Source organism: Mustela erminea, chromosome 5 (genome assembly GCF_009829155.1).
Source record: "Mustela erminea isolate mMusErm1 chromosome 5, mMusErm1.Pri, whole genome shotgun sequence".
NCBI classification, from domain to species: Eukaryota; Metazoa; Chordata; class Mammalia; order Carnivora; family Mustelidae; genus Mustela; species Mustela erminea.
In genome coordinates, this window is record NC_045618.1 from 127725538 (window position 1) to 127797626 (window position 72089).

The window sequence follows — 72089 nt, forward strand, 5'->3', positions numbered from 1 at the left end:
ACATGCCCTGGTGTTAATAGGGCTCTGTTGGTAATCATGGCTGGCTACATGATGTGGTACCTTGGCTGGTAATTCCCCTTAGTGGTTTCCAAGTGTTTGTGTATCCTAAGAACCCATAAGCATCAGGATAAAAGGCTGGTCTCCCATTGGTGCAGTACAATGCTCTGATGTCTGGGTGCTTTGATGAAACGATGAGGCATTCCAGAACTGTCAAAGCATCTGGGTTGGCTGCTTTAGGCTTCTAAAATGATTCTCTCTTCTAATAGGCGATGGGCCAGCATTGAAAAGAAGCCAAGTCACTTGGAAATGAACATACCTTTTAGGTGGAAAAGGGATTTTCCAGGCTTATTTCCCTATAATTCTCTGGTAGCTGTCCATGGCTGGAACTGATCATGTCCCCATATCTTCCCTTTAGCCCCATGTCAAAACAACCTGTCCTTTTCCTTGGAAAACTGCCTCTTACAGGTCTGTACTACAGACCATTCCTCTTTCATCCCCTACATCGGTATAACTCAAGGTTGTTTTTTCTAATTCTAAGCTTAATAAAAAAGCTTTTTCATCAATGAACAAAGTTTTAACCCTTCTACACTGTAAGATCACATCTCCTATTTCTATGGCAACATCTTTATTTAGGAGATGATTTTTCTTTTATCTTGACTGTGGATAGTGTTATTTAGTCTGTAGAAGGCTTTTATTATTAGTTTCCTAAATCCTCTGTATCCTAGCTCCAACCACCTCTATCTGATTAACTGTGTAGCTACTGAGTGGATCCTCAATAGCCATGCCCTCTGCCCAGCCATGGGCATCATCAGTTACCTTTTCGTATTTGCTTGTTTATTTATTTAAAAAGTAGTTATTATTGTACCTGCTAGCCACAGGAAGCATGGCACACTCCCTCTTTTCAAAGTCTAATAAAAAAGATAAATGGGAAGAAATTATGGCTGCAAGAAACCACATTTGAGTCAGAGGGCATTCTAAGACAAGTAAGAGTTTAAAGATAATCTATTATATGGGGCGCCTGGGTGGCTCAGTGGGTTAAAGCCTCTGCCTTCTGCTTAGGTCATGATCTCAGGGTCCAGGGATCAAGCTCTGCATCGGGCTCTCTGCTCAGCAGGGAGCCTGCTTCTCCCTCTCCCTCTGCCTTCCTTTCTGCCTGCTTGTGCTCTCTCTCTCTGTGTCAAATAAATAAATAAATTTTTTTAAAAAAAAATTAAAAAATAGAGATAATCCATTATCTACATCCAAGTGTGCATTCTGGAAGTGCTAGAGTAATGACAGAGATATATACATCTAAATTGTTATTTATTGAGAGCATTGATTGTCGGACAGCACTAAGTACATTAATTCACTAAACATGCTTCTTTTAGTATACCTCTGTGCTAGTAATTGTACTTAAAGACCCTGTAGATACTAAGGTGATGACATCTGTCCTCTGCTTCAGGGAGGTTACAGTCTAGTGATCCAGAGAGTGACCCAAACATTGTATTAGGGTGGGAAAAGTGCTATGACATAGGAGTCATGGGAGGGTCTGGGTATCCGTAGATGGGCACTCAGATTAACTGGGGAGAGAACAAGGTTCCCAAGGAAGACTTTCTTCCTTTAGAACTGGGCTTTTTCCAAGTTGAAAAGATGAAAGACATTCCAAACAGAAGAAAGAATATGTGTGATGAGTCAAACACAATAGATTTTTTTTTTTTTTTTTTGGAACGAGTTTGCTCTTTCAAAGCACCTGTAGTGCATGATGAAATTTAATCTGCATTTTGATTGGAAAAAAGAAAAGATGCGCATTGTTTCACCAGTCAAGAGGAAGCAAGGAAAACTCCACTGTCCTAATGAGCTGTGTCTACCCTGGAGCTCTGCTGCATTTTGCTGCCGGGGTGAAGCTGCTGGAGGTATTGTGTCTTCCTCTGAGATGAGAGCTTCACCCTGTGCTTTGTCAGGGCGGGCCTTGGCCCGTGAGGGACGTAGTGAAGACAGTCACACTCCCCTTCATGCCTCACAAATGATAATTTAGATATTATTTGGAGCTTCGCCACGCAGGAACATATTTCTAAAAACAATTTTAACAAACCGCTAACTCAGTGGAATCTCAGTGAGATGCTAAATGCATGCACATGGCCCGAGGCGAGTTACTTGAGAGACTTCCTTGGAATCGGCCTAGGTAAGCCTACAAGATGTGAGAGCCTCTCAAGAGAGATTTAAAACTGAAACTGCTTCTATCAAAACTGTCTCGGCTACACGGATAAATATCTCCCCATCCAGAAAGGTTGAACTATCTGAGAATGAAGACAAATGCAAAAATATTCTTGACATCAAAGAAGCCCTGAGGTGTACAAACGTAATGTAGGACATAACTAGCAATTAATAGCCTCGTCAGTCTCTAGGCCCCTTCTTTGCGCTGCTCTAGGAACACTGTTAGCAGAGTATGTAAATATTCTGAACGCTTGCTACGTGATGAAACTAAATTTACTTTTACTTTTTTATCTTTCATCAGGAGGGAAATGTGAAGGACTGGAAGCAGGTAGAATGGCCTTAGGCCACTCAGTTTTTCAGCTTTGGAATTAGAAATGAATTTTAGGCATCTTCCCACCATTTCTTTTTCCAACTATTAGGATGTTACTCCCTGCTGGACTTGGATTAATTGAGTCGCTACTGGAAATTCTCTTTGATTTTCCTTTACTAATTGAAAAAGAGCTCCAATTCCCAAGTTTCCCTGCAGGCTCCGTGAGGACATTATTTTAGAAACCAACATGGAAGAGAGAAAATTGCTTGTGCTTTTTGTGCTTTTTTCTAAAAAAAAATTAGAGAAATGTTGACCAGCCAAACTATGAACAGAACTTTAGGATTTGATATTCTATCAAGGCATATTAGTATAGTATATTATTGATCTATGCACTACTGTATAATATACAGATTGACTGTATAGTACTGTCAATCTAAAGGAAACAGGCAAAGAGGTAATCGCTCTTCCTCTAAAGATGAACTGTGCTTATAGCACATTTTGTAATCCTGACCTTTGGTATCTTATTAATAGGCAAATATTGAATTTTATATATATAATATATATACAATATATATTTTATATATATATATATATATATATATATACGTATTTATAAAAGGCCTGAGTTCACAGTGTTTTTGCTAGATCACATTAACCTGCATCTTGAAACATTTTCTCCACTAGAGTTTTCTCTTTCAAATTCTTTCAAATTCTTCAAAGTATAATGATTATTAGTAATCTTATCCTTTCTTTCAGAAATAATTATGAATATTTGGATTACAAAGATTAATAAACTTTAAGTGATTCTTTTAAAAAAATATAAGAAACATCCTTATATGCTCCACGTTTATTCATTGACACTTAAATCTTTTTGTTAATAACTTAGGTCAGTGTTAGGGTCCCTTTTCTTCTACTTCATATCAAAACTCAAAAACAACTTACCCTTTAGATATATTTTTTAAACCTCAGATGCTCATAATTAAGAATATTTGAGGATCTTTAAAAACAATAATTATGTTTCATGCTGACTAGATACACTGATTTCATGATTGCTTCATGGATACTTGGACAAGTTACCTGAAACCAGCTGAATCATGAGGATCTAAGGATACCTAATGTGACAAAACCGGAAAGTCTGTGAAACTGGTCCTGGTGTTTCAGAGACAAAAGACATTTTCAATTAGTCATTCATATTCCTTTTCTGCTCTTTTTCTTCATCTTTGTCTTCTTTCCCCAACTCTTAAAATTTTAAAATAGGGTAAAAGTTTCTTTGATACGAAAGATTGAATTAAATGACTTGCTAGAAATCACTTATTTGCAAGGAATAGAAAACTGAATTTCTACTCACTCAAACAAGGATTAAACCAGAAGATTTTCAAGGACAGTTCTCTCTGAATTCATGTTCCAGGTAGCAGTGGTGCTAATCAGTCTTCTAATTGCTATGATGATAGAAGACTGAAACAGGGAGAAGATTATAAAATATTTTGATGATGGAAGAAGTGTTCTAAAACTTTTATAAACTTTTTTAAAGGATACATCTGATTCCGATAGGAGTCCATGGAGCAACCATCATGGCACCAATATACCTCCATGAGTTTGTGAACCAGGATTCCAAGCGTCCATGGATGTAGAAAAGGGAGCCCAGGATTAGTAACAAAGGCAAACTATATATCTTTCATTATCACCCAACTTCCCATTTCCTGGACTACAGAAATCTCTGGCTACAAGGCCAATGGTGTGATGAGATATAGGGATCTGAATTGTTCAAGGTAAGAGGGAAATCTACATGGCTAGAAGATGGATGTTACCATATGAGGGACCATGGCAGGGCATAGCTGAGAAAATGTTATGGCAGTAAAGCACTGTTAGTTATCAGAGCAAGAGCCTCCAGTGCTCAAGAAAACAATGATTCAAATAACATACTAATAAAAAGAATTCCAGTTCAGATGACATGACAGAGTTCAGGATCTAGGCCAAAAATTTGCCAGGGAGTGAGGACTTCTCTGCTTGAGAGATGGCCATGTGAACAGATTAATTATTTACAGAAAGTGCAAGGTTCTGATCGTTTAGCTTCTGTTCATGGAGAACTTGACTGGGATTACAGAGTCATCTTGGTATGTATAAATATCAACTGCACTTAATGGTTTCATTCGTGATTTAGACGCACAAAATAGCAGTTAATAAGAGAGAAATGCTATTAAAAGTGGTCAAATTCAAGTATTCTCAATTCTTTGAAGGTGGAAGCTTGATGACATGTCATAAGACATGCACCAGTGTCATGTATGTGACTTTACACCTGAAGAATAAAAATTGGAAGAGATCGTTGATGTCACCAAGTCAAAGTCAATACTAATGAGTTTTATTAGGCTGCTGATTTTTCTAGACTTAACCATTCAGAATATAATTTAATTCAAATTATAGTCACCACTTATCATCATGACTCGTCTTTATTTAATTAAAGAGGACTGTTTCATTTGTGAAATGCCAACCTATGGTGCCCCAAATGCCAAGGAGGCTCTGATTTCTAAGATATTAGCTAAGTTGAACATGTGATATTGGGTTAAGAGATATGCATTTTTGAATACATATAAACTTACAGAATTCACTATTCACTAGGAAATCCACATGCCATGCCTCAGCTGAACCATGTATACCTTAGGAACACCAAGGAAAGCTGAATAAACCAATACATTGGATTCAGGTTCATGAAATTTTAATAAGGTTTCCAACCTTTGGCCTATAAGTACTCTGTTGAGGGTGTTGAAACTCTCAGGTTTGACTTAGGAAAAGACAAACTCAAAAAGTAGCAACTAAATAACCTTCCTTGCCGGGTGGCCTCAGTTGTAAGTAAAAATGACAAAGGACTCATTCAAATTTTTCCAACCCTCTATGCTTGATTTCCCGTTGACTATAATGACTCTTTATTATTTGGATAAGAAAAATCTAAAGGGCTTATGAAAAGAATAAGGTAAAGCTGATATGGCATTTTATTTTATTTCATTTTACTTGATACGGTATGTTTAAAATGTTATTATTCTAGCTGAGTAACGACCCTCAGCATTTTATTTCTCTTTCTGATGGAAAATTTATTTTCCTGCTTAATTAATTAATATTAAATGTGATGGGACTTGACTAAACATTGTCCTTAAATTTTCAACTTGGGATCAGGTTTTAATGAGATACTCTTGATACTTCAATAATTAAGCTCCATCAGATTGGTCTGACCTACCTGCCCAATATGAAATTTTGCTTCACAGCAATTACAGGAATTAATTCAATCATTCTATAAATACTTGTAGAATAGCTACTGTGTATGTTTGAGACACTGTCGGAGACTTGGGGTACCACAATAATTAAGATGGACATATTCCCTGTGTGTTAGTTTGCTAAGCTGCTGTAAAAAGAATACTAGAACTAAGTGGCTTAAACAACAGAAATTAATAGTCTCATAGTTTTGGAGGCTAGAAGTTTAAAATGGAGGCGTTGGCACACTAAATCCTTCTAAGGGCTATGAGGGAAAGATCTGTTCTGGGATTGTTTTCTTGGCTTGGAGATGAACATCTTCTCCCCACTTTTTTCAGTCACCTTCCCTATACATGTGTCTGTGTTTGTGTCCAAATTGCTCTTTTCAGAAGGACAGCAGTCATATTGGATTAGAGACCCACCCTACTCCAGTATGAACTCATCTTAGCTAATTACATATGCAATGACTCTTTCCAAATAAGGTCCCATTCTGAGATACTGGGAATTAGAACTTCAACATATAAATTTTAGGGGAATACAATTCAAGACAAACATCTAACCTGTGGACCTTCACTCTAATGGAGGCAGGTGACATTTAAATAACAAATTAAATAAATGTTACAACAGAGAATGGATCAGGTAGTGGATAAGCACATAACCATGGAAAGAAGCCTAGATTTTATCCAAAGGTAATGGAAATCCATTTTAAGGATTTTTAAATGGAGTTTTGATATAATGACATCTCCTTTTAGAAAGATCATTCTGGCTTTGCTATGGAAAATGTATTATAGGGGAGACCGGACAAAAGTTGGAGATAGTCTAGTTTAGCATAAAAGCAATGAGAACGTAGGAAATGGATGTGTTCAAGAAATGTTTAGAACAGACTCGGTAAAATTTAGTATTTCACTGGATAATTAGAATTGGAAGAAAGAAGGGGATAAAGGTGACTTCCATGTTTCTGGCTTGAAAATAGCAAATGTCATTTCCTGTAAAGTGGAATACAGAGATAGAGGAAGAGAAGCTCATATGTTCATTGATGTCCATGTTAGTATTTAAATATTCTAGAAAATCCAAGTGAGCACAGTAGTCAGTTTTTGAATCTCGACCTCCAGCAAGACAGATGAACTTGATATACAGATGAGGGTAATTTCAGACTGTGGGTCAGAGTTTTGGCAACAAATAGATGTCATATTGGAAAGAAGGCACAAGAAAAGACTTTAATGAATAAACTATTTACAAAGCTTATGACTGGGTTCAGGAACATGGCAAGAGTGGGGAAGTCCCCCGGAATGAGGACTTCAATTTTCAACTTGGGATCAGGTTGAAGACTGAAAGCAGTTACCACTTCTCAGTTTGAGGGGGAAAGGGGAAGTTACTGGAATCTCCAAGACCTATACTTATAGAAGAAACCTGCCTAACAGCGATGGTTTCTGGTAAAGAAATGCAGCCACTGCTAACCCAGAGCCTGGCAGGGAAGAAGCCAGAAAGATAATAGTATCTTACCTGGTATCTAATTTCCTGCTGGTGTCTTCCTTGACAAAAGCAAACCACCAAACGAAAAACTGATGACAGAGTTCCTAAGAGATAAGCTTCCTGCAGTACAGCACAGGGTACAGAAGAGTGGACAAAAGACCTAAATAGAAGAGAATATATCAACACAAGCAGCATATGGATGATAAAGGCCTGGAGTGTTGATGAGGGTTAGATCACCCAGGAAGAGATGTAGACAGAAAGCAGACCTAAGACCAAGGTTTGCTAAACATCAAAATTTGAGTGTCTAGACAAAGTAAAGACATCATCATCATCATAATAATAATAATAATAATAATGAAAGATTTACAGAGAGTGATTAGAAAAGCAGAGAGGTGGACATTTCATGGAAAAACTCTTCTGAGAAGGAGAGAGCAGCCAATAATATATTAAATGAGGTGGTGATGCAAAATAAAGATAGAAAGGGTAGGTAAAGTTTTGCTTCTAAGGTGGCCACTTGGTAACTCAGGGGCTTCTTTGAAATGGAAGGGCTGGTATCCATATTGTGTCCACATAACGAACAAGGAACATGTAAGGGAATGAAGAGAACAAATATAGCTAATTTATTCCTGCAGGGGAGTAAGAAATATGAAAGCATATTTTCCCCATATTTTTGTTGTTGTTGTTGTTTGCTGTTTGTTGTTTGTTTTTTAAGGATTGGAGACACAAGGACACAAGCATGTGTTGCAAATTCCATCAATTTAGCTGATGTGGTCTTGGTCTTTTTCTGTGTAGACTGGCCAAGCCAGCTTTAGGAAGATGATTTTGCTCTTGTTCCTTAGGTAGCTGTGTTCCCTCCAGGGCTGGACTGCGTTGAACAAAATGAAGAGTCAGAAGGCTTGACGGATAGCCACCATTTAAAAGGCTGACATCTGGTTCTCTTTACTGCTCTGGGAATGGACTTTGTGTGTGGTTTTCCATGGAGGGTCCACTGGACTTCTAGGTCTGTTTGTTTAACTCAGTTGAGATTATCACAGTGTTCACTGATGCCAATTTGATAATGGGAAGACTTTCCAGCACTGCCTTTGCTTCCTGTCACCAAGGCATTTGATTATCCCACCTATCTGGGGATTTAAACATGAATCTCTAAAGTGTTAGACTTCCTCAGAAGACCAGATGTTGGAAGAGAAAACCACTGGGCTGTTCTACTTTATCACATTTTTGTGTAACTGTGACATATGGTGTGAAGCAAATATTAGTGCATGGAAATATAAAACATCAGGATGCATCTGAGTTATCTCTCCCTAGTTACATTTGATCTGTGAATGCCGGAAACACTCCATTTCATAGCCATATTTACCATCCAAAGTAAATCATGCATTTGGGGGGCATAAAATGAGATGCTTTAGAATGCATGCAATTACCAACTATTGCATATTTCTCCAAAGAAAGATTTGAATTATATGGTCAGTAAAAAGGGTTGCTGCTTTAGAGTGTGGCAAAGAGAAGCTCACATGAAGGATACATTATAATAGATTAATATTAAGCAAATGTTATTATCCCTTTCCTCTTCAGTCCCAGAAATCAATTCCTTTAAGCGTTGCCTTGTGGAATATTTTTGTTTGTTTGCTTTGCTTATTTTATTTTGGTTTTTTTTTTACAGTCATTCTTGACATTTAAAATCTGTAAATCAGACTTTTATAGATCAACTAATAGTTTTCAATAGATTTCCATTGTATTTTCAGAGGTGTGTTATTTGCCCAGAAATGCACTTGACTCTAAGGCATGTTAAAAACTGCATTTAAAATAATTTGCCATTGGAAGAGATTATTAAGACAAAAAAAAAAAAAAATCAAGAGTCACTATTAGAGAAGTTGAGAGCAAATGCTAAATCTAGTATTAGAGGTATGGGAAATTTCAGGAGTAAATTTAAGGTCAGCTTAGTTTCAGGAGGTTAAATGGACAATGTCAAGAATCCTGAGGATCCAAATTAGCAATCACCAGAAGCCTTGAGGTTACAACAGTGAAGATGTCTTAAGGAGGAAGTCCCAAACTGTCCATCCTTGTTTTGCTATCTTAGTTATCCTTCCCTTATCCTCTGACTTGCACTGCAAAAACATACAGTGAAGGTAGTATGATGATTTTGAAATTTATACAGAAATTGCCCTGAAAATGAAAGTCAAATGAATACTATCCTAAGCTCCTTATTGCTTGTCAATATAAGGGATAGACTAGGGAGTACTTAGAGTGTAATTTTTAGAAACTACTTTAAAAATTGTTGCCTTAAGAACCTTAAGTAGGTATCTTTCCCTCAGATGGTCTTTCTAATTTTATACATTTGTATATTCTGTCCTGCCACCTCCTAACCTCCTCCCCCCACCTCTATCCCCCAATAATTTCAACCTAAGATATGTCATCATGATTTAATAGTCCTGATTATATAAGTTCCATCTGGAAATCCACTCTGCTTTCTAAGATATTAACTCATCTTTTACTCAAACTCTTTGGTGCTGATGTTTTTTGCTTGTCTTTTGTTTTTGTTTTGTTTTGTTTTAATATGATGCCCTCACATTTGCAATGAAGTATGGGGTAAGATAAGAGACGGGGCTTTCTTAAAGGCAAAAATGAAAACAACCCCTTTTTTTTCTTTTTCTTTTCTCTCTCTCTCTTTTTGTAAGATCCAAATTACTCCTGCTCACCAAATTGGAAAGTCCTTATGCAGTCATTCCTCTTGCTTCTCTCTCTCCCTCCCCAACCTTTTGTCCTCATGATAGTTACTAACATATTTACATCTTGTTTCAAGATTTATGTCTTCTCCAATGAATCTGCCTCTATTCCCCCTGGAAGACTTCCTATGCTCTTCTTTCTATGTGTTCCCATAGCATGTTTTTATTAAAACATTAAAGCACAATACATGTTGTATTGTAATTTTATTTCTACCCTCCCAAACCACAATGTCCTTTAACTCAAAGATCTATCTTATTCTTGTCCATATCCCTAAAATTTGGTATAGTACATAGCATTTAACAACAAACAATGCTAATAAGAGATATAGAAACAGAAAAAAAAAAAAAAGGCAATGATGGTAATACCAAGTAAAAGATAATATTTATTAAGGGTTTATTGGGACCCAAAGTTTGTCCTGGTCAATTTATGTGTTAAAAATGTGAGGAGTAGGTACGGTTGTAAGAAACAGAAAATCTCAAAATGGTAATAAACAAAAAATGAAAGTAATCTACTTTTTGCTCACATTCAGAGGTTCAGATGTTCTGAACATATTATGTCACTTTGTGGTAGCAAAAACCTAGGCTCTTTGTATCTCCTGATCCTCCACTGCCAACCTCTATTCTGAAGGTAATCTCATGCTTCAAAATGGATGTTAGAGCTTCTGGAGATCCATCATATCTAAACTGCGGTCAGCAAGGAAGAGAAGGGGGGGCAAACTCCTCTACTCACTTCTTTTATGATCTCTTTTCAGAAGTTTGTGGAACTTTGCTTATGCCATGTTGGCTGGAACCAATCACATGATCAATATTGACCGAAAGGCATGGTGGGAAATGGAGTCTTTTTGTGTGTGTGTGTGGAAATAATGTGAAACATTTATTTTCTATATCAGACAAGAACACAGCTAAGTAATCCAACTTCACTTCCGCATATATAAATATCACCCCTTCACCACAGTGAATTTAATTTAAATTTAAATAAAAAAGATTTAAATGCATCTGCATAAGGGTACATGCTATATAAAAGTAGTGGTTAGATTGCAGCTGCCCTACTAAGTACTTCTAGTACCCATCGAGATCTTAATGCAATACTGGTAGTCCCAATGGTTGTATTGAAATAAATCATGTTTTAAAAAGTAAAGCATTTAAAAAGATAAGTCAAAAGGCCTCAGAAACCATAAATTCAACCCAGACTTTATGTATTTAAATGCTGTATTTGCTTCCCACTAATAAACCTTCATTTCACTCAAACTAAGCAATAAATCTTCCATACTAAAGTGTCTGCCTTGCCCAATTAATCCAAAGGAAAAAACCTGAAAAGATTAGTAAAAATAAATAAATAAATAAATAAAAATTATAGGAATTAACATACCCTTTTAAATTGTTCTTAAATATTTGAAGGTTAAAAAAGTGTTTAAAGTTTGTAATTCCTAGTAGGAAAACATTATCTGAATGAATACCCTAATGGCAAACCACTATAAAATGTTTCAGTTGCTTGTGGGGCAGAGGAGTAGAGATTCTCTTCACAGCACCCTAGTTTTCTCCATGAAATGGTCAGAGGTACACTTGTTTGTATTATCGTGACGTCCATTGGGTGATCAAAGTTGCTCTTCCTTCAGCACGGGCTGTATTTGTCAGAAAGTCCTTTGGCTGGCAATTTACTAATTGCCAGTTGGGTTGCTCTCATATTTTGACATATTTGCTGGCTTCTGGGCCACATGCTGGAAGGCCACCATTAATTTCTGGATCCTGCGCGGCTATAAGAACCTCTGGATCACTATGAATTTTATTGAGCCCAGGCATCCCTGCCATTCCAGGCATACCCTATCCCATTCCAGGCATTCCTCCAAGAAAGTAAACTGGGAAGGAGCCATCCTGTGCTCCTGATGGTCCTCTAGCTTCTTCCTCCCTCTGGGCTGTCTCATGTCCTTCCCAAGCCTTCTTAACCCTTTCTATTCTTAATTTGATCTCCTGCTCTTCATGTTTTTGCTCATCCTTTCTCACATGTTCAGCAATTTTCAGGGCCCTTGGTTGAACTTCTTCCAGCATGCATGAGCATCTTCTTCATAATCCAGTTTACAAGCATGGGCAAGATCACGTGCTGCATCTTTCCAATGGCCCTGAAGTCTGTGTGCTTTCCCTCACTACTCAGAAGGCAGAGCTGAATTGGGATTTATTTCAGTAGCTCAGTCATAGTCTCAGATGGCAGCATTCGGCTCTGTAATTTGATGAAGACACTGACTCTTCTGGCATACAGAATGGCCAAGTGAAGATTCAGCTTGAGGACACCTGTGAACAAGTCAATGGCTTTCCATAGTTCACCATCACTTAGGGCATCAATGTAAGCCACTATTATTATTTCCTTGATCCATCATTTCCTTGGTTAGCTCTACATTTTCATCTCCCACTTCTTTTTTTTTTTAAGACTTTATTTGAGGGGCACCTGGGTGGCTCAGTGGGTTAAAGCCTCTGCCTTCGGCTCGGGTCATGATCACAGGGTCCTGGGATGGAGCCCTGCATCGGGTTCTCTGCTCAGTGGCGAGCCTGCTTCCTCCTCTCTCTCTGCCTGCCTCTCTGCCTACTTGTGATCTGTCTGTCAAATAAATAAATGAAAATCTTAAAAAAAAAAAAGACTTTATTTGAAAGATAGAGAAAGATTATGTGAGAGACAGAGAGAGAGAGAGAGCACAAGAGAGGGGTGGGTCACAGGAAGAAGCTGATTCCTGGCTGAGTGGAGAGCCTGATGTGGGACTCAATCCTGGCACTCCAGGATCAGGCCCTGAGCTGAAGGCGGTCACGTAACCAACTGAGCCACTCGGGCACCCACCTCCCATGCCTTGAGAGGCATCAGGATCTTGTTCAATCACACTTTCATTGTCAATTTCTAGACCACTTTCCTCACTTGAGGGTTCCTCTGTCTTTATGTTTTCCTCCACCTTCTTACTATCTGTTTTTTCCTCCTTGACATTGTCTTCTGATTTAGTTTTAAGAGCAGCAGGTAGTATTTCACCCACCACACTTGCCACCCACTCCCACAGGAAGCACATAGCTTGGTGTGCAGAATGTTCGGATCCTGCTTACACATTTTCACCAAGGCCCAAAGCTCATTCAATCTGTGGGAATCCATGGCCAGAGGCAGAGAGGTGGCAGGAATGACAGAGGTTGCAGATACTAGTTGTGGGTACTAGTTCAGTGTGACTGTGTGGATGGGGTGGAAATGAAGTCTTTATTCTGGGAAGCCATGTGAATAAATAAAAATTGGGGATTCTTTTAGGAAAGAAGGAAGAATTGAAATTAGAAGATAATTGTCAGTCTTTGGCATTTGTGTATTATCAAATTTAACCCTCTAAACAACCTTATGAGTACTAACTTAGGGTACTCTATAAATGCCATTCATATATTTGATAAATGATTTGCATTACTGTACATTAGATGTAGTTCTGGGGTCTCAGGATTTGGCAAGACACAAGGCAGGACAGCCCCTGTCCTCTTGGAGGTTTTATTCTACTTAGGAAGGCAGACATTAAACAAATACATGTATGATATACCATATGGTGATAGGAGTAATGAAGAAATGTTAATCAGAGTAAGGGAATAGTGTATAATGCAGTTAATTTAAATAGAGTGATCCTGAGAAGACTTTGAAGAGATGATTTCTGAGCAATGATCTGAATGGAGCCATAAGAGCATCAGGGAGAGGAGGTTTCCAGGCAAAAGAAACAAAAATACCTTCAATTAGACATTGGGGAATTCATAAAAATGCTGGTGAATATGGAAATAAAATCAAAGAAAGAGAGTCAGGGTGAGACTATGTAGAGTTGTTAACAATAGGACGTTTGAGTTTTATTTTGAGTTTGTTGGGGCCACGGGAGTTTTGGGGCTGGTGAGTGAAACGATTAAATTTGTGTCTCAAGTAAACCATTCTGGTTGCTGCATAAATAATGGACTCAGAGGGTAGGGGGCCAGTGAGGTAGAAGGCAGAGTGAAAGCAAAGAAACCAAAAAGAGAGTATTTTGAGAGTGTAGATGAGCAATGATGATAACCTTGATGAGGGTGGCAATAATATTGAATATGGTAAGTGATAAGAGGCAGGATATACTCAAAAGTGGAGCTGATGGATCTAATGTAGTAAGAATGAAAGACACCAAGGATGACTTGTTGGCTTTTATAATGCTTAATTCTACTTTTAATCATAGGTTTTTATAATGCTTAAGTGTCAACTTGGCTAGACTATGGTGCCCAGTGTTTGATATTGGTTCTCTAATCTTATTAAATTCAAAAGTACCATTGACTACTTCCATTGGTGAAGAGAACATGGATTGTCTGTGGTGTGATGTGAAAATAGAGATTCACAAAGTTTCATAATCAGATACTCCTAGTCAAATACTTACGAGGCAAGTTTCAGAGTGGCTATGTATTTAATATTTTAGAATATTTTTAGCAAAATAATGAGTATGGGATTGGCTGGCTACTCCTAATTGCACTGGACCAAGTAAGGAAAAAGAAGGAAGAGTTTAGGAATCAAATTCCCAGCTCATGTGCTGCATAAATGACCTAAAGGTTTCTATTCTGTGCTGAAAGAAACCCTTATCACCTGTACAGCCAAAGAGCCGAGAGTGCTGAAAACCAAACTCAGAGTCTCATCCTGCAAGTGGTTGAATTACAATGCAAATTGAATTTTCAACCTCACAGGGTGTCTGCTATTAAAGTGAAGGCATAAATTGGGAAGGAATGAGATCCTGAAAATTAGAATAGGGACATATGGGAAGATCCTGATAAAGCTGGGGACATTGAACACTTTAACTCCCATGAGTCTTCTTTGCCAGTAGAAGCAGCCACTCCATCCTCATCTGAGGAGATTAACCTTGCTCTGCCTAAAGAAACTGTAATGACCTCCCATGAAGTAGTTGCCTTTCAAGACACTGATGATTCTCTTCAGGACCACCACTGTCTTTGCTTCTAGATCTATCACTGGACTCAAGTTCCTGTAGACCCCCTATGGTAACAGACAAAATGTCACCCATAAAGAGTGTAGTACACTCCACAAGAACTACATGATCTTGCCAATCTATATAAATAGAAATCCAGGAAATATGGGTGGGAGTCAGTATTTACAGGTGTGGCATAATGGTAGAAGGACCATAAAATTGGATCAAGCAGAATTTATCAATTTGGGCCCACTAAGCAGAGATGTGGATTTAATGTTGCAGTTTAGGAGATTAGAAAGAACTCTACCTGATTGGTTGATTGGTTACTCGAAACACAAACCAACAGATTCATTGACATTACAAGATACGGCCTACACTAAATGGACTGAAATGTCAGCACTGTCTTGATAAACTAGAGAGGAAGAGATTCAAAAGCTTAGGGAGATTGGAATGTCAGAATGGATTTATCACTTAAGATCTCCTCATCCATCCTAGGAGGGTGCAGAGGACATACCTTTCAATATGACTATGAGCAATAAGTTTGTGAGGGAAGGCCCAATACTCTTGAAGAGCTCTGTGATTGTTTTCCTCCCGAAGTCAGAAATTATGGTGGAAACAACTGTCACAGACTTGGAATACCTAAATGTAATGAAAGTAATTGAATTCCAAGGTATCAAACCAAGTGGTGCTATTTAATCACCAAAGGCAAGGTGGGCATGGTTACTCTAATGAACAGCAGAATCAAAGCAGCAATTAGAATATTATGACTTGCAGAAAGCTGTTGTCTAGCTGATCCTGATATTTCTAGGAGTAAAATACATGGTAAGTCTAAATTCTTTATTTGTATAAGCAGAGGGTTCTAGGTCAAAAGAACAAAAGTCAAATTTGAATCATAAAAGCAAAGAGTCACAGGCCCATAGTTAATTCCTATATTTGAACCAGTTTATAGGCTTAGGACCCCTTGAACTTGAGTGAAGGCAAAGCCAGTTTCCCTTGGAGAAGGACCCAGTACACTGCTGAAAATGTATCCTGCTATTCTTTCTCCCAATCTATTCCAAAGTGATTTATGGCCTTCAACCAAGATGACTGTGCATTGAGAAAAAGAAAATAATGACATTTTTTTTTTACAAGTTGTCAATGACACTTTATTTTTTCTTTTCAATGTCCTGGTCTGTAGTTTCCTTGGCCTTTTTTTTTTTATTATTTGTCAGAGAGAGAGAGGAGTGAGAACGAGCACAAGCAATGTGTCAGGCAGAGGCAGAGGGAGAAGCAGGCTCCCCGCCAAGCAAGGAGCCCAATATGGGACTCCTTCCCAGGACGCTGGGACCATGACCTGAGCCAAAGGCAGCTGCCCAACCAACTGAGCCACCCAGGTGTCCCTCCTTGGCCCTTTTTACCCAGATATGAAAAGAGCTAGGCATTGGCACTGGCCATGTTAAGACTAGTGAAGACCTTGAAGTTCTTCTCTTCCTCTGTAATGACTCTGGCTTTTTCCTTCTTATAGACATTCCCTATGGGTATGACCAGTCCTGTTAGCTGAGTAGCCAATTTGAGTTCTTTAGCAGAGTTGTCTCCCTTCTTGGGAACCAAGGATGATACCACTTGAGCTGCTTGCAAGTTGGACTACAAGGATTCCATGGACTTGTTCCACATTTTTGGATCCACTGAAAGCCCAATGCAATCCCAATGACCCATGCCACCTTCACGTGGATGCCAGCCACCCTTAACTCTCTCAGCTGAAGCCCCATCCAGCTTGTACTTGGGCATGCTACCTTACTGTGGGACACTTTACAATGGGCTAGGGGGTTCTGCATGCAAGGCATGGAGCAATGCAGCATGCCTTGACTTGCTAGGCCTTATGTCTGTAGATCTCCTGGCACCAGCTGGTTGAACCATGTGGGCATGTGCCCCTGCCAGTCCTTGTGGAAGTGGGGCTGCAGGATCATGCCATTTTAGCTGAGTGCCATGGCTGCCATCTATGGGCCTCCTCTGAGGAAGAACTGAAAATAATGACTTTTTGAGGTTTATTGGATACAAGCTCTACATTGACACCAAAGGTGATATATGTATGTACACATATGTATATAATAATATCTTTGATTTTTCCCTTTTCTCTATAAGATGTATTCACTTTATATCATCATATTTAATTATAAGACGGCAAGAAGAAAACTATCACCTAAGGACTTTGTATTCTTTTCTAGGGAAAATATGAGTGTGTTTTGGTTATACACAGGATATCTGTAATATGTTAGAACTATGACCTTATTGTGGCCTTTATTTGGAGATTAAATATGGTTTAAGAAGATGCATATGGATGTCTGGTCGACAAGGGGTGGACCATGATGGTTAATTTTATGTCAGCTTGGCTAGATGTTGTAGGGAAGATACTTTTTAAATTAACATTTAAATTTTAATTGAATTTAGATTAACATTAACATGATTAATGTGATTAACATTTAAATCAGTAGACTCTGAATAAAGCAGATTACCCTTCATAGTGTGAGTAGGTATGCTCCAATCAGATGAAGGCCTTAAGAGAAAAACTATGGTCCCCCAAGGTAGAAGAAATTCTGCCTCCTGACTGCATTTGGACTTAAGTTGTAACATCAACCCCTCCCTTAGTCTCTAGCCTGTTGGCTTTCCTGCACATTTTAGACTTTCCAGCCCTCATAGTTGCTGAGGTAATAATTATTTAAGTTATTTCTATCTTTCTATATGTTTACATATCTTCTTGGTTATGCTTTGTGGAGAACCCTGAATAATACAGCTTTGATCTGAGCAGGTAGGTGAATTGTAACATTGACAAAGATGAAACAGATAGAGAGATAAGTGAATTGTGGTGGGGAAGGGAGAGCAGAAATGGAGAGGAGCATGAGTTTTATATTAGACATGCTAATTTTGAGAACCTTATTAGACAACCAAGAGGAGATGTTGAGTAAGCAATTGGTAAATGAGTTTAATGCTCAAGGGATATGTCAGAACTAGAAATCTAAAATTGGGAGCCATCAGCATATCGAAGATGTTTAAAACATTGTAACTAATGAGCTCAACTATAAAGAGAATGTTGATAGAGAACAGTAGAGAGCTGATGACTGAGTCCTGAGGAAGGCCAATACTTAGAGGTCAGGAAGAAGGAGAATCAAGCAAAAGAAACTGATAAAGAACAGCCAAGGAGAAGTACAAGAAAGCCCAGGAGAGTATAGTGATCTAGAAGATAAATAAAGAAGGTGTCTTAAGAACAGGGGATTCATCAACTGTGTCAGATGCTGCCTAGAACTGGGAATTGTTCATTGGGTTTGGCATAGTGGAGGTGAACTCCACCATGGTGAACTTGAGAAGTGGAATATTAGTAAATGATAGGGGCAAAGCCTGACTGGTATGGGTTGTTTCTACTGCCCCAGATGGACTTTCACATGTTTTTCTGATCCTCAAAACTCTATTCATATTCTACCTCCAGATGATAGCTTCAACTCTCATTTCACTGGGAGGAAGATTCAAAGCAATTGGAAGAAAACTACAATATTTCTCCATTATGAAATCTAGTTATCTGTTGCATTTTCATGCATATATTCAGCTTCCCTGCTTCTATTTAAGTCTTTGCTTTAATTTACTATTAGCCTCCCAGAATGCACTCAATCTCATCCCCTCCTGCCTGTTCTATGACTTTCCAATTGCAATTATACTTTCTTCTCTGCATTTTTTCCTCTCTTTCCTATGTTGCTTAATGTCACCATACAAAAATGCAAATATATCTCCCATTTTAAAAAAGTCCTCCCTGGACTTTGTTGTGTCAAAGATATATGGCTCTCAGATACATTTTTATACGTTATAGCCTTCTTACCCTACACTGTGCAAGAACTTGTCCAGTAATGCATAAAAACCTAAGGAAGTGTCCCTGCATTCAATGTTCAATAATCTGAAAATATTAACAGTGAAAATCTGAAATTGAAATTTTCTAAGTGGATTCTTTTGGATTTTCATACCAACTAGAAGTCAATACAAATGCCCCCATGTGCTTCCCCACCAATCTTTCTCTGCTCTTAAGTCCCATGAGACCCTATAGCATTACCCCATTTCTGTGCTCATCTTTATAGAAAAACTCCTTAGAGAATTGCTTATTCTTGCTACCTCTACTTCTCCAATAGCTATTTTCTCTTCAACTTATCCCAGTCAGGCTTTGTTCATACCATATACTGCTATTCCACTTCTCAAGTTCACCATGGACCTCCACTATGCCAAACCCAATGAACAATTCCCAGTTCTAGGCAGCACCTGACACAGTTGATGAATCCCCTAGTTCTTAAGACACCTTCTTTATTTATCTTCTAGATCACTATACTCTCCCAGGCTTTCTTGTACTTCTCTTTGGCTGTTCTTTATCAGTTTCTTTTGCTTGATTCTCCTTCTTCCTGACCTCTAAGCATTGGACTTCCTCAGGACTCAGTCATCAGCTCTCTACTGTTCTCTATCAACATTCTCTTTATAGTTGAGCTCATTAGTTGCAGTGTTTTAAATATCTTCTATATGCTGATGCCTCCTAGGGAAATACAGAATGATTGTTTGGCTGTGCTGAGTCCTACTTGAGATTTGTCATCACAAATTCAGAATGTCCCTATTAGAACACTGAATGTTTTTCTTCAGCTGTGCTGCAGCTCCAAAGGGGTCAAGGGCCAGTTTTAAGCAGAGTTAGAGTTTATCATGTAAAAATTACATGGATGGTGATAGGCAAAATTTTTTAAATGTCCCTCCGAGATCCCATCCTCTGGTTATTCCATCAGACACTAATATAAGTCCTACTCTGAAGGGACTTTAAAGATATATGGCTATTAATCAGCTGAGTTTAAGATAAGGAGGTTGTCCAGGTGGGCCGAAGGTAATCACAAGAACTATTAAAAGCAAAGAGGCAGAATAAGAGATCAGAGAAATTCAAAGTATGAGAAGGATTCAGTAGAATCTGTTGGCTCTGAATTGTAGTGGTCCACATGCAAGGACCAGAAAATGTCCTCTAGGGGCTAGGGGTGGCTCCCAGCCAACAGCCAACAAAGAAGTGGGACCTCAGTCCTACAACTGCATAGAACTGGGTATGGCCAACAACTTGATGAGCTTAGAAGTGGATGATTCCTCAGAGCCTCCAGGTAAGAGCCCACCAAACTTGGACCTACAGAATTATAAGATAAACGAATGTGTATTGTTTCAAACCACTACATTTGTAGTGATTTGTTGTGACACCAATAAAAACTCATCCATAGGTGACAAAGTTCAAGTTGTTGAAAAAATATGCAAAAGAGTGGTCCTTAGTAATGGGCTATAGAATGCCACCTAGCAAGGTAAGGAAGGAAAAAGTAGGAAGATTGGAATTTTGAGAAAAGTGGATTAAAATTCTTGGTGAACTGAAGAATTATTGGAACTTGTACTAAAGGAAGTAAGCTGACAAGATTTAGGATCCAAAATATGGCTGTAAGAGTGGATGGTAGAGAGGGGGCGAAAGAAGATTGTTGGAAAGGGAAGGAGAATTTATTGTTTGAAGCCAAGATAGTGGATGGATTATCTGTATATGTGGTAAAACCCAGTAATATAGTGATAGGTATAATACTAGGGGAAAACCTACCGAATGAGGCAAGGGCTAAAGTCTCATATGAAGGGTAAGGAAAAAGCAGGGTACTGATGGATGATTGTGTTATGAAGGGATGTAGGCAGTATAATCTTATGACATTTGCTTCAATGAACATTGGATTTGGGGATGGTGAGAGGAGAAATGATTTAGACACAGTAAGAAAGAACAAGAAAAACAATTATCCTACCACAAAGCCCTTTACTACATAGGGTAGTAGTGGTAAAAACAAAACAAAACAGCTATCACAGGAAAGAGCTTTAGGAAACTATTTCTTTTAGAGAAAGAAGGTGAGGAGATTGCTTAGAAAATAGGTTTTATTTAAGTTTTTGTTTGTTTGTTTGTTTTGTTTTGTTTTTGTTGTTTTTTGTTTTTTTTTTCAGATGATGACCATGAATTCCAAAGGGAGAAGTAGAAGGGTTTGGTGCATTGCTGGGGCAGAGGTGGTAGTCATGGTAAGAGATGAGAGCTTGAATTAGACTCAGGGTTATACAGAAACATAGGGGCATAAAAGTTCTTATAAAGGATATCATATATGTCTTGGGCCTCTTGTGGAGATAAAATGTATGTCAGTCCTTCTGGAGAACGCAGGTCATTATTGTTATTATTATTATTATTTTAAGTAGTTTCCATGCCCAGTGTGGATGGAGCCCAATATGAGGTTTGAACTCAACAACTCTGAGATCAAGACCTGATCTGAAATCAAGAGTCAGACACTTAGCAACTGAGTCACCCAGGTGCCCCAGAAGGTCATTAATTCTAATTTTACCTTCTTGGGATTGATTTTTTTTTTTTTTTTAAGACAATGGAACTGAGCTGGTAGCATTACAGGGCTAGAAATTAGTGATCTTATTAGGTGCATGAGAAGTTCTCTGGACCTTCCTTAAATCCTGATGTTTTACATTTAATAAAACCGAGGCAAAGAGAGATTGGGTAAATCTCCCTAGTTTCATCAACAAGTAAGTGGGAAAAGCCAGGATACAAACTCAAACAACTGGACTCCAGAGCAGAGTTCTAACTATTGTGCTAGAGGCACTCAGGAATGCTTGTTTACTAAACAAACGGATGCAGAGAAAGGTGTTATTTGGGAAAATAGAATGCCTTCCTGGGGGTCAGGGTGATGTCAGTTTGTTGAAAACCCAACACTAGTGAGAGGCAGATCTGGGCATATGACTACATCATAACGCCATGTTTTTCTATCTTGTGGTCTCTTTCAGGGCATTGTCCTAGAAACCCAGTCACCATGCTCTGAGGGAGCCTAGTGTGCACAGAGAGAAAAGGAGGCCCACAGGCCTTCAGACACAGCTATCTATCATTGGGTAAATAGCACCAACTTGCCATCAGTGGGAATGAGCCATCTGGGATATGGATCCCTAACCCTAAACTGTGCTTCCCAAATGATGCCACATGGGGCAGACACAAGCCTTTCCTTTTGAGTCTTGCTTAAATTGCATCTTCATGAGCAAAATAAAGAACTGTTGTTATTTTAGCCCACAAAATTTAGGAATTTGTAATGCAACAAGAAAGAACTGGAGCATTCATACGTCAAGCTGTCCCTGAGCCTTGGCTTCCCTAGCTGTAAAAAGGGATCCGATTATTGGGCCAGAGAGTTGTCATACAGGTTCACAAAATAGAAATATACATTTTGTAGCACAGGAAGTTAGCCAAAGTTGCCTTTCTCCTCATCCCTTCTGAGAAGAAAGGGTTGCTTTGATAAAGGGGTGCTTTGATAAAGCAACCCCAAGTGTTTTATATGTACATAAGTAGGCAAAAATGTGAGAGGAAGAAGAAAGCCTACTCTGGGCACCTGGGTGGCTCAGTGGGCTAAGCCTCTGCCTTCTGCTCAGGTCGTGATCTCAGGGTCCTGGGATCGAGCCCTGCATCGGGCTCTTTGCTCAGCGGGGAGCCTGCTTCCCCCGCTCTCTCTGCCTGCCTCTCTGGCTACTTGTATCTCTGTCTGTCAAATAAATAAATAAAATCTTTTAAAGAAAAAAAAAAACAAGAAAGCCTACTCTATCTACTGATTCTCAACACCAAAATAGCTCACCCTTTTACTTCATTTGGGTCTCTGCTCAAATGCCATTTTTCCTAAAGAGGCTCATCTGGGTTCCCTTCAAAAAAAAAAAAAATACAAAACAAACAAAAAACCAGCATATGCAGACTTTTCATCTTGTCCCTTTCCACATATTAATATTCATTATTCTTCTTCATACTGCAAATCTCCTGAATATCATATATTTGTGTGTCTATACTGTCTCATTCCACGGACATGGAAACTCCATGAAAGCTGGGATTTTCACTTACATCCCACTCTCTCTGCAGCACCTGGAGCAGTGCCTGACCTACAGCAGGAATTCCATAAATATTTGTTGAGTCGCTCAATGAATGAATTCTTTCTGGTACAGTCCCTCCTCTTGTTTTAATTTACTTCTTTCACATGGCATGCAGAAGAACATGTTGAATGGAACATTGACTTTAAGATGAGAAAGTCAGACAGACTCTAAGGCAGGAAAAGGCAGTCAAATATGCCAATTACTTCAGAAGGGTAATGGCATATTTTGAAATTTGGAGGCTGCTTCATTAAAATTCATTTTGCGCTACATAAAATAAGGAATCGGGAGCCTGACAGAAATGAAACTCAAATAGGCATTCATTTCCTTTATCTTTTTACAAGACAGATCAATTAGTAATTTTATGGTTGAAAAAACTCATTTTTAAATGTTATGTGGGACTTAGTGTAATATCAAATCTGGCCTAATGTCACCTTTATTAAGGAATTGAAAACACTTTTACATCTGTTCATTCCACTAAAAAAAAAAATACCGAGAAGCACATTTTTGCCATCTAAAGTTTGTAACGGAGGACAAAAATGGGCACAGAAATGATCTTGTTGCGTAATTAACATCCCAAAAAGTAAAGGCCAGTGATCAGCCCCAGACCAGAACATTCTGAGCTGCACTTACATTTGTAAACCAAGCTATGGAAACCCTCCCAAACAGGTGTGTTAGAGTCCAGATGGCCTCAACGAGAGGCCAGGAAGCCAATACCTTCTGCTGTGTTTCTGGCCACTCTCACAGGCTCAGTGGGCTTGGCTGCATCGGTGCCTTGCGCTGGGGGGCAGCCAAGGAGACACACAGGTGGTGCCGGATGAGAAACAGGGTTTCCAACAAGAGACTGCTGTGCTGCTGGAGAATTGCCTCCCTTTCCACTACCGGGTTATAAAACTAAGATCCAAGTCATTTATGGCTGGTAGAGATCCTGGACACTTTTAGATAAGAGAGCATAGGTGTTACTTAACCTCAATATCCTAACTCTGGTAATTTCATTATACCACCTGAAATTTTCCCTGCGGGTTCAATCAAATCTGGTATTTACCTTTGCTTTTCAGTCCCGTGTACAGTTGCTATGCCATTAAACAGCCGCTAAGCACGGCTCTACACAACACAAAGAGTGTGTATTCTTTATGAGTTGGATGTTGGGATGAGGATGTGTGATGCTGGCAAGCCTTCATGGGGATCTTGTTTTAGCAGGATGTTTCACTAATTATAAACAAGAAAAACTTTGGCCCTTTTGATTCCAAACAGAGCCTTGGGAAAGCGATGTTGATTGATTCATTTGGTCCCGTCCAGTGAGAGTGAGGCAGCAAGGGAATTTTGCAAATCACAAACCTAATGATGGAGTTTTTATCTGGTGGAAGGAAACCCAAGGAATTACTGTTGTGCAAACAGACCTACTGAGAGCCCTAGGCAAATTACTGTGATGGAGGCCACCTCTTTCTTCTCTCCCTTTAGTTTTCTGCCAGCTTTCCTCCATCTAGCATTCATGTTCTAAAAGAGGCTTACCCATGGTAGTGGAACCAATTTTGAGGAATGCTGAAAGGCCTCGATTTTCCAAATACTCACCTTCTCATTCTCTTACAGGATTCTGTTGGGTTAAGACAGCATTTTCAGAAAGGATCATTAAAATCAGTGTGCTAATTTAAAAAACTAATCATAGATACATGTGTTATTCCAGCAGTTTTTAAAGAGGTCCCTAGACAAATACAGCAAAGGAGATTCTCACAGAGGACAAACTCCCAGGGTGTGTCCAGGGCTGTGTCTGATTTCAGAAGTACTAGAGATCCAACCTTCTATTACTAGTTGAGAGCTTCAGTGCCCAAGTGAGGGAAGGAGGCATTGTTGTAGGAATAATATTCAGTGTATTTTAACTTACATGAAGAGAACTAATTTACTAATGCTAGTTCCTTGGCAAAGAAAGTAAATAACCAAGATGTGTGTGTGTAACTCCTTTTAATTATCTCTTTTTGTAAATTTATAGCTGCAGAGAGAAATTTAACTTGCTCAACCAATACACTCTCCTGTATAGAAGTCTGAGCTACTCCCCAAAGTTTTTAAAATAAAGTCTTTCAAGCATTTCCCCCCCAATAGACCACTTTTTATCAATAAAATTAAAATTTGTTGGAGCAATTTGTATCACTTAGGCTTGGGATGTCTTCATACAACAAAAACCTCAAATGTGGCTTAAACAGATTTTTCTCATATGACCAGAACTCCAGAGGTGAGCAGTCTAAAATTGGGGCAGTTGTTTTGGGAAGTCATCAAAAGCTCGGCCCCTTCTACTTCCTGGTCTGCCATTTTTAGCCTGTGTCTTTTAACTTCATGACTGTAAGATGGCTTCTGTACTTCAGACATTGCATCTGTATTCTAGCAAGTGGAAAAGAAAAGAATAAACAGCAAAAGAGTCACACAAGCTTAGTTTGTCACTTTTGACAGGAAAACAATGTTGTTCTCAATATGCCCACTTGGAGACCTGCCCTCACTAACCACACCTGGGACACAGAATCTCCTAGTTTTGGGGAGGTGTAAGGTTATAAGTTCTTTTAATTGGACTAAACTGTTCATCACTGCTATCCTGAATGAAATCAGATCTGATAAGGAAGTAAGGGTTATTAATTAAAAAAATCATTATGAATGAGAAATTCAAGTTATGAATAAAAAGAGGAAAATAAATATTGTGGGTTAACAAACAGTAGGTACCCCATATGTCACTAATAAACTTCATAAACTCCATTGGGTATCTTCATTTTCCTTCTTACCATTGACCTTGAGGATGTGTGGATGCAAACTGTCTTGAGTATGAACCAGCATCCACAGTCCCCAGGAAAATTCCCATCAGCAGGAACTTTAATACATGTAGGATTTATAGTCTCAGACATACTCCTGTCCTTCTTCTGTATCAACGTAGGCACACAGTGATGAAACTTAACTTCTGTCCACTGTTGGAGAGGAAAAATCTCTTCTTCTATCTCTTATATTCAGTCTTGGGGATCTGTGAATTTAACAACAGGTAGATCAAGAGGAGAAAAAGGTACAGGATTTTTGTTAATAGTTACATACACAGGAGTCCATAGAAAAGTGACAGACAAGGGGCATCTCAGTGGCTCAGTCATTTAAGCATCTGACTCTTGATTTTGGCTCCAGTCATGATCTCAGGGTTGTGAAACGGAGCCCTGCACTGGGGCTTTCCACTCAGCGGAGAATCAACTGGAGATTCTCTCTCTCTCTCCCTCTGCCCCTCCCTGCCACTCTCACACACACACTCTCCCTCTCTTTAAATAAAAAAGTAAAACCAAAAAAAAAAAAAAAAAAAAAAAAGAGAGAGAGAGAGAGAGAAAGAAAAGAAAAAGAAAGAAAAGTGAGAGTCAGAAAAGTGGTTAGACTCAGGGGCTTATACACCATTTTAACAAAGGAAGCAAAGTTAGGGCTTCAAAGGACAATAAATTATGGGGAAGGGACTAGAAATACACCAGGCAGCTGATGGGAGATAAGAGTTATTTTAGTAAGGCTTGTTTGTACAAACTCACCTTGGTGTTTGTTCTCTATCTCAGGTAACAGTCACTCTTCTCTTCCTGGTAAAATGGAGTCAACTTTACAAAGGGAAATTTATGTTCACTTTTAAGCAGATAATGGGGAGGACCAATTGCCTTCAACTCAAAGTAATCCTTATGTCAAAATGACATATTTTGAGGTCACATATCCTGATCCCCCTTCAACACCTATCTGTAGGATCCCTCCTATACTACCATTTGTCAAGGAAAGAAAAGTTGATCATGTTATAGGGAAATTTTTTTTATGTCTCTAAGAGTCTGGAGTTGAAAGTCTTCAAGTAGAGGAGTCCGTGTATAGATGTTAAATTAATTACAATAAACCTTCCAGTTGATTCTGGTCCAACAATGTATTGACATTGAAAGCTCCAACAGCTGTACTAGACAATAAAGTTAGTCCACTATTCTTTACCATTGGATTAACATTTAATCCATTTGACAGAATGAGACCCAGGACACACAATGTTGATGGCTGAGTACAAGAGGCATTGAGAAGAGAAAATGAAATGCTGACATTGAGGATGTCACCAGATGGGAGAACAGAGCCAGCTGGAAAGTGGAAGGTAACTTTGAAATCCAACTTAACCTTCTCCCTTAAACCAGGAGGCAAAATTTGCTTCTGCAGGCTAGAGCCAGATGCCCTAATTGTTACCCAATTTGCTTTAAATGGAATCCTTTTAGGTACACAATTTTATGTTTAACTGAGAAACATTAGATTTATGAATTGTATTTTAGTGGGCTCTTCAGTTGTAAAATATAGTCTCTCTCTTTTTTTGTTTTTCTTTTGCCTTGAGTTCAGGAGTCAGTAGGTGAAATTATTTACCCAAGATTAGGTCATTGTTATGAAATGCAAACTGAGGTTGTTAAATTGAAAGGAGGGGAGGAATCATGCACTTGAGAAAATTCAAATTCATTTTCACTTCCCTCTGGTCTCTAGTGGTGGTGAGGAAGAACTCTTTCAAAAAACACTATTATTAACATTATGTAAATATGGAGCCTTAATTAGGCTTTCAATAGCCCCTTGGAATTGTCCTCAGGCTTGACCCATGCCCAGATCTAGGTGGGAAAATGTGTATTCTCTACTCTTAGGTGTCTGTTTAAAAGCCAATTCTTCCTCCACGGCTGCTGAGGAATAGAAGTTACGGAACAGTCCGTTAAAAGGCAATTTAACTAAGACAAAATACAAGATAACTGTTTCCAGTAAAACTGCAGGAAAATTTCAAGAAAGCAGAGTGAATTGTCTAGTATGGAATCTGGCCAAAACAAAGGCTAACTCATTTCCATTAGGTCTTTAATGGCCTTAATTTTAGGGCCACTGCTGATTTCATTAAAATGTCTATACCATGGTTTTGAACTGTCCCTCCTCAATGTTGCTGAATCTGAAGGCATTAAATTGGCCATTCTAATTTCCATGTTTCATTGTATGTGTCGGGTTTGTTGTTTTGTTTTGTTTTGTTTTAAAATTTATTTATTTATTTTAGAATGAGATAGAGAGCACAAGTCAGGGAGAGGGGGCAAAGGGAAAGAGTATCAAGCAGACTCCCTGCTGAGCACAGAGCCCAACGCAGGACTGGGTCTCAGGACTCATGAGATCATGAACTGGGTCAAAACCAAGAGTCGGACGCTTAACCCACTGAGCCATGCAGATACCCCTCATTCTGTGTGTTTTTTAAAAGTTTATTATTTATTTATTTATTTATTTATTTACAGTAATCTCTGTACCCAATGTGGGATTTGAACTTATGACCTAGAGATCAAGAATCAAATATTCTTCTGAATGAGTCAGCCCCATACCCCCCATGTTTCTTTGTTTTATTATTTATTAACCTCAATTCTTCCCTTTTAAATGTTCATCAGTCCAGCTGACAGGCAATAGTCCTATCTCCCTTTGCTATGTCTGTTTGCCATAATTTCTCTCCTTAGTCTAAAGTACATTTTAATTGAATGAAACCATCATTTTGCCCTCGAGTTAGATAAAAAGCTCATAGCCTTCCCTTAGTGTGGTTTACCTTATTAAATGGCCTGTACAAGATATGCTGACCTTGAGTTTGAAACTCCAAGTTCAGAGATTTGCAAATTTCTGGGGATCCAGAGCAGAAGGGATCACAGGGCAGAAGGGATCAAGAACTTCTCAATTTTAATAGTAATAATAGTTAAGATCCTACCTCAGCTGGGCCACATTTAACCTGTAAATGGAATGAAATGGAAAGCCAGATTGTTTTATAATTGACAGCTTTGTCTGTCAGCAGATGGCTGTAATCTCCTGCATGTGCCAAACACAGACTCTAGGATTTTTGAGTTTGTAGTGAAAACAGAAAGGACAAATATTTATCGTAATTACAACATTTGTGCATTGGATATAGTTTCATAGCCTTTTAATCCTCCTTGATTAGAAAATACAGGGTGATTTTTTTTTTCCTTGCCAGTTGGAAGAAGTTTGTTTACCATCACTTTGAGAAACATTTCAAGTTTTAATAAATATAAAGCTAGGTCATACAGAAACAGAAAACATCTCTCTTTTTAGTTTACTTCCTAGTGAATCTATACATCCCATTCAGGGAGCTTGAATCAGCACTATCGTCCCCAGTAAGCAACTATAGCACTCAAACTCCAGAAGCATTGTTGTCAACTCTGGATTTATCTGAGGAAATGATCCAATTTTCAATATTTTCTCTTTACTCATTACTGTTGGTTAGTTCTTGTCAAGAAGGTCAGTTGGGGATCTCTGGAGTGATTTACATAATTAGGTTCTCTATTTATATGGAGTATATGGAAATTACTTTTGGGGCAACTTGACCCACACCTGATTAATCCCATCAGATTATGTCCACCTCCATTGTTAATAAACCATTAGTCAGCAGCTCCATTATAAGCATCCTGAAAAGTACTGAGCTATTTCCAGAGAACTACAAATTGTAATTCAAATGTAAAGTCCTTGGACTGAACTCAGCCCTTCAGTTTTGGAGTAATGGGTAAAAATACCAGAAACTGCACCAGCAAATATGAGTTCATGACACACCTCATTCACTTTAAGTTTTGGTGCTTTGAGCAAGGCAGTTAACACTTCATAGACTATTTCTTGACCTGGTAAATGCTAAGTATTTAAGACTTTTACCTTTACGGGCAACTGGGTGGCTCAGTTGATTAGGCATCGACTCTTGGTTTCTGCTCAGGTCATGATCTCAGGGTTGTGAGATTGAGTCCCGAGTAGGGATCCAGGTTCAGTGTGGAGTCTGCATGGAATTCTCTCTCTCTCCCTCTTCCTTCCCACTCCCTTTCTAAAATAAATAAATAAATAAATGAATAAAATTTTTTTTAAGGATTTACTTTGATAAATATGTCCAAGTATTATATACATGGACACCCAGATTCTTACTTCTAGCCTTTGATTATCACGTTAGTGATATTTTTTGCATAGTACTATTGCCAGGTCACACATGGACTATTAGTGTTCTTTTTACTACTTAAAATAGAGTCATTAATGTCTTTAAATCTAATCAGATTAAAATCTTAATTCTAAAAGCCTTAGAACCAACTCACAAAATTCATCCTTAAGATTCTGTTCTTCCAGAACCACTCTCAGTACCAAAATTTGTATAGTCAGGGTTCTCCAGAGAAACAGAACCAATAGAGAGAGATAGAGAGAGCAGAAAGACAAAGAGAGACAGAGAGAGATAGAGGCAGCAAGCCAGGAGGCAGAGAGAGAGGAGGGAGAGGGAAAGAAAGTGAGAGGGAGAGATTTATTATAAAGTATTGGTTCACACTCTTACAGAGGCTAACAAGTCAAAAATCTGCAGGGTGGACTGGTAGGCTAAAGACCCAGGAGAGCCAGTGTTCCAGTTGAGTCCCAAGGCAGTCTGCTTTAGAACCAAAAAACACTGATGCTAGAGATGAAGTTTAAAGGCAGTCTGCTGGAGAATTCTCCCTTGCTCAGGGGAGAACAGTCTTTTTATTCTATTTAGGCCTTCAATTCACTGGATGAGGTTCATCTGCTTTACTCAAAGGCTACTAATTTAAACTATTACTAATTTAAATGTTACTCTCACCCAAAATACCCTCACAGTAACACCCAGAACAAGTCTGACCAAATATCTGGCCACCCCATGGCCCAGGCAAGTTGATACATAAAATTAATCACAGTAAAAGTCACTCCAAAATAGGTATCTCCTGCTTTCCACTTCTGCATTCATGCTACCACTAGACTGAACCTTAAGTACAAAGTAGATCACATCATTTCCTGCTTAAAACTATTCAATTATTCTACCATTCCCAAAGGACAAAGGCCATACTCCTTAAAACCAACAGTAAGGCTCCCCCATTTCTCACATGACTTCAATCTCTCTTTCCATATGTACTTCCTACCCCTCAGAACTACTCCAATCCCACCACCTGAGCTCCTTGTCTTCTAGCCTAAAGAACTATGTATATTTCTAACACACCAAATTTTCATGCCTCCATCTTTATCCATGTTCTTCCTTCTGCCTTCATCCCTCCCCAATTCACCCATCCCCAACTATATTTGCCTATAAAACATATATTCAAAATCCAAGAACCATCTTAAACATCTCTTCCTTGGAGATGCCTTTATCGATTCCAATCGGAGTTATCCGGTTCTTGGGGTGCCTGGGTGGCTCAGTGGGTTAAAGCCTCTGCCTTCGGCTCAGGTGATGATCTCGGGGTCCTGGGATCGAGTCCCACATCAGGCTCTCTGCTCAGTGGGGAGTCTGCTTCCTCCTCTCTCTCTGCCTGCCTCTCTGCCTACTTCTGATACCTGTCTGTCAAAAAATAAATAAATAAAATCTTTAAAAAAAAAAATATTCTGTTCTTGATCTTACCACTGAGCTACACCACTATAACATCACTCTGAAATACCCTCATTTTCTCTTTGTGTCTAGCTATAAGCTCTGTCAAGTCCAGGAACTATCTTTTTTGCTTCTCAGTGTCCAATGTGGTGTCTGATTCCCATTAAGAAGTCAAAAATTGTGGAAAGTATGAAAGAGGAGGGACTAGATAAATAAATTGTGACTTAGTTTGGTAGTCAGTGGGAGAATCACTAAAGGTTTTTAATTAAAAATCTCTTCTTGAAAGAAGTAAGAAACTTATTTTTTATTTTTTTTTTAAGATTTTATTTATTTGACAAACAGAGATCATGACCTGAGCTGAAGGCAGAGGCTTTAACCCACTGAGCCACCCAGGTGCCCCTTTTTCATTTTTTAAAGATCAATCTATCACTGATGAAGAGAAGAGCTGAGGGCAAGATGGAAGAAAGAAAAAGAAAGCAGGGAAGCTATGTAGGTGATAGTTGTAGTCTAGGGATGAGGAAGGAGTTAAACCAGACAAATGGAGTAGAAATAGGAGATGCTCCAATTTATGAGTATTTCTCCTTCTTTAGAGCATCTGGAAGAACTGCATTTTCTTTGCCCCCCTTCAAAATTAGGTATGGCTACATGATTTTCTTTGGCCACTGATATGTGATTGGAAGTTTTACATGGCACATCTAAACAGAAGCTCAAAGAGCCAGTACATGATTTTTAAATCATGTACAGAATCAGTCACATTCTGATTTTAGTCTCAATGATCATGACCATGGGTCAAGATAGAACCTCTGTCAGTCTTGGTTTCTGAAAGATAATATTGAACAGAATTCCTCTGCCCACCTGTATTGGACATGTCCTATAAATCACTTGTTGGGTCAAATAAGTGAGACTTTGGAACTGTTTTTACGACAGCAAAACCAACTTATCCTGACTTATCAGGATTTGGAAACTAAAGGAAGAGGGCATGAGCAGCACCAAACACTAACGTTTAGCATGAGGGAGTATGAAACTTGTAGCCCGAATGACTGAGTCTGCCATGTGTTATCAGGATATGTATTTCACAACTGCAGGGTTCCTGTTCACATCATAATCTATCTGAATTGTGGCCCCTAGAGCGAAATCGTGTATAACCTGCAGAGATGTACACAGCAGCCCTGGGAGTGATTCATTCAGAAAAAAATATATTATTTATTGTCCACTGACTCCTCAGTGCTACTCTGAGTGCTGCAAATACAAAGGCAAAATAGAGCTTATCATTCTGTGTGACGTGGTCAGAGGTCCGCACAATGTGGCAGATGCTCTGATAGATTGAGCACAGGTACAGGAAGAGGCGACCAGCTCTGGTTTGTAGTTGAGCTGCAGTTTGAAGGCTGATTTGGAATTGTTCACGCAGAGAAGGGAAGTGGGTCATTTACGTGCAAGAAGCAGACAGGTAAACGTCCATGACACATTGGAGAAAATGCAGCAGGTCTTCTGTAACTATGGTTTAGGTATACACTTTGAAGATAAGTAGAAATGGTAGGGAAAAGATTAGAAAGTTAAGTTGGGGGTCATTTTGAAAGATTTTGTATTTTGCTGATGATTTAGTCTTCATTTCTGGAACAAGAGACCCTGTATCATTTTATTAAGTTGAGTGTTGTATTTAAGTTTCATGTATAAAAACACATCAGTGGGAGATTTCTATCATATCATTGTTAGAAACAATGGTATTAGATCTAAAAGAAGAAGCTGATATATTCTGCTTGGTTTCTTTGATTAGCATTCTGATTTGAAAGATCATTATTATTTGAAAAAAAATTCATAATATTGAGAGTAAAATTTTGTTAATGCTGATCACAAAAGATGGATCCAACCCCATCATCAGCGCTACTTTGAAATTTTACTGATCTGAATGTAGCTTGAAATACATGGGCCAATCATTTAGAAAATATGGAAATCTTTTTGTCATTCGAAGATTGCCTCCCCTAAGGGGATTTGATATGTAATCATTCAAGGCCATAAACAGTACTATCTAGAGCTAGAGAACTTTTCAAGAACTTATAAAGAGCACAGGTTACCCAATTATAATATGAATTTAAAATTCCTCTAGAGAGCAAAGTCCAATTGGATAAGCTTTATATCTGATCTTTTTTGTTTTTTTGGCTTTTAAGGTCTTCCCCATACTGACATTTACCATGATAGATTGCCACTTGTATCATGGGCAGTGATTTCTGGTTAATGTTTGTCAGTTCAGGCATTACTATAAAACGCTAGTGCCTAGATCTGCTGCATCATCAGAATTTGAAATAAGACCTTTAGGCATTCTTCCTACCATGAAATTACTGCTTTCAGTCCTGTGTAGCTAGCCCCTTAGTTAACCTATTTATAGGTTTTTCAGATATAGGATTCAATGTTAATAGTTTTAACTGTCCTCTGCTTTTTCATTGAATAAATTAAAAATTGGGCAATAAGGAATACCCTAGCGATGTTGCAATCTTGATAACACAAATGGTCCCGGGAACTCTTCATCTGACTATGAAAAAGCACTGAACTTTACGGCTTTTATGCATTGGTGAGGAATTCATGAAAAAGCAGCCTTCAGAATGAAGAGAAAATCAGGGAGTTATAAATGGCCTGGTGAGACTTAGATGTCAAAGTAGCTGCCAGATGTTTGGCATATACAAAGTCAAAGGAGAACTTGATTTGAATTTTGATTCATTTGAGGAGAAGGCAAGATAATTATTGCCTACCCAAGGATTATTGTCCCAGGGACCCTGCAGAGCATTCCCCTGAACTGAGAAATATTTGTGCTAGGGAATCTAGTGCCTGGCACAGGGTAATCACTCCATTAATACTAGCTATTAATATCACTGTTCCACTGAACTGAGAAATAAATTGAAAATTTCAAGTTGAACTGAAAATCAAGTACTCTTTTGGCTTCTATACTAATTAACACATAGCCTATGATTCAAGCTCTATACATTTTTAATCCTTCTGCCAAATTCACAATGTGATGAATTGGTTTCCTTGCCCCTTGATATTGCTGCAGATGGGAAGACAGCACTGCCAATGTCTGGTAATACGTGCTTCTTCCATGTTCAATAGAGATATTTTGAAAAATGTGATTTAGGCAAAGGAATCTGTGGAACTGTAATAACAAACCTTCTCATAATGAAATTGACCATTTTACTGCCTTTAGGAATAACTATAGTTATAGCTTTAGGAAAATGCAACACATTCCAGACATTTCACTGTGTCTCATATATACAACCATTATCTCATTTGATTTTCTCCGAAGTCCTATGAGGTCGATATTCTTGCTTCTCTTCACATACAAGGAAACTGAGATTCAGGACCTGGCCCTCATCACACAGTCAGTAATTGATGGGCTGTGATTTGAATCTTGACTGAATCCAAAGCCTGTGTTTTTAATCACTACCATTCATGACTTTCCCACTAGTGCAAGTTCATTGTGAGCTTTATTCCTCTCTTTGCATTATTTTATGCATCAAGAGGCTTCACAAATTTGAAGTCTTAGACTGTCGAAATGATTGAGAGAACCTCAATACAAGGATTGTTAGGTTTCTCTGAAACACCCTTTCTTTGATAAATCTCTCAAAGGGAATAGTCCAGGGATAATAAATCGAGGCATCTTGGGGACTCAAGGGAATTTACCTCTGTGATTGATGGAATGAGCAGGCTGTCGCCTGCATGCGTAGTAAATAAAGCCATGGAAATGCATGAGAATACCACCTGAAAATTGATACTGGTTTGTTCATTTTCTTACGGAAGAATACAATTGAAATGAAGGGAGCTGAGGGGAACCATAAGAGTGATTGATAGAAAGATACAGAGTTTAGATTAGGAAACTGGAAAAGAAAATAGAAGGTTTTATTATTATTATACTACTGTCTTTAAAATATGCCAGCACCCTTTCCTCAGTGCAATCACGAAATATATAGCACTCTACTAGGCAACATGGAAGATAGAGAGAGAGAGAGAGAGACAGAGGAAGAGGGAGGTAGGTAGATGTGCTCTCTGCCTTTAGGAAACAATGTTTTAATTAATATATTAAAAATTAATTTATACTGGATTGAAGGGCATGTACATGAACAGTACGAGCACACATGTTCATCACCCAAGGCCACATTTACTGATCATTTCATATAATTTGTCTCTGAACAAATGGACTTTCTAAGAGAGAAAATCCAAGCTTCCTTGCCCAGCAAAGGCTAAGCAGGTGGTGAAATGCAATTTGTCAAAGGTATGCAGGCAAAGCATTTTTTAAATAGACAAAGGAAAGAAAACCAAGACAAAAGCCTGTCTTTTATCATATGGCAAAGGAAGGCAGATAATTAATGATCCAAGTGCCAAAGAACCTTGGTGCTTTCATTCACCTCAAATTTTAGTAAGGGAATTATTTTAAAGAACTGATTACAAAAAAGACTGACCCAGGGTTATTTAAATATGGATTTTTTTAGCTTTATATGTTATACTTCAAAAATGTATTTACTTTTAATTTGTATGTGATCTAAAGTGCAGACATTTTTGTGGATCGGAGATAAATCATCAAGGTACCTTCCAAGAGTACTTGGCCAACTCTTTAGTAATCATTAGGTATCAACTTCCAAACCACAGTCACATGGAAATGATAAAGGAATAGAGTAAGCATTCTGTTAGGAGGAAATAATAGGAGGTAAAAGAATCAAAAGAGAAAGAAAAATAGTCATTTTTAAATGCAAGAAGACAGGAGGATAACAACTTCTAACAGACTGTGAATTTGGGCTTCCATGAAAAATTGTGAACATTTCCCTTTGAGACATTTCAAACTAGGGTGAATCATGTTTCTAGTAAAGTCTTTCTAATTAAGTCTTCTGTATCTGTCTGTAGGATGCGGGGATTAGCTGTGCCTCTGACTCCCATGCCCTTTCCAGCATTTAATTCCAGTTGGAAAACTTTAGTGTGAAACCACACTTCCATCCTTTAAGGTCACAGCTGTTAAGAACTTGCTCATGAGTGTGGGCTATTGTTTCCTCTGAAGGAACATTTTGCAGAGAGTGATGTGCCTCAAGGACAGCAGTGCACACTGGTAGGCATTAAATGTGTGTTGAGTGTTTTTGAACTGATAGACCTTGACCACCATTGAAGAACATATCTCTCCTGCTGACCCTCCCTAGTATAAAATCTGTCTCCCTTTCATTGTCCTCATGACAAAGGATAGGTTCAGAATCCAGGTTAAGAATTCTGTCAGTGGTCAAGCCCTTTGCCATTTAGACAGTCACCACTCATCTGCTCACTTGGGTTCTGGAGACAAATAATGACTGCCACTCAGGTTTAATGATGGTTTCACTTTGAAGTGTTCAGAAGGAAAAGACACCTCAGCACAAAATAGTGTTCTCTCCGGATTACTGTGATCATCTGAGACTAGAAGATGAAAAGGAAGTCTCCTTGGTAGTGGAAGCTATTTAGTACCCATCAATACATAGCGCATCCTTTTTGGACAAAGGATATTACAGAGACCTGGCCAAATTAGAAGGTGAGGAATCTGTTGTGGGCAAACAGAGGTGGTATTTTACTGCACGTATCTCTGCCCAGAGGGAGCTTCAAAAATTACTCATATCCTGGGCCAGATGTTCACCAAAGAGCATGGCACATCTGGACTGGTACCTTCCAGACTATGCATTAATCCTGGAAGACTGGATATACATATTTTTTTCCCATAGCTGAGATTTGAAAATACCCCAGAGTGTCTCTCTTTTTCATTTTCAATTAGTGTCAGTTAAATGTCTTGGTTTAAAGGTGTCAGTGAAAAAGCTACAGAACTTCATTTGAAAAAGAAGGGTTCTAAGAGACATGATAACTTAAAATCAACTTCAATCCAGTTAAAACTGAGGATTTTTTCAATAAGAGAATGATTTAAACTGAAATGAGCAGAACTCTTGATTAACCAGAGATTCAGGCATAATTTCTTGAAAGCTTAAAATGAGGACAAAAATCATATTTTTAGGCAATTTAGAATTTAAATACACATAAAATTCATTCCTTGGTAACTTAAAAGGCTCATCATATCGTTGAGAATGACTGATTCATTAAAATTCAAAGGAAAAAAATCAGAAGTTAAAGTTCACCTGATCAATATAACTGGAGATCATTTTTACAACAATTTAGACCCCTGAAGGGAATAAAACGACTTTAAGGCTTGATTATCTGTTTTTGTTTGCTTGTTTTGATTTTTGCTTGTATTTTTCTTTCATTTGCTTTTTGCTTCATGGTTCCTTCAAACCAAACATTTGTATCTTTTATTACAGTAAGATTCAAAAGACAGCCAATGACTTAAACAATCATAAGGCAGCTCTGAAGTGGCAGAGAATGAGTCTAAGTCTGTTTGACACCAATGATTTTGCTATTTCCACTATACATGGTGACAATTTTTTTCATTTTTACAATAAGGGTAATGTCTACTTCACAAGATTTAAGAAGATAACATACATTTAACATGTAGAGCAGTGTCTGACATCTGGTAGATATCCACAAAAAAAAAAGTGTGATGACAGTAGTACTAATAGTGGTTAATACTATTATAGGAAAATGGACCAGAAGGACTTGCCCCCTGAATGGTCTGAGAATAATATCCCAAGTTCTTTAAAATAAAAATAACTATACTGTGGAGTACAAACTAATTATTTCCAAAATCTGCATGCACTTATTTCTTGCAAGAACAGATATTTTCTCCAGTAGATTTGGTCACACACTGTAGATCACAGTTAAATGTTGACTGGGTGGATATTTTGCAGCAGTCCATAAAAAGGAAGAAAAAAATTACAGCCACTTCAAAAATTCTATCACAATGTCTAGAAAGCACTAGACTAATTGCCTAATAAATACCACTTGAAAATTTTTTTCATGGGCTAGAATATGAAGGTCAACCCAGAATCGGAGGAACGTAGTTTAAACCAAAATAAACACACAAAAAAATTTTATATAAGCATCCTTATATTTTAGCTTATAATGAATGACTATGTTCTAGCAATGTTTAGTATGTTCAGAGATCTCTTATATACATAGTTGTGTCATAATGGCAGGAAAAGTGTTGGAAACTGCCAAAAATGAAGTCCAGTTGAGGTAAGAAGCTTATGGTAGCCCACGAAAGGGGCAAAAAAAAAAGCAAGTGTAACATCCTGAATAAGTGGGCTCTGTCCCACACACTCAGCTCTACAATTATTTAAAGGAAAAATCCTGAAGTAGACTAGAAAGAAAGCCACTGATAGCCTCAAGGCCAAAGGATTTCCCTATTTGCATGCAATTTCTCTGAGGATACACTTCTCTGGTCTTGTTTCATTTTATAAAATACACATGTATACGTACATACACACCCAGACTCAAACAAGGTAACTATAGCAATAAAAATGTTTGGCTTTCAAGACAGAATGGGTAGAGTATATCAATGTCCCATTTTAAATCACTTTTGATAATTCAAATTTAATGTGTGGCTTAAAAGTAATACTAGACTATTTAATACACTTGTAAATTATTATTTGATTCTGACACCTTTGTGACATAGTTATCTTCAAATCTGCAGCAGGAAAAAAAAAATCTGCAGCAGCATCCCATTACCTACACCTGACCTAAGAAAATAAAGGACTAACATGAGTAGAAAATTTTCCATCTGAGGAACCTAAAAATGGAATGTCTCTGAGCGGCTTTAGATCAAATCCCAGGAAAGGAATAGAACCTAGTTTCCCACGTCTTTCCTCCGCCTTATTCACACAGCCATATTGGGTAATTAAAGGAAAAACAGATATGGAAAATTCCTCTGAGAACATGAAATTAATTCTCTGTAAAATTTCATTATTTTATCCATAAATGGTATGGTGTAGGTTATAAAGTAGTCAGATAGCAATTGTGTTAGAACGGGCTGCAGTGTAAATTTTTTTAAAACACTAAATTTCATCACCAAAACAGAATTAGAGATACCATAAGTGAATGTGGGCTTTAATCTCTGAATATAAGACTTACACTCAACTGTGTAGCTCTTTTGCATATCATCAGAAAGAGATAAAATTTTCCATTAGCTGTTACATCAAGCTTTTAGTTCAGGAAAAGAGTCCTGCTCAGTAAAACTAAAAACAAAACCAGGTCTCAGCCAATTTGATTTCTCTTTGCTGAGTTGACCTAACAGGGTAGCTTGGGTAAAATCTTTACTGGTTGGTTTTATATATTGGGTGTGTTTTGGTTTGGTTTGGTTTAGTTTGGTTTTTGTTTTTTTATGAGCTAAAGGTGAAGGAATCATTAATAGATGAGCCTAAGGCATTCTGAAATATACTTGCTAAATAATAAACTTATCAATTTCTTCCAAATGAATAAATTATTAATTCTCATCCACCTCTACCAAACCTAACAGTCAGATGAAGCAGGTGCTAAGGAAGAGAAATGAGTCTCAGCAGAGTGTATAACAGGCAATGGGAGGGTCAAGGCTGATGTTAGATAGGAGCCTTAGAGACAATGCCTTAAAACATAGGAAGGGCAATGTTCAATTAAACATTAGGAGAATCCATTGCAATTTTAAACATTTTTCAGATATACAGCCTAGAAAATGCCAAAGGACAGGAAAAGGTACTCACCTGAAACTTTTGAGATCCATCAATATTGATTCGAATCTCTAGTAAAAGAATTAATTCTACACTAGAACTAACATTGTGATGGAAGGGTGTGAGTGTCCAGCCCTTTTCAAACCTGATGTTTTAAACGTATATCCTCCCACATTTATTTATTTCAGTAACTCAAGGCAAGTGTTCTGTTTTTCTAATGGTGAGGGTGGCTTTTCCAGGATTACCCCAAATTGAATGGCAAAAACAGCCATTTGTTATAGATTCTCTATGTGTCAGAACTTGAATAGAGCAGGCGAGGGAAGATTTGTCACTGATCCATACTGCTGGAGCCTTACGGGAGGACACTATGAAGGAAGTCTAGGAACCATCTAGAAACAGCAATCATCTTAAGGCTGTTCACATGCATGCCTGGTGATTGATAATGGCTCTCAGCAGGGACTTGATATAGGACTGTCAAAGGATCACCTACAGGTGGCCTCTTCATGGAGCCTAGGGTTCCTCAAAATTTGGTGGTTGGGGTCCAAAAGTGAGTGTCCCACAGAAAGAGCCAGATGGAAGCTATAACACCCTTTGTGTCCTAGTCTCAAAAGTCATACAGTGTCTTCCTTTGCATTCTACTTATTGGGCAGTCACAAAGGCTGACCTACCTTCAAGGGTGAAAATTAGACTGCACCTTCTGATAAGACAAATGTCAAGTTTCTACAGTCATAGAACTGGAAACACAAAAACATGGACAGTTTTTGAAACATGGTCTGCCACAATGATTATTTCTTTTCCGTTTTCCTTCTCTTTTCTTTCCTTTGTGTGTGTGTGTTTGTGTCCTATCTGTGCTTTCTTATAGTTTCTAAAAAAGAAGTAACAACTCATGTATGGAGAACACATGTTTAGTAAATTCTAGTGATATTTTGGTCAGCTGCTATAAATCAGCTTAATAACTTTTGTACCTGGAGTTCTTCTGGTAGACCTACCATATGTTTGTTCTGACACAGATATTTTGGAGTTTACACTTGAGGATAAAAGAAAAGAAGCAAACTTGAAAGTGCTAGTTGTTGAAAAGAAGTCCAGAACAGGTAAGAAGATGTTTGAAATTGCAATGAAGACAGATGTTGGATTTGAGTCTACTGAGAAAAAGGATTTAGGATGTGAAGGAAAGATCTCTTTGCTGAAAAGGATTAAGAATTTCTTGGTGGGTGTAAAGCTCCTGATAATTTTGAGAAATTAGTTGTTTGACTTCAGGATATGTTATTTTTCTGCATATTATTCAGTAAACATTTTAATTAAAAATATTTTCACTTATTTATCAATAGATATTGTAGGTTTTTAACATTCTGAGAATGCATGAGTGATGCTTTCTTTTTGCATCGTGTTTCTCTGCATGTTTTTTTTTTTTAAGATATTATTTGTTTATTTGACAGAGAGAGAGAGATCACAGAGATTGTAGGCAGAGAGCAGGCAGAGAGAGAGGGGGAAGCATGCTTCCTGCTGAGCAGAGAGCCCAATGTGGGCCTCGATCCCAGGACCCTGAGATCATGACCTGAGCTGAAGGCAGAGGCTTAACCTACTGAGCCACCCAGGCACCCCTCTCCATGCTTTTGAATACCCTCCTCTGTCCTGGTGCTTTTGCTCTGACTAAATGAGAATACTTATGGATGATGGGCCTGTCGCTCAACTCCAGGACTGAAATAGCCAGAATGATAAGAACCTTGAGCTAATGCGGATGGGGGCTAACAAAAACTTAGAGAAGAAAGAGTGATCTCTTCCTTTGAAAACCACAACCCATGAATATTTCTTATTGACTTTATAAATCTATATTGAAAATTCCATTCTATAGAAATAATTTCAAAAGTATATGACATATTTATTGCAATATTGTTTGTAATATAAAAACTGAAAAGAAATTAAAATGATCATCAACAGGGGAATGTCTAGGTGGTATATTTATATCTAAAACACTAGGCAACCTTAAAATAACATATATGTACTTTCATGGAAATGTGTTTAATTGATTCATCAAAAATTTTTCAAAATATTGTGAGTAGCAGAAGCCCATTTTTATTAAAAATATATATAAAATTTCATTCTAGATGGCAAACTTGGCACTGCTTTAGCTACTTTATATCATAATAGAATCTCTAGGAATGATCATGCATTTTCTTTTTAAAATTCACATCTGGTATGTAAATCAAGGAGAATTCCTCTTCTTCTTTTTTTTTTTTTTTTAAAGATTTTATTTATTTATCTGACAGAGATCACAAGTAGACAAAGAGTCGGGCAGAGAGAGGGAGGGGGAAGCAGGCTCCCTGCTGAACAGAGAGCCCAACACGGGGCTCAATCCCAGGACCCTGAGATCATGACCTGAGCCGAAAGCAGAGGCTTTAACCCACCCAGCCACCCAGGCGCCCCTCAAGGAGAATTCTTAATGGATCATAACATATAAAAAATCCTTGGAAGGTGGGAAATGAAAGAACGAAATTTCCCAAGACATAGGACATATTGTCCTTCTAGAAAAGTTGGGAACACTACCAAAAGAGCTTCATACCCAAGTGTAGTGGATCCTAAGTTCAAGAATGGTCCTAAAAGTAACCAACAGGTAATCAGAAGAGGAAATCAAGCAGGACAGATTCTGAAAAATCTACCTCCTCAGGCCAGAGAGCAACCGCAGGGGTTGCAGACTCAGGTGGGTGGGGATGGGAGGATATCAGGCTATTGGGGGGGGGGGTGGATGACAGGAGTGGGGGTGAAGGAAATAGGATAACTAAAGGCTACATATTACACCAGTGGGGTATTCCAAGCCTCTCTACTCTGAATGAAAGCTACTCAGTCACAGGCCACAGCAGTTCATCTCACCTCTCCCCATAAGTGGACAATCAGTCAGTCAAACCAGCAAGGTATTTCAGCTGTTAGAGATGAGAGCACACCAATAGTCACCAATTGCATCATGCTTTTTTGTCTGGAACAGGTCCTTTTAGAAGTGTCCCTTTCCTGTTGTGAGTGGTGTGGAGTCAGCTCATAAGTCTCTGACACCCAAAAATTGAGAGGTTCTTTGTACACCTGGTGGCTTGGTGGTCATCACCTTACCATTAAAAAACGTATTGAGCTATACCTACACCATAAGCACTATGGATATCATTTGGATTACCTTGAGAAAAAGAGAAACAAGGAAGGTCAAGAGGCTAGACGATTGGTCTGAAAGCTAAGCTCTACCACAAACAGTGCCATGCTGAGAAAATACAAATGGAAAAGACGATCAAGATACATGAAAAGACAAACACCAAACAAAAGAATGATAAAAAGACTCCATAAGGAGCAGTACTTGCATATGTATTGGATAAAGACGGACAGTCTTGAGTTAAGGTACTTTCCAAAATGATTAAACAGAGGTGCCTGGATACCTCAGTTGGTTAAGCATCGTCTTTGGCTCAGGTTATGATCCCAGGGTCCTGGGATTGAGTCCCTTGCTCAGGAGGGAGTCTCCTCCCTCTGCCCCATCCCTACCCTGCTTGTGCACACACACACTGTCTCTATCACTCTCTCTCAAAAGAAATAAATAAAAACTTAAAAAAAATGATTAAACAAAAATAAAGAATAAAATCAGGAAATTTCTGCCCAACTTTTTGCCTGTGAAGAAACAGAAATATTAAAAGTTATTCAAACAGGAAAGAGAAAGAAGAAAATATAGAAGAGGGTTACTAAAGTCTGCTGTGTTGGAGATGGCTTTACTCAAAAACCATCTAAATATGAAAGACTCATTAAGCCAATGGGCTTATGTTTCAAGATCAGATGCATTCAGGGTGGTATGGCTATAGACATCTGTGGCTGGGCTTATATTGGAAAAAGGCCATGTAACTCATCCTGAACTGAATGGCATCTTTTGCCCACCAATGCTTAGTACCAAAAAGAGTCTCCTATCCCCACTCTACACAACTTTGAATGTCATTACCAAAGGAACTCTCGTCGAAGTAAATATCAGCAAGTTGAGCCTTATGGCACAGTGACACAAGGAGGGAAAGTATTTGGGGAAGATATGCCCACAAGTTACCAGCAAGCCTGAAAATGATGATGCATAAGCATGGTCCTATGGTTTGACATCAATTCCATACAAGTAACTCCTTATAATTATTGAAGACTACACACCAATCGAGAAAATCAGCATTACTGTGATGTTTCCGAATACTACCCAATAGCCTTACATGACTGAAATCATCAAGAATACTACTTATTCTAATGTAAAAAAACCATTAAAATGGCCTAGTTTTAGGGGGAAAAAAAGTCATCAATCATTCAAGGAAGGCCAATATCTTGTTGTTCCTCAATAAAAGATCAACTTAATTCAACTTAATCATAAGGACAGAGACAGAAGAATAAGCAAAACAGGAAGTTTAGAATAAATATAATTTATATCCTAAAAACTGTAGGAAGATATTTAACCCATAATAAAATTAACCTAATAAAATGGAAATCGAAACTGTCATCATGGTTGGCAAGAATATGCAAAAAATGGAACCCCTGCACATTGTTGATAAAAATATAAAGTGGTATCACTGTTATGGGAAATAGTATGGAGTTCTTTAAAAAAATAAATAAAAAAATTTAAGGGAGCCTGGGTGGCTCAGTCAGTTAAAATCTGCCTTTGGCTCAGATCATGATCCCAGGGTTCTGGGATTGAGTCCCACATCGGGCTTGCTGCTCAATGGGGAGTCTGCTTCTCCCTCTGTCCCTCCTCCCACTCATTCTCTCCCTCTCTCTCTCCCTCTCTCTCAAATAAATAGATAAAATCTTTTTATAAATTGAAAATGCAATTACCAGATGACCCAGCAATCCCAATTCTGAGTATTTATCTAAAAGAATTGGAATCAGGATCTCAGAGAGATGGTAGCACTCCCATGTTCATTACAGCACTAGTCACAAATAGCCAAGATATGGAGACAATTAAATGTCCATCAGTGGACGAATGGTAAGGAAAATGTGGTATAACAGATAAAATGGAAAATTATTTACCCTTAAAAAAAAATCATATGTGGTAACATGGATGAACTTTGAGGACATTATGTTAAGTCGAATAAACCGGCCACAGAAGGACAAACACTTCATGATTCCACTTATATTAGCTATTTAAAGTGATCAAATTTGGAGAAGCAGAATGCAGCATGGTGGTTTCAGGGGCTTGAGGGAAAGGGGAAATGAGGAGTTGCTACAGGTGAGTATAAAGTTTCAACTATGGAAGATGAACAACTTCTATAGATCTACCGTACAACATTACGCCTATAGTGACCAACACTTAAAAATGTAAGTGCATGAGTCTTATGGTAAGTGTTCTTACCACAATAAAATTTTAAACATTTAAAAATAAACAAAACTCTCATCATTGAAATAACACCCAGTAGTTGGGTTGAGCAAAAGAAAGGACATAGTTCAAGAGAAACAAGTAAGCTAGAACCAAGGGATTTTCTGGAATTTAAATAGTTGGAGAGGCAACTTTGTATGGTGGTTAAGAGCACAGACTCTGGAAACAGACTGCCTAGATTTGAAAATTAGGTCTATACTTACTGTCTGTGTGACATTAGAAAAATCATTTAAATTTTTTGTGCTTGTTATTAAGCTTTTTTCTTTAAACTCCAAACGTTATCCTATAATACTTTTCTTTGTGAAATTGGGGCTAGGAATTTGTGAACTTATTTCTCCTTTGTCACTTTGTCACTTTATTAACTGTGAAGTTATGCTGACAGAGAGCACAAAAGCACAACGAAGATGCTGGAGGCAAGGGTAGGAACTTCCTGTTTGCTTGTAGTTCGTGTCACCGTGGTCCCAACAGTAGTAGGAGGCAATCGTGGCCAAAGCAGTTGGTTCCAGTCTCCACCTTCCTTTGGCAGCCCAAAGCAGGCTTCTTCCCCCTCCCTCACCAATATGTATACAGTGGACACTGCCTCATCTCTAAGAGAGCTCTCCTCTGTCTATATGACCTACAGTAACACCTCCTGCTCAGAGTTCTGTACTCCAATTCTGTGGAGTTTCTAGGTTCTGAAAATCTTTCATGAATTTCCCCACACTTACAGGTGGTAGCCACTTGTACTTCCATATACCTCTAGGTTACCTCAGTGTTCTCATTTTGCTTTTTCAGGGTTCTAGTACTTGCTTAACCAATCCCGTGTGAGTTCTCTCTGCTGAAACATCTAGGGTGTCTTGTTTTCCCAAATCAATCCTGACTAATATAGTTTACCATGTTCTACCAGAACTAAGTGGTTAGGAAGATTGAATCAATCTTGCTTTATATTGATAAAGCAATATGTGTACCCAGGACATGAATTGAGTCATATGTGAGTTAATACTGAGGACAGTGCCTGTATATAAAGAGCTATATAAATATTCACTATCACTTTCAAACCTATCTCAGAAAGCTGAGGAAAACATAAGAAAAAAATGAGAGTCACTGAAGATAGAACTAAACATTTCAGCAGCTATTTTAGAAGATGAGAATCAAAATTACTCGGTGGAGATGATAGTATATATATAGATGAATATATGATCGAGAAAGAGAGAAATATGGTAGATAGATAGATGAGGAGAGAAGAATTTGCATGAATTTAATATAGATATGTCATAGGCAGAAGAAAACACACATATAAACAGGCACAAAGAAACACAGTACTTTATAACTACAGGTAATCATTTACAATAGTCACAGTGTCAAGCGTCAAGCTGGTATTATAGCTGACTCTTGAACAACATGCTGATTAAACGTGCTGACCTCACAGGCAGCTGAAAATCCATGTATAATTTTTGACTCTCCAAAATTTTAACCATGATAGCCTACTGTTGCCTGAAAGCCTTACCAATACCATAAATAGTTAATTAACATAGTTTGTAGTCTATATGTATTATGTATTGTATTATATGTATTATTATATATTGTTAAAATGAAGTAAGCTAGGGAAAAGAAAATATAATTAAGAACATAATAAGGAAGGGAAAATACATTTACAGTACTGTCTCAGAAAAAAAAATCCACATATAAATGGACCCTTGTGGTTCAAACCCATGTTGTTCAAGGGTCAGCTGTTGTCTGTTACCAGTAGATAGGGAGAGAATAAGAAAATAAAAGTATTGAAAAAATTCATTTGTGAACGGAAGCATGATATCTAAAAAAAAAAATGCTACTAATAAAGCATAGCAGTGTTTTAGAAAAATAATACAATGTAATTAGCATTTATTTCAGAAATGCTAGAGTAGGTTAATATTAGAATTTATTATGATCGTTCCCCTCATAAATAAGAAGGAGGACTGTATGATGATCTCAATAGATAATGAAAAAGCATTTGATGATATTCAACACCCATTCTTTATTAAAAAAAAAAAAACCACTCTGAGAAAATGAGAACTAAAAAATAACCCTACTTTGATAGGAAATTTCTACCAGTAACCTACAGTAAATATTGTGATCAATGGTGAGTCACTGGAAGCATTCCTATCAAAGTCAGGAAGTAGATAAAGATGACTGCTAATGTCTTTAATACACTACATTGCAGTTCCAAATTAATAAAATAAGAAAAAGAACGTAAAGTACATATACTGAAAGGGAGAGGTAAATCATGATTTATAAGTGATAAGATTACCTACTTGGGGCGCCTGGGTGGCTCAGTGGTTTAAGCCGCTGCCTTCAGCTCCGCTCGGGTCATCATCTCAGGGTCCTGGGATCGGGTCCCGCATCGGGCTCTCTGCTCAGCAGGGAGCCTGCTTCCCTCTCTCTCTCTCTGCCTGCCTCTCCATCTACTTGTGATTTCTCTCTGTCAAATAAATAAAATCTTAAAAAAAAAAAAAAGATTACCTACATAGTTGGTTGGTTGATTGTCTTAGTTTTCCTAGTAGAATAAAGTTCAGTATTGTGGCCTGGTAAAAATAAATGCTAAAAAATATCTAGAGATCTCCTATGTACCAATGGGATAGAATAGATTTAAAGATCCTTCTTCTGATGGAAACACAATATATAAAGCAATGAGGAAGGAATCTAGAAGTAAATGTATAATAATGTATAGAAAATTATACAATTTTGCTGAAGGTGATGAAAGACCTGAGTAAAAGAGAAATATAACATGTTTGTTCATGGGAAGATGAAATACAATAGAGTTGTTAATTCTTTCAAACTGATTAAATTCAATGTAATCTCCCAGGATTTCCCACAGGATGTTTCCCACAAGATGTTTCATCCTTCGTGACCTGAGGAGCCTAAAATTCAAATGAAAGAGGGCCACCTGGCTGGCTCAGTCGGTAGAGCACACGACTCTTGATCTCCAGGTTGTGAGTTTGAGCCCAGTTTGGGTGTAAAGATTAATAAATTGAGAGCAGCTTGATCTAAGAGATTTAAAATTCTAAAGATCTAGGTAGTAAACAATATGGTGGAGGTGTGCATGTCTATCTAGGAATAGATGTATGCTCACTGGGATAGGCATAATTCCAAGCCATGCTGTTGACTGGCTAGAGTAAAAAAAAAAAAAAAAAGAAAGAAAAGAAAATTTTCTCTTTTCTAATTCACAAAGCAGGAGTAGCTCCACATGAACACATACCCACTGATGACTTGGGTGCTGGCTACTGATTATAGGGATTCTCTCACCTTATGAGTTGTCTGGTGAATTTTATGGAACATAATCATATATGACTCAAGTAAGGATGAATAAAAATATTTTTAACCCTGTACTATTTATATTCAGAAATAGAAATCTATTTATATCTAAATAGTTATATCTTTCCAACTTTATGAACAAACATACAATGTGCAACAAACCATTTCAAAACTTGATTGTCTAAAACACCCTTCGTTGTCATGATTCCATGGGTGGGTTTGGAGTTACTCAGACTTAGCTGAACATGGACTGTCTAGAATGACCTCACTCACCTGGCCTGGCCTCTGCTGGAATGGCAGGGACGGTTAGGGTGGCTGAGGCTCACAGCACGTGGTCTCTTCTCCTCCAGACGCTAGCCTAGGCTTGTTCACGTGAAGGTGGGAAGGTTGGCAGCAGCAGGAGAGGGCACACTTTAAAGCACATTTTTCAAGCTCCTATTTGTATCAGATTTGCTATCAGCTCATTGGCTAAAGCAAGTCATGTGGCCAAACCCAGGCAGTGTGGGAGGGACCACCCATGGAAGAAAAAAGCGTAAAAGAATACTCACCATTCAATAACGTGGGCATACCCAGGAGGTGGAAATAATGGAGGAAGACGATGGAGGATGTTTACTTCCTTACACACCCACATGCTGTTTTGTTGTGTTGTTTACGATGAACGTGTGTTATTTTTGCAAAGTATTTTACTTTGAAAAGTTAACAGAAGAAAACGTTCTCCTTCGAGTGTGGCCTCTGAGTTTCCCTACTTTGACTTGATCGCCCATACCCACAGACGTTTACCCTCTGCCGCCACTAGATCTTCATGCCCTGACCTGTGGTAACATGGATTCTCCTACAGCGAGACGCTGCAAAATGCCTACCTCCTAGAAACTTCACCTTTGCAGCGACCCCAGCATCTGCTTGCACATAATGCACAGGGAGTATGGAAGCATGCGTAACCAAGTAAACAAGGACAAAAAGGCTTTTAGAACTCCCAAATGGCAGCAGCTGCTGCTGTCCCCGGAGGGAGTGGTATAATTTTCCTCTAGAGCCAACAGCTTTTTGTAAAGGAAAATGCCTCCATTGGCTGATTTAGGGTGCAAGCACTGAGCCTCCCAGGACACGGTGTAGAAGGATACAATGTAAGAGAGAGTCGCTGTTGCTTGTAAGGTTGGAGAAAATAAAGAAGATTCAGGAAAGAATGGGAAGAAAACAAAGGAAGAGAAAAGCAAAATAATGGCTTTGGGGAATGTGGGTGGCTTAAAATTCTTTTAAGGACAGAGTGTGTTAATTATTAAGTGGTTGTCTTTCTCCTTTGTTGCAATTCTGTATGCTGCTTCACTATGCTGATGCTGGATGCTGCAATGTACATTTTCCTTTGTCAGCTGCCTTTGTTAGGTTTTGCCACAGTGAGTCTGAGGACTTGCTCCTTCCTCTTTGCTTGCTATTCCTGTCACTGGAGCCATTTGCTGTGTCTAGAACCATCTTCCTGACAAAGAGCTTCATTCGAAGAGCAGCAGTCAGCTTCAGTCTCTCTGTTCTGGCATTGCCAGGACCAGCCTCACTGTCCCCTTATTGATGTACCAGCACCAGAGGGGCAACAGCCTTTTCCCAGAGGGCTCAGCCCCATACGTAAGCCACGCCCTCCCCAAGACCTTGATTTGCTGGCATCAGACAGATGGTCACTTCTTCCTTCAGGGTTTCTCCCAACTGTGTGGGGTTTGAGCTTCTAGGTTCTAAGAGCTCCCCTTTTTGTCTCCAACACTAGGGGTGGTGATGGCTTGCAGTGATTATTAACTTTGTATTACTTTATTGTGACCTCATTTCTTTTTAATCCACTGTGGAAATAAACAAAAAACAAATGAGAACAAACAGAGGCTATTTAGCCAAACCTTGCTATAGCAAGGGAGTCAGCCACCATTGCTTCAGTTGGCGGAGACTCACATGCAGGCTGGAAAGTGAAAACTCTTTATAGTGAAAAAGGAAGATTTCAGGGGTGCGCTGACTGGGGGTTGTTGGCATGGCGAATCTCAGAGGCAGGCTGTGTTGATTTGGAGAGCATCTTTGGCTTGGGATATGCTCCCTAAAGTTGGCAGGTGGTGGGAGTAGGAGACAGGCGGTGGATAAAAAGATTGGGAAGCCGGTGGTCATTGGTCAAGTCCTGACCATTCTGGGCTGACTTCTACAGAGGTTAAGGGTCAGAGTTCTTTTGTCATATGTGAGCAGACCAGTGTTCATTTGTATGTCCCCTGCCTGTTCAGTTAATTCCCTAAGTGACGTCCTCTCTCTTTATATCTTAAATATCTGGAAAGATTTCTGCTTCCCCTGATGAGACCCTGACTGATACAAGAAGTGTCTAATATTGCATTTTCAAAAGTTCCCACTGTATGGATGTGTGATCTATTTTGTCAAATCTTTAGTGAGTCTTACACACACATACCAATGGATTGCATGAATAGGGTTTGGGGAAAATCGAGGAAATGTAAGAGTATGGGATAGAAGGAGCAGCAGCAGAAGGCAGTGACCCCAGAACTTCAACAAAGACAGGAAGGTGAACCTTTTTTTTTTTTTTTTAAAGATTTTATTTATTTATTTTACAGAGAGAGATCACAAGCAGGCAGAGAGGCAGGCAGAGAGAGAGCAGGAAGCAGGCTCCCTGCTGAGCAGAGAGCCTGATGCGGGGCTCGATCCCAGGACCCTGAGATCATGACCTGAGCCGAAGGCAGCGGCTTAACCCACTGAGCCACCCAGGCGCCCCAGGAAGGTGAACCTTAAAGGGATCAAGAAAACCAAGCCCCAAGTGCCTTTCTATATCCATATTCTGTATTAGGAACTGCGTGATGGTACCTCATAAGCATTTTGGTTTGGTTAACCAGTTCCCAAATTGATAAAGCAATTTTATCTAAGTGTATTGGTAATACTTCTGTGGTTCATTCATATTTGTGGGCAATTCTTTTAAATTTTTCAAAGCTTTACAGAGTTCCTGGTCTGGGCTAGGTGTTGCAAGACATTTGTAAATTGGAAATTACCCCACCTCTATCTTCAGAGGGTTTAAAGGCTTTCTGAGAAGAAATGAACAAGGAGGAAGTAAGTGAAAATGATAAAATAATATGTGTAAGGTCCAGAATAAGAAATACAACTAAATGGGGGCATCTGGGTGCCTCAGTGGGTTAAGCCTCTGCCTTTGGCTCAGGTCATGATCTCAGGGTCCTGGGATCGATCCCCGAATCGGGCTCTCTGCTCAGTGGGGAGCCTGCTTCCTCCTCTCTCTCTCTCTCTTCCTGCCTCTCTGCCTACATGTGATCTCTGTCTGTCAAATAAATAAACAAAATCTTTTAAAAAAATTAAATAAAATTACTCTTTAAAAAAAAAGAAACACAACTAAATGGCATGGTATTATCTTGAAAAAGGGAAGAGAATATGTATGATTTTCTGATCACACATTTGGAGCAGACTTTGATCATCATTTTTCAAGAAAGAAAAAGCCAAGATGGAAAAAAAATTCCATCTTTTAAGTGCCTGGATGGCCTCGTTGGTTAAGCGATTACCTTTGGTCCAGGTTCCCAGGATCCAGTCCTGCGTTGGGCTCCCTGCTCAGTGGGAAGTCTGCTTCTCCCTCTGGCCCTCTCCCGTCTCATGCGCGCTCTCTCCCTCTTTCAAACAAACAAACAAACAAACAAACTCTTAAAAAAAAAAAAAACTATCTTTAAAAAAGTCCAAAAAATTGTCATCACAAAAATTGCTCATTCTACCTCATTAAAAGCTCATGTTTTGCTTTAGTGTTCACAAATGAACAGTTTAAATAGTCATAATCTCGATATACAATTTATTAAGCGTTTTTATTTACATTGTCATAACTATTTTTCATGTTTTTACATACTTTATATTTGTAATCATCATGTAACATTCCATCATCTGGCTGTGCCATAAATTATGCAGCCTTCCATTTGGCATGTGTGTTTATTTTTAAAAATTTGCTATTTTAGATTTACCCATGAAGATATTAATTGTGTCACTAAAATTTTGCTTCCGGCAGATTGTTCTTTTGGATTTACTTTTAGAGAAGACCAGGGGTGCTGGCTAAGAGCACATTTATGGCTCTTACTTTTGAAATATTGTTTTACAAAAAGGTTATAAAGTATTGTTAGTAGGGAACTAGTTTATCTTAGCCACATCAGCTCATCTTATCTTTTTTTTTTTTAAATCCTCATTTCCAGGGTGCTATAATTTGCATTTTTAACTACTAATGAGGAAAAGAATCTTTCCATCTGTTTTATTCTTGTATTTGTTGATGAGGATTTTAAAATGTGCAGAGAAAAGGAAAATACCTTGAAAAAAGACAGAAATGAACACAGCCGGGGGGTAAAAGAAAGATAGCTGGATGGTAGGAGGATAAATAGAAATATTATTTATAATATGCATATGTATTTTTTATAGATATGCACATGTACACATATTACATGTCTCCATATTTCTCCCTGATCAAGTATTTGCTATAAGCCCAGGACTACATTAAGTAATGCTTTTTTTTTTTTTTTTAAAGATTGTATTTATTTATTTGATAGACAGAGATCACAAGTAGGCAGAGAAGCAGGCAGAGAGAGAAAGGAGGAAGCAGGCTCCCTGCTGAGCAGAGAGCCCGATGTGAGGCTCAATCCCAGAACCCTGGGATCATGACCTGAGCCGAAGGCAGAGGCTTTAACCCACTGAGCCACCCAGGCGTCCCAATTAATGCTTTTCTGGGGCACCTGGGTGGCTCAGTCGGTTAAGTGGCTGCCTTCAGCTCGGGTCATGATCCCAGGGTCCTGGGATCAAGTCCCGCATCAGGCTCCCTCCTCGGCAGAGAGCCTGCTTCTCCTTCTCCCTCTGCCTGCTGCTCTGCTTGCTTGTGCTATCTCTCTGTCAAATTTTAAAAAAAAAAAAAAATCTAAGTGATGCTTTTCTTTAAAAGATTTTATTTCTTTATTTGAGAGAAAGCGAGCATGAGGAGTGGCTTAGGGACAAGCAGACTCCCTACTGAACAGGGAGCCTGAAATGGAGCTCGATGTGAGGCTGGATCCCAGGACCCTGAGATCAGGACCTCAGCTGAAGGCAGATGCTTAACTGACAGAGCTACCCAGTTGCCCCTTAAGTAATGCTTTAAATAGATCTCATATTATCCTCGAAACAACCCAATGTGTCTTTCCCCATTTTTCTGGAGAGAAACTGAAAGCTTGTGGAGTTTAAGTCACATGCACAACTACCACATTTAGTAGCAGTGTGGGGTTTTTCCAATGTCTACCTTACTCATACACATTTCTAAATACCAGGTGATACCCTAAATATTTTACTGAAGTGAAGAATCAGTACTGAGAGGTAAAGGCACATATGAAAGGGTATCATAAATTGGTAATAGTGAAATCTTCCTGGGCCCGGGTAGGATCTACCAAAGCGAGATCCATATTGGCCGTAAGGACTATATTCATTTTCTGCTGCCAAATGGACTTGGGTTTAGTTTAATTCTCTTTATAGAATTGATGTTTGTTCTTGGCTAACCATCTATGATATTATTATACTGCACACAATGAATTATTCACCCGAATGTGCCTTACAATTAGCCTCAGCAGAGTATTTGCTCCTTTCGTCCAAACATTTTACTTTATCTATAAAGATTAAATTAATCATCTCTGCCAGCAATGAATAACTGAGAGAATTAGTTTTTAATATCTGGAGTAGAGAAGGGGAAATTGCAGGCAGAGCAATACATTTTGCTTGACCAGTGTTCCATGTTTCCTTTTATAATTTGTATTCTGTATCATATGCGGCATCTTTGACTAGGGAGAGGAAGAGATAGGATATATTATTTGATCAATGACGGCCAACCTTTAGGGAGGAAGACAGCTGAACAAAGATGATTAATTAAAATGCACTTTAACTTTAGTCATCTTATTTCAAAGTCCCATGATTTAATTTTTACAACAATGCTATAGGACAGACACTGTTAGTTCCCTATTTTACAGATGAGAAAGTAGGCATGGTGGATTGTACCGAGAATGTGCTGAGGCCACACAGCATCAGTATTCCAATTTTGACCAACGTTCTGGTGCTTCCGGATGGAATTCTGCTCTGCGTTCACTCCTCTTTTCTGTTCTAATACACCCCGAATTGTGATTTCACAGAGCAATGAAATTCCCCAAAAGGAAAGCATTAGGAGGAAAGCAAGAGGGCTATCTGTCCCCAAAGGCATGTACTATTTGGTCCATTATCAATAGTTATACACAGTGAACATGGGATAATCCATTTGGAGACAAAGTTGCCCTGTTGAACCAGTTTTTCTGGTTGTTTCCACTTCTATGTGATTGAAATTAAAAAACAAACAAACACCCCCCCCCTCAAAAAAATTAAATAAACCGGAGAATTAAGTTCCTTACCCTGACCCCTGTAGGGGCCAAGGGCGAGTTGCCCATAATGTACCACTTTGACATACAGATTACATTTCAAGCTGAAGGCAATCAAAGTCCAAAAAACTCAGGAAGACATTTTGACCTTCACGTAATTGCCTAAAGGAATTTAGGTAAAGGACCTGCTCCAGGAAGGGAGCTATTGCCATAGATAATTATAGTATAAAATGAATTTAGTAAACTCTGTTTGTTAAAATTCCTTTCTTTGTCCCATTGATTTCCTATGGCTCAGCAAACACTTGTCTACCAAACATATACTCTTCTCTCATCTTCCCAGGAATTGTTTTCCTTCTCTTTGAAGTCCCAGATCCCTATCGCCTTCTTGGATGGGGATGATATATATACTTTACTTTGCTTGTCTTTGGAACCTCATATCTGTGGGGATTCCCTGTAACTATAAAATTTAATTTTATTTTCTCCTGTTAATCTGTCTCATGTCAATTTAATTCTTAGATCAGCTAAAGTTTTTTTTTGGTTTTTTTTTTTGGTTTTTTTTAGGGTTTTATTTATTTATTTATCAGAACGAGAATGAGAGGGGCAGGCAGAGGGAGAAGCAGGCTCTCCACTGAGCAGGGAGCCTGATGTGGGACTCAATCCCAGAACCCTGGGATCATGACCTAAACTGAAGGCAGATGCTTAACCAGCTGAGCCACCTAGGCATCCCTAGACGCCTGGTCAAGTCAGAAGTTTAAAATGTAGTCAATTGACCACTTATATCAGAATCATCTGAGCCTCAGCCCCACATACTGAATCAGAATCTTTGGATATGAGGTCCAAGAATCTGCATTTAAAACTACTCTCCAGTGTTTGAGACTCACTCATGAATTTGAGACCTACTCATTCAACTATGCAGGTTTAATGATGATGGTGATGATGGTAAATGAACTAGTACCTAATACCTACTTAGTGCTGCATAGAAATGTATACATGTTGTACATGAAGTTATCTTGTTTAAACTCCTGTAAATCCTAGAGGCTAGATACTATTAATATCCTCACATTAGATGAAGGAACTGGAGCTTCATATAGTCAAATCTAGGTATCCTGGTTCTAGACTTTATTCTGCCTCCTCAAACTCTACATTTTATCAGTGTTTCAGTTATAGAAAATTTCAGGCAAGGGTGTCCAAAACAAAGTACTGCAATTCACAGTGAATTTAAAAAATTAAACAACAGGGGCACCTGGGTGGCTCAGTGGGTTAAAGCCTCTGCCTTCTGCTCAGGCCATGATCTCAGGGTCCTGGGATTGAGCCCTGCATCGTGCTCTCTGCTCAGTGGGGAGCCCACTTCCCCCTCTCTCTGCCTGCCTCTCTGCCTACTTGTGATCTCTGTCTGTCAAATAAATAAATAAAATCTTTAAAAAAATTTAAACAACATAAAGCTGTGTAATAAGGATTCCGTCATTTTCCTAGGATTTACCAAATGACTAGATGAAAAGTAATTGTAGTGTGATTAAATGTTTTAAAATCCTACGGTTTATTAAAAGATTTAACTAAAGGGGCACCTGGGTAACTTGGTTAAACGTCTGCCTTCGGCTCAGGTCATGATTCCAGGGTCCTGTGATCAAGTTCCCTGGGCGGGCTCTCTGTTCAGTGGGGTGTGTGCTTATCCCTCCCCCTCCCCCCTCCTCCCTTCCCCCTTGCTCATGTTCTCTCTTGCTCTCAAATAAACAAATAAAATCTTAAAAAAAAAAAAAAAAGGATTTAAATAATGGCCAAAGTCTTGGCTAAAGTCTATAAAGTATTTAAACATTAGCATGGGGAAAACAGACAAACCGAACTGAATGTAAGTAAAAACTGTTCTCAAACGTGAGAAAAATCTGGACACAAATTACTCCCTTTACCAACCCCACAGAGATTGGAAGCAGTCTTCAAGGGGGTAATTGAAGAATGGCCTTTCTCAGAGCACTCATGGCTTTTTTTACCTTGACTGCATAAACTAATAGGACTATATTTCCTGGGGATTTCTACAAAGCTTCCCAATCAGAGAAAGCAGACAATTTTCAAATGCACTTGTTACCATGCTGAAAAGCAGAAGTACATGACAATGTTTTCTTCCCAACTTCTTTGCATATTTTCTATAGTAATCATAAAACACAATTGACCTTAGAACCACATTTGGAGAAAAAGAGGCTCAAATATTGATGGTTTGCTTCATTAGTCTTTCTTTGTAAAAATTACAATGGGGCATCTTTATTTACTGCTTGCGGGACTGTATATTTGTGCATTTCTGGACAGCAATTGGCACTAGGTAAGAAGTTTTGGAAATGTTCTTTGCTCTAATGCATCTATTTATAGGATTTGTTATACGGCAATGACAAATGATATGAACAGAAACTTTCCCACAAGGATGCTTATTATGATAATCATTGTAATTTTTATTAAAAATGTTGGTAATAGAGAAAAGTACCACCTGCTTTTACAACATGAAAACATGGCAATAATGACACATGAGGCACTTGCCTTCTAGTTTTCATTTCACCAGTCATGGTTATACCTGATTGTCACCAATTGTTTATTGTTTTATATATTTTTAAACTTAATATCATGTCATAAGCTTTTGCTCATATAGATAAATTGTTATACACATGAATTTTAATGTCTTAAAAATGATTTAGACAAGTGCTGCAAAGGCAAATCATTATGCTAATTGCATTACTTTAATGATGTAACATAAGTTAAATAATTCCCTGTTGTTCAATATGTTTTCCATTTTACTTAATATTATAAATAATGATACAAACAATTGGATGTTTAATTTGTTAGCTATAGCATTCATAACCAGAGGCAATGTCTTTTCACGTAAAGAACTTCTTAAAATTATAAACATAGGTGCTTTAAAACAAAAAATAAAAATCCACAAAGCATAATTTGGGCCTTTATTTAAAGCATATTAGGTATAATATGTATTTATTACACAAATAACCATTCACTTTTCTTTGTTTTAAAATTTTATTTATTTATTTATTTAGAGAGAGAGAAGGAAGGAGAGACAGCACAAGCCCGGGGGTGGGAGGAGGAGGAGAGGGAGTAGGAGAAAGAAAATCTCCAACAGATTCTCCACTGAGTATGGAGCCCAACGATGCATGACCCTGAGATCATGGCCTAAGTTGAAATCAGGAGTCGGAGCCTCCACTGACTGAGCCACCAAGGCACCCCAACCATTCATTTTGAAAAACTTATTTAGGAGGTGCCTGGCTGACTCAGTCAGTGGAGCATGCAACTCTTGATTTCTGAGTTGTGAGTTGCACCCCACATTGGGTATAGAGATTACTTAAAACTAAAATCTTTAAAAAAAACAAAACAAAACACCCTTTTATTTAGAACTTCATATTGCTTCTTTTTGTCTATGTCTTTACTTATGGGTAGATTACCTGTAATGAGTTTTAATAATTTAAATTACTATAGTCAGGGCTTTATCAATGAGGATTTTTTTTTTAATTTTGTTTTATTTTTTCAGTGTTCCAAGATTCATTGTTTATGCACCACACCCAGTGCTCCATGCAATACGCGCCCTCCTTCATACCCACCACCAGGCCCTCCCAACGCCCACCCACCACCCCTCCAAAACCCTCAGTTTGTTTCTCAGACTCCACAGTCTCTCATGGTTCATCTCCCCCTCTGATTTCCCCCAATTCGCTTTTCCTTTCCTTCTCCTAATGTCCTCCGTATTATTCCTTATGTTTCACAAATAAGTGAAACCATATGATAATTGACTCTCTCTGCATGACTTGTTTCACTCAGCATAATCTCCTCCAGTCCCCTCCATGTTGATACAAAAGTTGGTATTCATCCTTTCTGATGGAGGCATAATACTCCATTGAATATACGGACCATCTCTTCTTTATTCATTCATCTGTTGAAGGGCATCTTGGCTCTTTCCACAGTTTGGCAACGTGGCCATTGCTGCTATGAACATTGGGGTACCGATGGCCCTTCTTTTCAATACATCTGTATCTTTGGGGTAAGTACCCAGTAGTGCAATTGCAGGGTCATAGGGTAGCTCTATTTTTAATTTCTTAAAGAATCGAGGATGATTTTTTTTTTTTAAGATTTTATTTGACAGAGAGAGAGAAATCACAAGTAGGCAGAGAGGCAAGCAGAGAGAGAGAGGGGAGAAAGCAGGCTCCCTGCAGAGCAGAGAGCCCAATGCGGAGCTTGATTCCAGGACCCTGGGATCATGACCTGAGCCGAAGGCAGAGGCTTTAACTCACTTGAGACACCCAGGTGCCCTCGAGGATGATTTTTTAATTGTATATCTCAAAACTATGTTTATTATGTAATGGTTGTCAAAGGGTTATGATGTCAGAATATTTCCTCTAGTTCTATTTCCTCTATCTGTATAATCCCTCTGTTTTCCACTTTGAAGAACTACTAACTTTAAATTGTTTTCATGCTTCAAAAACATGCAAAAAGAAAATATACTTTGTTATAAGTACTAACTTCTATTTTACGGATGTGTTTCATGTTGTTGACGAGAACTGCAATGAGACCCACCAATGATGTTTCGGAATGGGAAACCTTTTTTATTTAACCCAGTCATTGTGTTATGAAGGGCCTTCATTTTCAGAAAATTGTTTAGGTATCAGGTTTTTTTCTTTCACTAACACTTTTCAACAATGCACCAGCTTTCTTTGAAAGATGAAAATTCCCTTCCTCTTTGGATGCTCATTAAGAAGTAGAGTAGATGGTGCATATTTGTGCTTTACAAGTGGATGGGAATAATGGCTTTGTCTCAAGGTAAATGACTAGAAAATAGCCAATTAAGTTGATCTTTCTATATCAGACTTTCTGAAAAATATGAAATATGTTAATATATTAATATTCCAAATGGTTCACAAAAACCCTATAATGCTGCTTAAAAGGAAAGCCCTTGATGGTATGAATCTAACCATCTTATCATTAATAATGATATGCTATATTCATATATTAACCAAATGCTTGTTTTGTTCCCAGTAATGATTTTCTTTTACTCCATGGAATCCGTTAATGCCTCAGGCAAGTAAACCTGATAAGAGTAGTAAATAACACCACCACCAAGAATAATAATAATAATAATAATAATAATAATAACAATCAAAAATAAATCTCATCTGTTTCAGAAATCAGAGTTTTCTATTTGAAAAAGGCTAAAGATTACTTTTCTTTCTTTTTATGGACCTTGTATGCTTAGAATTGAATAAATCATGATCCTTGGTTTATGAAACACTATCAATGTTTCATACAAGGCCATCATTTATTTTGTTCTCTTTTTAATAATATAAAGAGTATCTTATAACCTAGTATACTGTCAAAGAACCAAAACCCTACCAATAATTTGCATCTACTGACTCTTGGGTAAGAAGGAGTGGAATTGCTTTGACAACTTTATTAGATACACAACACTAATAGATAATGCTAAAATGTTTGAAGCATGGCTTCAGTGAGCTCTGTATAAGAAATCCTGTTGATCTGTTCTGGAATTGTCTGGCTTTTTTAATCTTTACCCATTAAGTGGAATCAAATTTTATCTTGTGTGGTCTTGATTTGTTTATCTTCATGGCCTTGATTTTCTTCTCCAAAGCACTAATGCGGTTTAGTACATTGATTAGCCATATGTCTTTTTCCCCTCTGTTCATAGCTGTTTCTGCTTTTCTCTCCATTTTTCTATTGATATGTTTGTTTTCTCTATTGATTAGTAAGTTACATACTGATATACATATACAAATACATAAGATTTTTTCTATTGATTATCAGTATATATGTAATATATTATGTACCAATAAATACATACTTAAGATTTTTTCTATTGATTAGCAAGATATATGTAACATATTATGTACCAGTAAATACATACTTAAGATTTTTTCTATTGATTAGCAAGATATATGTAATATATTACATACAAATATGTATATATGTACATATACATATATATGTATATATGTACAAATATGTATATATTTGTATGTAATATATGTATATATACAAATGTATATATTTGTATGCATATATACAAATATATATTTGTATTATATATTACATAATAAAATATATATGCATATGTATATATACATATATATGTATATATATGTATATCTCCTTTGTGACTCTAGATATTACAGATATGTTCTCTTAGTTTATTGCTTATCTTTTCATCTTCTTTCTTTTAGGTATCTTTTGACATCATTCAAACTAAGACACAGGATTGATTTAGCTATATGTAGTGTTTTTTTGTTTCCATATGAATTGTGGAATTGTTTTTTCTATTTCTGTAATAAATACTACAGGGGGAGGGTAATACCAGCAAAGGTGATGAAATAAAAGGTCCCCAGCTCACATCCCTCAACACAAGCAACAATCTGGCAGTCATCCATCAACCAAAGTGCCTTTATGCGAGCTTGGGGATCCAGGTGGGAGGTTGTGAAATCCCAGTAAAGTCCAAGATTAAGGAGAACTGCTGTGAGAAAGCAGGCCCTTGCCCTGGCAGTAGCCTTGCTGAACATAATTACAGTTATAGACCCAAACATCCCCAGTCCCTTTATGGACTCAGCTCCAGCCCCTTTTGACCAGTCCCATCTTTCCTTAGACCTGGGAGGACCCATTTCTCAGAAGAAGACACACAACAGGTATAGGAAAACTCTTCAACATCACTAATCCTCAGGCAAATACAAATCAAAACCATGGTGAGATATCAAACTCACATCTGGTGGAATGGCTATTACTAAAAAAGACAGAAAATAAGCAGTGAGGATGGAGATAAATTGAAATTCTTCTACACTGTTGATGGGAATATAAATTATGGAATACAGTATGGATGTTGCTTTAAAAATTAAAAAGAGAAGTACAGGGACACCAGGGTGGCTCAGTCAGTTAAGCATCTGCCTTCAGGTCAGGTTATGATCCCAGGATCCTGGGATCGAGTCCCACATTGGGGGACTCCCAGCAGGGAGTCTGCTGCTCCTCCTACTTGTGCTTTCTCTACCAAATATATAAAATAAAATCTTAAAAAAAAAAAAAAAGAAGAAGAAGAAGAGAGAAGTACATATGACACAGCAATTCCATTTCTGGGTGTATATCCAAGGCAATGAAATCAATATTTCAAAGAGATTCTTGTACCACACCCCCATACTCACAGCAGCACTACTCAGAAGAGCCAAGATGTGGAAACAACCTAAATGCCCACCAATGGATGAAAGGGTAATGAAAAGTCAGGATATACAGACAATGGAACATCATTCAGCCTTAAAAAGAAGGGAATTTTGCAATATGAGATAACATGGGTGAACCTTGAAGACATTATATTAAGTGAAATAAGCCAGCTATAGAAAGACAAATACTACATGATTCCAATTATATGAGGTCCTGAAAATACTTCAGTCCATGGAGTCACAAGTAGGATGATGGTTGTTAGGGGCTAGAGGGAGGAGGAAATAAGGAGTTACTAATCAACAGGCATAAAGTCTGAGTTAAGCAAGATGAATAAGTTCTAGAACTCTGCAGTACAATATTGTACTAATAGTCACCTATAATAGATTGTACACTTAAAATTTTGTTGAGCGTAGCATGTTAAATATCCTTACCACAATAAAATAACAAAAAAAAATAGAAAAGTCCCAAGATAAATGTCCATTTATATTTATATTTATATTTATCATATTATATTCATGTGGGAAAAGAATTGATTTTACTTGTGGGAAACTCAGTACAAATCATGAAGAAATTGAAAAGATTCGTGGACTAAGGCATATTCAGAAGTATATCTAAGCTTTTTGAACTGCAAAATCTGAAAAATTCATGAGAATAACTTCTTTATTAGGGAGTTGAGAGAATCACGGATCTGTCAGACAAAAACAAGAAAAAACATGAAACTTGAAAAAAAAAAACCTAAGACACAAATTTTATAGCATAAAGAATAGATTTAACAAAATGCACGAAACAATCAGCATATTTAATACAGCCAGCTTTCTTAGTCCCACAACAGGCCAGAGAAGAGAGATTTTCAGAGATAGTTAAAAGGAAGCCATACACTTAAATTATGATTTGTCCCTAAAACAAAGTCCCACTCCTGCCCTTCCACTAGACAAGTCTGGTTAGAGAAAGAGAATAAAATGTAGAGTACAGAACACCTGTCTCTAAGACCCCAGGGAAAGGCTGAGGAAGCTGAATATTAGAGAGTACTCCTGTCCTGGCATAGCATGGGAAGGGGAGAGTAGAAGCAGTTAGGGGGAAATCTGCATTTCCTTAAAGTTAATAGGAGGGTCTGTTTGCAAGTGAAGGATGATGCAAAAGTAGGGGGTCCAACCTGAAGAGGTTGGCATAAAGAAGACAAAGTAGCAATCATCATGGAAAAACAATGAGAACCAGTCAAAAATACACAGAGAGAGAGAGAAAAATTGTAAAGGACACTGCAGGTGAATAAAGGCTAATAACTAAGGGTCAGATGGATCCCATCTCACACCTTGATAATGTATGTGAGTTGAACTGACAAATGCAAGCCTACATTGATTGACTCCCCTAAATTACCTGAACTTGACTGTCACTGGGTGGAATGGGTTAAAGTTATGTAAAATGAAGAAGCAGGTTCTGCAACTTTAATCCTATCAGAATCACCTGGAAGGCTTCTAAACCACAGCTTGCTGGCCCTAGCTCAAGAGTTTCTGATTCAGCAGGTAGATCTGGGGGAGGGCTCAAAAGTTTGCATTTCTTACAAGTTCTTAGGTGATGTTACTGCTGTTCCTCTCAGAATAACATTTTGAGAATTACTGGTGTGATAGATAAGCATCAGAATCTCAAAGGCTTAGTACAATAGGATCATGTTCCTTATAAGATCCACTTAACACAGTGGTATGTATCTGTGTATGTGTGTATGGGGGAGGGAGGAGTGATGTGCTTTGTACATGGCTTACAAGCCCACCTTGGGCATTGATATCCAGAGGCATGACATTGGAAGACAGCCAGTGAAGACTGCACAGGAGGTTTTCATTGGCTAAGCATAGAAGAATCTTCTCTCATTCTGTTAGAACTCAGACACATGGCCACAGCTAATTGCAAGGGAGACAGGAAAACATTGTCTAGCCACATGTCTCAGAGGAATGGGAAATAGATTTGGTAGATAGCTAGTCAATCTTTACTACAGGGCTCAAAATCAAAAGTTAGGCTGGGTTAAAGTAAAATTGAGCTAGAGATCTTTCATGTTTGAATTTTATAGCCTGAAGTTTTATACTATCAATACATAGTTTATAAGAATATTCAAGACCTGATTCCTGTCTACATCTATATTCTTATCACTCTTCATTTTCTTTCTTTGCATTCTGTTCTCCAGTTTGACGAAACTCATTTCTGTTCCTTAAAGGAGTCATGCTCTTTGATGATTTCTCTGTTTGCATTTTTCTCTACCTGAGAACTCCTGTGCTTACCACCACGTCCCTACTGCGCCATTTGTCTGGTCAGTGCTTATTCACCCTGCAGGTCACACTCTGGAAGTCACTTCCTTAGAAAGTCTTCCTTGACTAACACCCAGTCCCTAGGCTAAATTAGTTACAACTGACTTCTGGATGTACCAACGCTACCTTGGTTTTCTTGTTTTGACTTTTATAATTGTGTGATTTTTCCCACTGGAGCGTAAGCTCCAGGTCAAGGCCAAAGCTTATCTTACCTGGTATTTTGTGAGCACTACTAATGGTATTTGGGGTAGTGTTTAAGAATTACTTTTGGAAGGAAGGGAGGAAGGAAGGGTATTTGCCAGAATTCATAAACAATGAGATTGTTGTATTTGTTACATATTGATTGCTCTGACTGACTCAGTTGATTATCTCAGTAGTTAGGTCTACACCTACCCTCCTACCAACCTCATGCTTGGTCGAAGAGAATGCCTCTGGGAAAAGAACCCCCCGACCCGCAAGTCAATTGTCTATGGGTCAGTATGCTCCTTTGGAAGCCCTAAGCATGATTTCATGTACTGTTATGGGCTATGTATTTGTAACATCCTGATGAAAATTACTGTCAGGTGCATACATTGATTTTGACAGAGGGCTGAAAGAGAGAAAGAAAATGATGAAGCTGCTTAGAGTCTTCTAGATTCTTGTTGAATGGAGAACGTGAAGACAGCAACTGGCAGACATTTATCTAGATTTTGTAAAATGAAGTTTTGAAGATAAAAGTAATGATTAAACGAGAAACTCATTGAATCTGAAGTTAGAAAACTGGTCTGTAATGGATTATGGCTCCGCCCAGGTTGGGACTGATAAGGCAGCAGCTGTGCCAGTAAAACATAACAATGAGAAAAAAGGTAAAGTAAACGAGTGTTGCATTCTTCCTCACTTGAGTGTAACATTCTTCCTCACTTGAGTGTAACAGAGTCTTATATGCTAGTATTACTGAGGCTAGTAATAGAGGAAGGTAGAAAATAAGGTAAAAGTACTATCTAGAACATAGTCTTTCCACATGATTACCGAACTAGAAGTTATTCATGTTCTAGGGGTGCCTGGGGGGCTCAGTCTGCCTTAGAATCAGGTCATGATCTCAGGGACCTGGGATCGAGGTCCACATTGCATTGGGCTCCCTGCACAGCAGGAATCCTGCTTCTCCCTCTCCCTCTGACCCTCCCCGCATGCTCTCTTTCTCTCTCTCTGTCAAATAAATACATAAATTCTTTTTAAAAAATTCATGTTCTAGTTGGGGCATTGCCACTTGGCTCTGCACACACCCTCCCATAGGTTGACGGCTCACGACTGTTTTTAACAGAATTATGTGAATCCTACTTTCAGTTATTCTCCAGGATGCTTACCACTGAGAGTTGTGTGCTTTTTTATACTGAGTCTGTTGGGGAATCTATGGCTTCTCCTTGAGGCTCTGTCCCTTCCTCTTCTTTCCTGACTCTGAGCTTTTTCACTCAAAAGATGGGCCTTCCCAAGAGATTGCAGTGGCATAATCAAAGGAGAGGAGACATTAGCCAGACAGTTTTGTAATGATTTGTAGCTTTTATAAAACCATTTCTCTAAGGGAGGAGACGTCAATGAATCACTGTCGTAAGGGTTTAGGATTATCTGTGATTTTTAATTATTCCAACTACCCAAATCATTTTTTGCCATAAGAATTAAGACTTACTTACATGCTTTGGTGAACTGAGATCAGGTTCCTGATGTGCTGAGTAATTAAAAGGACAATTGATCCTTGAATCTCTAACTGCATATGTCCCCATCTCCTTTATTAGATATCTTCTTACATCTAATGTATATTGCTAATTTTTAAGTAGGAATCTTGTTACTTTCACTTTTTTTCTACTTATCAATGAAACTCTCTAAGACTTCTTAGGTCAAATCCTTTTTGCATTAATCGAATTGAAGCCAACTTTTTAAAATGCCAGCGGTAGAATGCATGTATCTTGACTAGTTTTTATTTTCAACTGATTGTGTTTTCAGAAAAAGAGAGAGAAGGAGCCTTCATTTCCAAATGGCAATTATCTTTGCATTTACATATCACCACTTTGTCACAGTCTGCAGTGATAGGTTATTCTTTCATTGTTATTCATGAGATACTATCAGCCAGTCATAAAACTGCAGAATGAGTTGCCCTAAATTGGGATTAGAATGTAGCAAACAAGTGTGAGAATCATTCATTGCTTTTTGGATTCAGTGAGGCCCCAGTGGTGTAAAGCTTTCCTTTCTGACAGCAAGATTTTTTTTTTTTTTTTAAGGAAGTTGGATTGGAGAGGGCAAATGGAAGGAAAATACAGGAAAAGTTCACCAAGACAAAAACACAGGAACTCATCAAGGCAATTTGAGAAGAGGAAGGCTGAAAGCAGTAAGAATCAAAGAAACAGAAATGGATCCTCAGGAGTTTAGAGGTCTGGAGATACCAACTTTCAAACCAAAAAATAGATTGAGAATAATGAGAAGCACCGGAATTTCTATTAGAGCATTCTATACATATGACCTTAAACAAAGCACGTTAAGTGATGTAAATAAAAATATACTACCTGTAAAAATATTCCCATAACATGGGATAGTGCATGTAATCCTGTGCTTGCTATCCTGCCTCATGAGGGTCAGGTAAGGCATCTTTTGCTCACCTTGAAAGACAGGCAGATCTCTTTTAAAAACAAAAAAGAAAAAAAAAGACAGGCAGATGTCATGAATCTCCACTCTCAGTACATCAAAGTTCCCTGTTCATACATCTTCTGTTTTATTTCCTATTCCCCTGCCATAATCCACATGGCGTCCAGCTTTAGCTATTGGAGGAGAAAATTTAAATTAGGTTTAAAAATGGAAACAGGTAAAAATTCATGGGAAAATAATAGCCCATTTTGATGAAATGATACTGGGTAATAAAAAGATTTTTTATGCAAATAAGGGGAAAATAAAATTGCAAGCCATAATTTTAAGTAGGCTTTTTTTTTTTTTTTTCTAAATGCCCTGGAAGTTCCTAAGAGTTAAATAGCACCTACTAAGAATACAGACAGGTGTCCTTTCTGTTTTGCACTTACTTAAAGATATGTATGTATACTCATTTTTGTTCTATTCTACTTTTTACCAAGCCCTCTTATATTTTAAAAATTTTAAATTTTAAAAAGTGACTCAATGTCCCAACTTAGAAATCTTTGGCCATTTTTCTGGAAGACTATTTCATAATAATCAGTCATTCTGCCCTTGTTAAGCTGCTGATGGAATAACTAACCCTGTTCTGAAAATAGGTATTTCCTAGAATTGCTGTCTCTACCGGTGTAGCCATAACCAGATATTTCACTCAGGCAGGTTAACATTTCAGGTAAAGAGAACAGCTGTCCTGCATCTTCTGGGAAAGGAGGCCCCTTGTAAACATAAATGCCTAAGATGGCACAAGCTGTGGAGTGGTCATCAGAGAGAGAAGGCCCACAGGCTTCGGTAGACGTTACCAGTGCCTGTAGATTGGTGCTGCAGCTGAGCAAAGTTGAGTCGGTACGGAGTGATAACAACTAACTTCAACTGAGAATATATTTCCTTGTGAATACATTTACCTAAAACTGTATCCATCTATGGATATTTGCGCGGGAGGGAAATGCCTTTCTATTCCGCAAATGATTTTGATTCTTTACAGGGCTAGCTGTTGCCTGTGCTTTGGTCCCAGGGTGGAGTGCTGGTAAATAAATTGTAAGGGAGAGTATGGAACTTTCTGTCACTCGCTATAGTTCATAGGACAGGTTTTGTCATTTTTTAAAAAATGGGATAAATCTTTTTTTTTTTTTTTTTTTGATGCTTACTTCAGTGCATTCTCTTCCGCAAAGAAAGCAAAATAGTGACATGGCCATGGGGACAGGTACTCCCATTTTTCTTTTTAGGAGGAGCTTAGGGAAAAAAAAAAAAAAACTTAAGGTGAGTGATAACGCCCCATGCTGTCAGCTGGGAAACATCAGACCCAGCATTATGCACTCTTACACACAGTGGAGGGAAAATGATATGATGTAGCTCACAGTGTCAATCACTTTAAGAACCTACAAAGCAAATTACATGATACATGCCCTGCTTTCCTCCCAAGTTAGGGGATCATGGCAATCCGTTCCCGCCTCTGCGCAGCAATTACGGCACTTATTATGTCTGCCAAACGGTGACAAGGGGGTGGCACTGCGTTCCCCACTTTCTTCTGAATAATAAAAATAAGAATATAGAGATGGTGCTCTTTGGCAATCAGTTACCTTATCTTTAAGATTTTTTTTTTTTTAATTTGACAAATCACAAGCAGAGAGGCAGGCGTTGGTGGTGGGGGGGAGGTGTTGGAGCAGAGGAGCCCACTCAGCAGAGGAGCCCCATGTGGGGCTCCATCCCAGGACCCTGAGATCATGACCTGAGCCCATGGCAGAGGCTTAACCCACTGAGACACCCAGGCGCCCTCCACCCCCACCTTTTTTTTTCTTAATAGAGACACCAGGGCACAGGAGGAAGCACGGTTAAGGGCAGAGAAAGAGGGAGAGCAAGCATTTTAGCAGGCTGCAAGCCCAGCGTGGAGTGCAGGAGCCTGGGATCAGGATCTTAATGAAAGATAGGCGGAAGAAAGGCGAGTAGGGACACTCGGCCCTACCCTTAAAGCAAACTACCCTGGATTTTACACCGCAGTGCAAGGAGCCCTCCACCCTTTCGCACCTGAACGACTACCTGATAGGTAGATGAGCACGTGGACAGAAACCTGATTGGATGACAGGCTCGTGGAGGGTTACTGCCTGCCCACAAGCCCAATAAATCCCCTAGACTCAGAAACTCCCACTGCAACCATTTCAGATCCCTTTTCTGTTTGGGAGCATGGTCCTTTCTGTCTACAAATTTGGCTTTGCTGCCCAGCCCTCCTCAACTGGTCCACCTTTTCATTCTTCCAGGCAGCGTGACCAAGAACCTCGGGCATGGAAGGGAAGAAATCCTGCAACTGCTCGAGCCCAGTACGTAGGGCTTACTTGCTTAACCAAGTGAGCCATCCGGGTGCCGCTCTGTTACCTTCTGTAGGTAAGAGGATGAGAGGCAGGAAAAATAACCCGTTTCTTCTCTTTCTGGGTGCATTTATGTGTTTTTGCTTCAAAGATGGCTTATAGTCCGTTATGCTAAATTCACGCGGAGACGCTTGGCAAATGGTTGTAGGTAATATGCCAGTAAACGGCGGCAAGTAGACGAAGCAAGCACGCCAACAACCAGCAAGGTCATTTGACCATTAAAATAGCCCAATAATTCAGAATTTATACATATATTGAATTATTTTCTAATGTTTCATCCATTTATTTGCTGATTCATTCAATCATTTAGCACTTCATATAGTTTCATAGGTGAAATGTGGCATGTATGAAACGTGGCAAAGTGATATATTTTACCCAACTTCTATTACTGCTACTGTTTAACTCCTCTCATCTTGGTTATCCTCTAGGATAAGCAGGATTAGCTAGCTTGTTCTTTATACATTAATTTCTTTAACAAATATTAACTGAGCACCTAGTATGTATCAGACCCTGAGCTAAGGAAATGCAGGAAACCTAATGATACATAAAATCTGGCCCTTGTCCTTGATTAGCTTTCAGGCTACTGAGTACCAGCAGATGAACTACTTGTCTTTTATGTCCTTTGGGGGTAGAAAATATGGACAATCTTCCCTCATTATAAAACCATGGGGCACTCTGATTTTAATTTTCAAGTAAATACCATCAAAAAAGCCAGTTTTGTATTCCTTAAAACCATGATCTTTCCACAATAGTGTAAGTTGTCTTCGTTCATTTTCTGGACTTCCTCACCTTTCATTCAGTCCTTAGTTCCTGCTGTTGGACTTCTGTTTCTGTTACTACAGAGTATTTTTCTTATTTGGGTCGTCAGTGACCACCTAGCTATCAAACCCAATTCAAAGAAACACAAGTGAGGGAATGTATGATACATGCATTTATTCATTCTACAAATACACTTTGGGTACCCAATATCACAGTGCTAGGCATGCTAAGGGAACTCTTTTTTTTTTTTTTTTTTTTTTATGTTACGTTAGTCACATACAGTACATCATTAGTTTTTGATGTAGCATTCCAAGATTCATTGTTTGCCTATAACACCCAGTGCTCCATGTGATACGTGCCCTCCTTAATACCCATCACCAGGGTCACCCATTCCTCCACCCCCATTCCCTCTAAAACCCTGTTTTTGTTTTTGTTTTTGTTTTCCCTCAGAGGCCACAGTCTCCTGGTTCGTCTCACCCTCTGATTTCCCCCCTTCACTTAAGTATCTCTGTAGAGACAGTGGTGTCCTTTAAAAGACCACAAGTCTCTTGAGTATAAGACCTTTGTCTTTCCTTTATCCCTAGAATTTTATATACTTTTCAGGTCTTATCTGATCTTCTCTGATACATTTGATAGAAGAAACTTCTCCCTCCTTATTGTTTCTCCCCTTGCTCCGGCTTTGGTGATAATGTTTTGATGTGGTTTACTTGTTGCTTATGTGGCCCCTCCTTCCCAGTCAAAAGACTCCACTGAGAGGGAATAAGGTGGTCTTGTTTGCAGTACTGGTCCAGTGGCTAACACTATGGTTCTATTCCTTGGAGAAGAAGCCTAGAGCTCACTTCTATTTCATGAGGTACATAGGCTTGGGAGTCCAAAGCCTTAGCTGAGTTCTATCTAAATCTGGATAAAACTAAGATTTAATGACTAAAGAAAGGCAAAGTAGAAATGCCAAATTCCAGGGGCAGTTTTTGTTTTTGATTTTGTTTTGGGGATTTTTTGTTTTGTTTTGTTTTGTTTTTTTTGCTGATGTTGTCTTGTAGAACCAAATGGTCAAGAGCTATGGGAGAGGAAGCATTGAGGTTTTTAGAAGGAGGCACTTAGCAACATTCTCCAAACACAAGTGGTTTGATGTTTCCAGTCAGAATATAGATCAAGTACGAATAAATAAAACTTGCCTCTGGCATGGTAGAAACCCACTCTTTTTAATGGTAGTGCTTTCTTTTATGCAGAAATATTGGAAATCCCATTTTTCAGTTCTTTATCTGCTGCTCTCATATACATATAATGTAAATTTTGAGCAATTTTGCCCAAGCGTATAGTTTTGATTTTTTAAAGATTTTATTTATTTATTTGACAGAGAGCAAGCACAAACAGGGGAGTGGAGTGGCAGAGGAAGAGGGGGAAGCCAGCTCCCTGCTGAGCAGAGAGGCGGACATGGGGCTCCATCCCAGGACCCTGAGATCATGACCTGAGCTGAAGTGAGATGATTAACTAACTGAGCCATCCAGGCTCCCAGTACTCCTAGTTTCAGTTAACATAATCTATTCATAATTCTTGAAACATCTCTCTCATGAATCTCTTTATCATCTTGTAACTCTCCTCTTCCCTATGGGCATCCACTACCGTCCTTCTAAATATATTTATTGTACAAATATTAAGTACTGGGCCCAACAACAAATAAGACAGACATAATTCCTCTTCTCATGAAGGTAACAACCTAGGAAGGACACCATCATACTCTGTTAAAAATCAGTAGTTTTCCTAGCATGACTAGTACTATGGTTAGTACATAATAAGTACTCGATAAAATTTGTAGCATGGATGAGTAAACAAATGAACATGCCATGTTCTCTCTCATCTCTGTGCCTTTGAGGGTGAGGATTCCTCTGCCTAGAATGCTGTGCCCACACTTTTATACCTCATTTGATTCTTCTTGGTGCCATCATCTTTCTTTAGCCTTTTCTGAAGACCCCGGGTAACCTAGAGGCTACATTCTCTGTTCTCCTAAAGACCCCTATATATCTCATTCATACTTCATTTGTAGACTGTGGGTACAAACACAAGTACGACACAGCATGTCTTCATAGATCAAGTAC

General features: G+C 38.4%; 2 pseudogenes; one reads left to right on the forward strand and one right to left on the reverse strand.

Moving 5' to 3' along the window:
- Positions 1 to 16012: 16012 nt before the first annotated feature.
- On the reverse strand, positions 16013 to 16834 carry LOC116590036 (annotated as a pseudogene).
- Positions 16835 to 19953: 3119 nt separating this feature from the next.
- On the forward strand, positions 19954 to 43765 carry LOC116590230 (annotated as a pseudogene).
- Positions 43766 to 72089: the final 28324 nt, after the last annotated feature.